We start from the raw sequence: 72089 nt of genomic DNA, 5'->3' as shown, positions 1-72089 counted from the left end.
CCATCTGCCTCAGTAACTCCTTCAATGTAGGCTCGGAATTAGAAGGTTGAGGAGCTATTTGGGCAGGATCATCATATTGCTGACTTTGGTATTGCTGGACTGGCGGAGAAATAAAGGTATTTTGAGATGGTGCTTCCTGATATTTTTGTGGAGTTTCATACCATCCCAAACTAGTGTCATTCCATCCAGAATCGTTGTTGTAACTATTTTGCACAAGAGGGAATTTCTTCAGAAACTGATGCTTAAGATTTTCCCATCTGCTAACGCATCCTCGAGGAAGACGATCTTTCCAATCCTTTGCTGCTCCTTTTAATGAGTACGAAAATGCCCTTAAGAAAACCTGATCATCCGGGACATTTGGAGGTTTCATAAAACAGCAAATTCGATAGAACCGCTCCAAATGTGCATGTGGGCATTCATCTGCAAAACCATGAAACTGGGGCAACAATTTTATCATTCCAGTGTTGAGAAAGAGATGATCACCATCCCTATTAGGTAGAACTGGCTCCCAAGGAGCGCTCTCAGGAAATTGAGGATGAGCCATATAGTTCTCAACATAAAAATCAGCAGAATTACAACCAGAGTACCATGCAGAAGGAGAATCATGATCAGAGGCACTCGCAGAATAAGCATTATTCACATAACCAGAATAGGTAGACATGGAAAAAGAAAAATACTAAAAATTACGAAACAAACAAACACAACACATTTAAACATGCAACACGCACACACAAAACAGAACATCACATCACATCACATCACAACACAAGACAAAACACAACACACACAAACACAACAAAAACCTAAGACTGAACCATTGGTCCCCGGCAACGGCGCCATTTTGATGAGAGGGTCGCACCTCTCACTAAAGTTGTGCATAAAAGAATGCAGTATAGTGCTAGGAAGTGACTCCTAGGTCGTCTCTCAAGGACCAAATGTGATTCGAGACTCAGGTCAAACACGCAGGGGGGGGGTTGTGAAAAGTTTGTGAATGCGGATGAACTAAATAAAAAAAATGAAAATTAAACACAACCGAATAAAAGCATTAAAATGAAACTACAACAGATAAATATCCAAACACAATTCAAGCTGTAAAAATGCAACGGTGACACTAAAACATTAAATGCATAATATTGTCATCTATCCTACACATTCACCACCAAAAAGAAGAAAATCATTTCAATATATAATATAAAGTATTTTAAGGCAAAAGAAATAAAAGAAAATAAAACTTCTCTACTGTGACCTATTCATCTACCAAAAGAAATTAAAATTGTAAGTGCTCTTTCTTCCATCACAGTGCATTTCCAACATCTATCATATTTTAATCCATATGCTCCACCTATTACCAAAAAGCAATTGAAAAGACTTTGCTCATACCTATCACCGTACCCCTACCACATCTAATCACTTCTTCATTCTCAAACAAGAAAAACCATTCTCTTTTCTTCCAGCCGTGACCCTACTACCGTGACAACACCCCATCTATTCTTCATTTCTCAATCATCGTGCATATTACACTACTTCCATCTAATCACCTTGTCACCACTTTGCTGGATCAGCTGCTTCCGTGTGCCTTCCTACTTTCTCCAATTAAAAATGAACCTAATCTCTAAAACAATGAAAATCTTAAAGGCTGATTCCCGTGTGCACCTTCCAGCCGTGTCATCATTCTCCAACTCCACGTGCTCCTTTCTTGTGAAATGAATTCTATCTTCTTTCCCAGGTGGCGGCTAGACTCGCTTCCCACAATTCCCTAAGCCAAAAATAAGTGCTCTCCTTCCAATTTAATCACCGTTGTTGCCTCTAAAGTAAATCACCGTGTGCACTCCCAACTCCTAGAATCAGTCGTGACACCGTGCAGATTTTTCTTCCCCAAATAAAAACGTTCCAGCCGCACTGCATTTCTCCTCCCAAGTAATCACCGCTTATGTATAAAGAAAGAAAATTGTCTTGCTCTTTTTCTCAGAAAACTAAAGTGCTTCTCCCATCATATCATCATCAAGCCATCAACGTGTAGGAATCAAAAGAAGAAAATAACATTCAATCAAAAGTGTTGTAACTAAATGGAAGCATCCTCTCCAATTGAAAAAATCAAAACTCCAAGTAATAGTAGCTGAAAAACGTGTACACACCAACACTCAAAAAAATGTAAAACCAAGAGCCCCCCAAAGAGAACCGAGACCGAGAGTGTGTGGGGCTGGCTTGTGTGGCGACTGCACTCCATTTCTTTAAGGCCGTGTGTCCCCCTTTTTTTAGGGTAGGGTCCACACAATAAAACCTTAGGGTGCCAAGTCATTAACTTTTAATTTTGGGTCTAATCTAATTTACCAAAAATTAACCCAAAATATAAGAGTTGATTCAAAAATTCTAAACTACTGAATTACAATTTAATTAATTCAAAAATGTCTGCGTGGAGAGTCTTGAATTTATTTGGCATTCTTCCTGATGTCCCAACATGTATTTCCGAAATTTTCCTGCACTTCAAAAAATGCACTTAATCAGCTCAGAAAACCCAAATTAGCACAATTACAAATTTCCGACCAAATTAAGCAGAATTCGGAAAAGGGGGAAATAACAAACAATTAAACACAATTCCCTGGTTTATTTAAGTGCATTAAACTAAATATAATTCAAGAAATAACGACTCATCAGCATCCTCCACTTCCCATGTAGAGTCGCCAATCTTCTCGTCCCAGACCACTTTCACCAAACGGATGGCTTTCCTCTTGTAGTACTCGGTGCGACTGTGTTCAACGCGAACTGGTTGCATTTCCAGCATGCGGTCTTGACAGAGACGAACATCTTCTAACTCCAGTATGTGAGAAGGGTCGGCTGTGTACTTCCGGAGTTGGGAAACGTGGAAGACTGGATGAAGATTGGACAGTTGAGGAGGCCAGGATAACTCGTACGCCACTGGTCCGATCTCCTTCAAAATTTGATAAGGTCCGACGAACTTGGGAGACAACTTCTTGGGTCGGACGGCTCTGCCTACTCCAGTGGTTGGATTTAGCCTAAGAAAAACATGGTCTCCTGCAGCGAACTCCAATGGCCTTCTTCTCTTGTCAGCGTAGGACTTCTGTCTACTCCTCGACGTCTTCAACCTCTCTTGGATTAACTTCATCTTCTCAGTCGTCTGCTGGATAAGCTCAGGTCCGGTCAACACCTTCTCTCCTTCTTGAAACCAGCAAAGTGGCGTTCGGCACTTCCTCCCATAGAGAGCCTCAAACGGAGCCATTCCGATGCTAGACTGAAAGCTGTTGTTGTAGGTGAATTCCACTAGCGGTAAAACTTCATCCCATACGCCTAAGTGATCTAAGACGCACGTCCTCAGCAAATCTTCAAGCGTCTGGATGGTCCTCTCTGATTGACCGTCCGTCTGAGGATGATAGGCTGAACTCATCTGTAGTTTGCTACCGAGCTCGCTTTGCAGGGATTGCTAGAACCGAGAAGTAAACCTTGTGTCTCAGTCCGAAATGATGCTGGATGGGACTCCATGTAAACGAACGATCTCGTTGATGTAGAGCTGAGCAAGCTTCGTCATGGACATCTTCAAGTTAACCGCTAGGAAGTGTGCGCTCTTCGTCAGCCGATCCACTATCACCCATATGGAGTCGTGATTCTTGACCGTTCGGGGCAAGTGGGTCACGAAGTCCATGGAAATGTTGTCCCACTTCCATTCAGGAATCTTGCTGAAGTAGACCGCCCGGCCTCTGGTGCTCTGCCTTTGCTCGTTGACAAGTCAAATAGGATGCTACGAAACGAGCGACATCACTTTTCATTCCTGGCCACCAGAAAGACTTCCTGAGGTCTTGATACATCTTAGTCATGCCAGGATGCATGCTAAGACGACTCTGATGCCCTTCCTCCAGAATAGTCCTCTTCAGCTCGCCGTCGTTCGGAACGCACGTCCTGTCTCTGTAGTGTAAGAGACTGTCCGTTCCAGTGTTGAAATACTTTTCTTGGTCTGTACCGAGCGCGCTCAAAATCTTTAGCAAGTCTTCATCGGCTGATTGTTTCTCTCTGATCCGCTCAAAGATATCGCTGGACACTCTAAGGTTGCAGCATCTGATACTGTTCGGTTCTAAGTCGAACTGCAACCTTAGATCTCTAAAACTCTCCACCAAACTTAATTCTCGGACCATCATGGACGAGACATGAACTACCTTTCTGCTTAAAGCGTCCGCTACAACGTTCTCTTTTCCTGGATGGTAAAGTAGTTCGAAGTTGTAGTCCTTCAAGAACTCAAGCCACCTCCTCTGCCTCATATTCAACTCCTTCTGATCAAAGAGGTACTTGAGGCTCTTGTGATCACTGAAGACTTGGAAAGTTGATCCGTACAAGTAGTGTCTCCAAATCTTCAACGCGAAGATGACCGCTACCAATTCCAGGTCGTGCGTTTGGTAATTCTTCTCGTGGGTCTTCAGTTGTCGAGAAGCGTACGCGACCACCCTTCTTTCTTGCATAAGTACACAACCCAAACCTTGATGAGAAGCATCACAATATACCTCGAACGGTTTGGCCGTGTCCGGAATAACCAACATTGAGCGCTCATTAACTTCTTCTTCAATTCCAGCAAACTCACTTCACACCGATCGGTCCAAGCGAACGGGTGATCTTTTCTCGTCAGCTGCGTCAACGGTGCTACTATCTTAGAAAATCCTTCAATAAAGCGCCTATAGTAGCCCGCGAGCCCCACGAAACTTCAGACTTCAGTGACCGAACAGGGACTCTCCCATTCTAAAACCGCTCGTACTTTGGCCGGATCTACTGAAATCCCTTCAGCAGAGACGACGTGCCCCAGGAATTGTACTTCTCTCATCCAAAATTCGCACTTAGATAACTTGGCGTACAACTCCTTTTCCCTCAATACGCCAAGTACGATCCTCAAGTGTTCCTCATGCTCTTCACAGCTCTTGGAGTAGATGACAATGTCATCGATGAAGACGACCACGAACTTTTCCAGGTACGGTCGAAAAATGCGATTCATGTAGTCCATGAAGATCGCTGGTGCATTAGTGACACCGAACGGCATCATTACATATTCGTAGTGTCCGTAGCGAGACCTGAAAGCAGTCTTCTGGATATCTCCTTCCTTAACCCGAATTTGATGATACCCGATCGCAAGTCAATCTTCGAGAATACGGTCGCACCATGTAGTTGGTCTAGCAGATCGTCAATCCGAGGCAGGGGATACTTGTTCTTGATAGTCAGTTTGTTCAATTGCCTGTAGTCAATACAAAGCCGAGAGCTGCCATCCTTCTTCTTCACCAAGAGAACAGGCGCTCCCCAAGGTGATATGCTCGGCCTGATAAACTACTTATCCATCAACTCTTCAATCTGCTTTTTGAGTTCAACCAACTCAGCTGGTGACATCCGATAAGGTGCCACCGAAATGGGTCCTACCGTCGACACTAAGTCAATCGTAAACTCTACCTCGCGAGGAGGAGGTAGTCTAGGTACATCGTCTGGAAAAACGTCCGGAAATTCATCTACAACCGATCGTCCTTCACTCTGCTTACGACCGGACGATCGTTCATAACTTGAACCTTCAAACTCTTCATTCGAGTGCGTCATGATTAGGAAGCAACTGGCACCCTCCATGATGTCTTCCTTCAATTGACCGAGCGTCACAGATAAATCTTCTTCTTCTTCATCAGGAAAGACTAACTCCTTCTTACCACAATCTATGAGAATGCGATTGGTAGCCACCCAATCCATTCCTAAAATCACCTCTAACTCTTTTAGAGGTAAACAGATGAGGTTCACCTTATATCTACGCCCCTCAACCTCTATAGGACATCTAACACAGACTGTAGACGTCCTAACCTCACCAGCCGCTGGGGTTGACACCACCAGGTCTAACTGCACCTCATTCTCTGCCAATCCCAGTTTCTCAACGCACGCCTTCGAGATGAAGGAATGTGTTGCCCCCGAGTCAAATAATACACAGCAAGATTGTCCATATAGTAAGCATGTACTGATGATAAGTGTACCTGAGCTTGTTGCTTCAGCGCTCGTTATTGCATATACATGCCCAACTGCCTGCGCTCGACCACCCCTTCCTTGTTGAACTCTTCCTGAGTTTGGTGGCCTCATGACCGCTCGTCCCCCCATATTACACTCGCTCTCCAGATGACCGTTTCTTCTACAGCGAATGCAATATTTCCCTCCAACCAACTGAGGACAGGATGATTTGTAATGGGGTCCTCCACACTGAAAACATTTGACTGCCCCATGCTGTCCAGACTGTCCGACAACCACCATAGATTGGGTGTGAGACCCACTAGCGTTCGAATGTAACGCTGGACGAGAGTAGGGCATCCTGCCCCTATTCAGATTAGTCCTTGACAAAATCGGTCCCCTAACTGCTTGTTGTTGCTTCTTCTGATGATCCACCTCAGCCACATTCTTCTCCAACACTTTGGCCCTCTCAACCATTGCAGGAAACGACCTAATACACAGGCTGGATATCAGTAACTTCAGATCACTCCTCATCTCATTCTCAAATTTCCGACACTGCCACTCTTCATTGGTCGTCATGGTATTGAAACGAACTAGATGCTTGAACTTATTGGTGTACTCAGAAACCGACATACCACCATGCACCAACTGGAGAAACTCTACTTCCTTAGCGAAACGGACGCTATCCGGGAAATACTCTTCATAAAACTTGGTCCTGAAAACTTACCAGGAGATGGGACTTTGAGCGTCCGTTAATATCATCTTCATGCTCGTCCACCAATGACTGGCCTCTCCAGTCAGCAGATACTCAGTGAATGCGAGTCTATTATCATCAGGGCACCTCTTGGCATTGTAGATCCGCTCCATGTCTCGCAGCCACTGATCTGCCTCGTCAGGAAGGCACTTTCCACTGAATTTTGCAGGGTGATGCTGGAGAAAATTCTCTAAACTCCACTCGGTCTGATGGGTAGCGTTGGAAGTGGATGCTCCAGATGTATTCCTCGTAGTCGCGATAATCTCCATCAGCTGTCTCTGGGTCGCTTCAGAGTTAACACGAGCGGCTTCCAAACTCTATAAGGCGGTAGTGTTCTGCTGCACCAAGGCAGAGTTCTACTGTTGGAGTGCTTCTATCACTGATTCTAACAGTCTCGTGTTGTCGGATACAACACGGTCGATCGGTTGAGGAGGTGGTCTTGGTGCCATTAGTTCTCTGAGAAGTAGACAAAACGAACGTTAGTCAAGTTCAAAGAGTTCAAAACACTCATTAAACAAACATCGAGCACACACAAAAACATAGTGTACTCATAACATACAGTGTCCTTAAAAGAACAACACTGTACCACTAATGTAACATCCCAAAAATACAGTATAAACTATATAATAGAATAATTACAATTAATCATAATTCAGATCAGTCTTAAAATTTAAAAAGAGCGTACGGTTCTTGGCCGAACGGCCTTTGCAAAATAGCAACACACTTAAACTGTACCAAATCAGCAAACATGACCGAACGGTTTACAAAATGAATTACCGATCGGTCAAATTACTCAAAGGGAAAGGTGACCACCTTACATTCAAACTAAACTACTGACCGAACGTCCTATTGTTCGGTCTTCACTTCTACTTCCACCAAATTTTCTTCTTCTAGCGCCTCTTCCAGCAGCTCGTCTCCTTCTGCTCACATCCACACGGATGATCATTGCAACAACAAGGACGGACGTACAAAACGAGACAACACAGGAAAACACAGGGTAAGCTTATGCAATTTAATTCAAGTATTACACATACATTTCACATATTCAGACACATCAAATACATTTCAACATACACTTCAAGCAAGGCCTATCACTAGACTGACTATCCAGACGGTATGAATTCTGTGTAGCTACGACGTTCGTGCACCCGGGTGATGTAGTAACTGGAATACTCTCATCAGCTGCCACCCGAGGTTAGTCTGTTTCGTCCAAAGTACCCCTAAGGACTAGGACATCCTGTCGTTCCCACACATGACCTACCCTCCTCTACGTGAGGACGAGTACTCAAGGAACATCAACATGAACCGCCAGCTAAGCACTACCACATTCATAGTTTACAATTTCAATAGTCATACATGAGTCGTTCCTCCCCGGAACGCTCGTTCAAAAATCACAACGTTTCCTTCATCTCATATACTTTTCATCATTTATTATCCATCATTTTACTTTCATCTTTATCATCAATATTAAGACCATCAAATACCGAACGTTCAGTCCTCACTAAGAACGAGGATGAACACTGTGGACGAGACCAAGAAGTCATCCGTTCCAGATCAGAATAATACCGAGAGAGTTACGATTAGGTTTTAGGAATAAACCGAGTACTATCATATTCTATATGCCGAACGTTATTCACTACGTAAATTAGTTGAATGAACTGACTCTCATGAGTTCAAACCAATACTCAAAGAATAAATCGAGGATGGAGGCTCCATGCCGAATCCAATGAATGTAGACACGTCAACACGTTAGCAAACCATATTTAGAGTAATTCACATACAGAAATCCAATGCCAGTAAATGACCGAACATGGTAAAGGAAAATTCTACTGAAGTTGGACGAACGCTATTTGATAACAAATTTATGAGCACCGAAAAACGGCGCCACAAAGTTGTTTAACAATCGGCAAGTGTGACCGAATCGTATCAAGTAATAAAACTAGGTAAGACCAAGTATCATTTTCGAAAACAACTCACGGCCTAGTTAGTTATATGATTTGTTGATTATTAAAGACTTAAGAACAAATTGATTGTAGGTTTCAATGCAAGAGACAATAATTAAATATGTATGCATGAATTTGATCAATGGGGAAAAACAGAATACAAACACTTCAATGAATTAGATGGATGAGTATGTTGTTGGGGTTATCAATTTCATCTTATCCACTCTCATATACTTTTAGGAATTCATCATTCTTATCATCAATGCTAATGCCACTCTCTAAATCACCTTGCAAGAAGGCCTATCCTTAATTACGAGTTCATACAATTCCTAGCATTCCTAGTAATTAGTTCTTAAAGTGCAGGAGCTTAAAGGCAACCAATATGCTATTGGGAGAAATTCCCCAGATCTAGATTTCCCCGTACGTTCCCATATCGACAAAATCAATAATCATGGCAATGAATGAGTTAAACAAAGCAAGCAATAAGCAAAGACGAAAAACCCTAGCTAAAGATGAAAGAAAGCATATATCTTAATATAAGACTTTAAAACACAAATTCCATATATGAGAGTTTCACAAGATTACATTGATTCCCCAACAACAATACAAGGTTTAGTTCACCATATTCATGGTGAAACTAGATGAATAATAATGAAAGAATGAAAGATCGAACCCTAGAAAGAGGAGGAGGCAGCCTGAGCATCCAAGATCTTCCTTCAAGGGGTGGAAAAGAGAGTGTTTGCTTCGTCTCTGCCAAAGATACAAACCCTAGGACGTCCTAAAGCTTATATACTATTCTAAAATTACAGAAAATTTGGCCCAAGCCCAAAAATAGTGCCGCTCAGCGGTAAGTGCGTGAGTTGTTTTCTCCCCTCAGCGGCCTTTTCACCCCTCAGCGGAGCCAACGTGACTGCCTGAGTGCCGCTCAGCGGTAAACTGCCGCTAAGCGGCAGTTGCGGCTTCTCCTTTTGCACTTTTTGATGTCTTTTCTGATTCCATCTCTATCCTTCTTTCACTTCTTTCACCAAATTCACCTTAAAACCTGCATAAAAACACTGAAATCAAGCATAAACCTGTCCAGCTCTCTTATTTCTAAAAATATGACCAAAAGCATGATTTCAAGCTAGTTTCTAAGTGTTAAAGGTTGCTTTTAGTATCAATTTTAAGCATGAAAATAACAGTTTTTCAACTGTTATCACAACCCCAAACTTAGAACTTTAATTGTCCTCAAGCAAACAAGATGTAACTCAATCTTCTACCAATCCTTATAATGGTTCACTCATTCAAAAATCTTCCTTTTCAAGATAAGTAAAGACTTCAATCAAACTCATGACAAAGATTTCAATTAAGACGTGCACATGCCTTAGTGTTCACAAAGTTACTTAACATGAATGTTCATGTGCTCAATGCATATTTCCCCACTAGGTAAAGTGTTTCACTCAAACACAAGTGTATAAGAGGTAAGCACTCATTCACTCTACTATCACAATGTCACATGAATTGTCTTTGCCTTTCATTTAACCACAATCAAATAAATTCACAAGCATGCATCATCACAAGGACTTTTTCAAGGGCTTATAATGTGGCTGGGCTAACAAGAAAATTGGTTTTTCTGGATCACAAAACCCTTGAGTTAAGAGAATCATATCAACACAATTATTCTTACTTTTCCCAACTTTCCTTTGCATTGAGCTTTGCTTTTTCATTTCTTTTCTTTCTCTTTTTCCTTTTCTTTTCATATTCTTATTTCTTAGCTCTTAGCTCAATGTTTTCAATTTCCCATTTTATTTTACAACAACCCCAAACTTGAACATTTATCAATACCACAAAATATTTTCTACTTAAGTCAAGGTAAAGCTTTTCAACAAGGGTTTCCAAATCATGTTCAAGGCTAAAGGTTCAAAGGATAGAACACATAGTGTTCTCTTTTAGTGGCTAATCATGAAATTGGCTAATATAAGGGTTACCAACAAATAGCCTTGATCAAATGATGCAAACAAGCAAGTAATTCAATCATAGAAAACCTGGGCAAAGTCATTCATGCTTTCACAGTAATAGTATTCAACAATAACAACTCTGGAGCTCAAAACCTCACATATAAGCTCATTCACACTCCACATATAACATCCTGCTTAGAATCATAATCACAATCACAACATCTTGCATTTGTTCACAAAGCTTGTGAACACCTGTATAAGCATATAATGTACATCTCAACATCAATCCATATCAAAGTATCATCAAGCATCACTTATCAAACAATCACAATCATAAGCAAACCATTATACCAGACAAAGTTTCCAATTGAGTACATCAAACCCTATTCTAAAAAAATAGTAATTAAGTTCAGAACACTGGGTTGCCTCCCAGTAAGCGCTTGTTTAACGTCACGAGCCTGACCCGAACTTTCAAGGATCAACCAACTGCATCATTGTGGACAAATGTTGCACTTCTCCTCCTAAGTAAGGCTTGAGGAGTTGACCATTCACCACCCAGCTTTTCTGTGGATCATCAGCAGCTGGATTAAATATTTCAATTGCTCCATGTGGATGCACTCCTTTTACTACAAATGGTCCTGACCATTTTGTCTTCAAATTCCCATGGAATATCTTCAATCTTGAATTGAATAATAGTACCTGTTGTCCTGGATTAAAAACTTTATTTACCAACTTCCTGTCATGGTAGAATTTGATCTTATCTTTATAAGCCTTGGATGAATCATATGCATGTAATCGCATTTCTTCAAGCTCCAAGATCTGCCTTCTGCGTGTACCTTGAGTTTCATAAGGATCAAAATTCAAGAATTTCAAAGCCCACAACGCTTTATGCTCCAACTCTACTGGCAAATGACATGCTTTCCCATAGACTAATTGAAATGGTGATAGTCCCACAGAAGTCTTCATTGCCGTCCTATGAGCCCAAAGAGCATCATCCAGCTTTAGTGACCAATCCTTTCTTGATGAAGTCACTGTTTTTTCCAGGATCCTTTTTATTTCTCTGTTAGATACCTCAGCTTGTCCATTGGTTTGTGGATGATAAGGTGCAGCTACCTTATGTTTCACTCCATAATGTTTGAGTACTTTATCTAGCTGATAATTGCAAAAATAAGATCCTCCATCACTAATCAACACTCTTGGAGTGCCAAAACGTGAAAATATCTGCTTCTTCAAAAATTTAATTACTGTGCTAACATCATTTTTAGGACAAGCTAATGCTTCCACCCATTTACTCACATAATCCACTGCTACCAAAATATATTCATTGTTGAAAGATGGAGGAAAAGGTCCCACAAAGTCAATACCCCAACAAACAAAAACCTCAACCTCTAAAATGCCTTGTAAGGGCATCTCATAACGTTTAGTGATCGTCCCTGCTCTTTGACACTTATCACAATTTCTAGCATGATTATGAGCATCTTTAAATAAAGTTGGCCAATAAAACCCTGATTGAAGAACTTTTGCTGCTGTTCTTTCTCCATTAAAATGTCCTTCATAAGGTGAAGCATGACAATGCCAGAGAATTCCTTCTGCTTCTTCATTTGTCACACATCTCCTCAGAAGATTATCTGCTCCAATCTTGAACAAATAAGGATCATCCCAGACAAACTGCTTGGCATCATGCAAAAATTTCTTTCTTTGTTGCCAAGTTAAATCTTCTGGCATAACCCTTGCAGCTTTGAAATTAGCCATATCAGCAAATCATGGCCTCTGCTGAGTATACATGAGTGCTTCATCTGAAAAAGATTCCCAGATCTCTGATTCCTCTCCTTGTTGACTAACCGTGACAAATGATCAGCAATCAAGTTCTCACTTCCTTTCTTATCACGGATTGCCACATCAAATTCTTGCAAGAGTAGTACCCATCTAATCAGTCGTGGCTTAGAATCTGGCTTTGACAACAAATATTTGATAGCTGCATGATCTGTATAGATAATCACCTTAGACCCAATAAGGTAAGGTCTAAATTTTTCTAGAGCATACACTATAGCTAGAAATTCTTTCTCTGTGGTAGCATAATTCAACTGAGCATCATTCAGAACTTTGCTGGCATAATAAATTGGATGAAAAATTTGTTCTTTTCGTTGGCCAAGAACAACTCCTATTGCATAATCACTTGCATCACACATTAATTCAAAATTTCTATTCCAATCTGGGGCTACAATTACTGGAGCTAACACTAATTTGATCTTCAATATGTCAAAAGCTTTCAAACATTCTTCATTCATCACAAAAGGAGCGTCCTTCATCAAAAGATTACTCAATGGTTTAGCAACTTTTGAGAAGTCTTTAATGAATCTTCTATAAAACCCAGCATGACCGAGAAAACTCCTAATCCCCCTTAAATTTGTTGGTGGAGGCAGTTTCTCAATGAATTCTACTTTAGCTTTATCTACCTCAATTCCTTTAGCAGAAATTTTATGTCCCAACACAATTCCTTCAGTTACCATGAAATGACATTTCTCCCAATTAAGAACAAGGTTTATCTAAACACATCTTTTAAGAACAGTGTTCAAATTAGCCAAACACCTTTGGAAAGAATTTCCAAAAACTGAAAAATCATCCATGAATACTTCAATGCATTTTTCTAAGAGATCTGCAAAAATTGCCTGCATACACCTTTGAAATGTAGCTGGAGCATTACATAATCCAAACGGCATCTTTCTATAAGCAAAGATACCAAAAGGACAAGTAAAGGTCGTCTTCTCCTGGTCTTTTGGATCTACCACAATTTGATTGTATCCAGAGTATCCATCTAGAAAACAATAGAAAGCTTGACCTGATAATCTTTCTAACATCTGGTCCATGAAAGGAAGAGGAAAATGATCCTTCCTAGTGGCTTTATTTAGCTTCCTGTAATCAATGCACATCCGCCATCCAGTAACTGTCCGAGTAGGGATAAGTTCATTCTTATCATTATGAGTTACTGCCATCCCACCTTTCTTTGGAACCACCTGTACTGGACTCACCCATTCACTATCAGAGATTGGATAAATGATACCAGCTTCTAACAGTTTCAATACTTCTTTTCTAACCACCTCCTTCATTACAGGATTTAACCTTCTCTGTGGTTGATCACTCGGTTTATAATCCTCTTCCATAAAGATCTTATGCATACAATAAGTTGGGCTAATACCTTTAAGATCTGAGATTGACCACCCAATTGCTTCTTTGTTAGCTTTCAGAATTTCTATCAGCTATTCTTCTTCTTGTAGAGATAAAGAGTTACTGATGATGACTCACTTTATTCCATCTTCTTCTAGAAAAACATACTTCAGATGTGCTGGTAATCTTTTTAATTCTAGTGGCTTTGCTTTGACTTCTTCTTCCTTTTCAATTATTTCAAACATTGGATCTTCCACTGGACTCTTTTTCAATGTTTCCAAGTCCATCAGACATTCATCAATTAATTTTCTCTTCTTCTTCATCTAAATCTTCACAAGCATCAATAAGAGTTTTCTCTAGTGGAGAAACATACCTGATGGACAAATTTGTAAGCACCAAAATATGATGTCACAAACTTGTTTCACAATCGGCAAGTATGACCGAATCGTTCAAGTAATAAAACTTGGTAAGACCAAGTATCGTTCTTCCCAAAGGACTCACGGCCTAGTTTAGTTATGTGGTTTCTTGATTAACTAAGACTTACAAACGAAATATTTGAGTTTAAAATGCAAGACAGAAAATAAACATGTATGCATGAATTTTGATCAATGGCAAAGACAAAAGATAAACACTTTCAATGGAATATATGAATGAATATGTTGTTGGGGGTCAATTTCATCTCATCCACTCTCATATATTTTAGGAATTCAACATTCAAATCATCATTGTTAATGCCACTCTCTAATGTACCATTCTAGATGGCTTCTCCCTAATCAAATAGTTCATACAATTCCTAGCATTCCTAATGATTAGTTCATGAGTGCAGGAGCTTAAGGCAACCAATATAATATTGTCAGTAAATATTGGGAGAAATTCCCCGGATCTAGATTTCCCCGTACGTGTCCGTATCAACAAAACCAATAATCATGCATTAGAATGAGTTAAACAATGCAAGCATTGAGCAAAGAGGAAAAACCCTAACTAATGATGAAAGAAAGCATATGTCTTAATTCAAAGATGTTCAACAAATCCATATATGAGAGCTTCAAGAGATTACATTGATTCCCCAACAAACATACAAGGTTTAGTTCACCATATTCATGGTGAACCTAGATGAATAACAATGAAAGTATGAAAGAATAAACCCAATAAAGGTGAAGAGGTAGCCTGAGCATCCAAGATCCTCCTTCAAAGGGGTGAAAGAGAGAGTGTTTGCCTCGTTTCTGCCAAAGATCCTAACTAAAGGACGTGCAAGCCCTTATATACTAATCTAGAGTTACAAAAGATTACAAAAGCCCAAGCCCAAAAAGTGCCGCTCAGCGCCATTTACCGCTCAGCGGTGGTTACGCGTCTTCTTTCTTCCCCTCAGCGGCCATTTGCCCCTCAGCGGTTCCAACGCCACCTCTTGAGTGCCGCTCAGCGGTAGTTTGCCGCTGAGCGGTGCCTTCGACTTCTCCTTTTTGCACTCTTTCTTGTCTTTTCTAATGTCCTCTCTCTTATTCTTCACTTCTTTCACCAAATTCACCTCAAAACCTGCACAAAAACACTTAAATCAAGCATAAACCTGTCCAGCTCTCTTATTTCTGAAAATATAAACAAAATGCATGATTTCAAGCTAGTTTCTAAGTCTAAAGGTTGCTTTTAGTATCACTTTTAAGCATGAAAATAACAGTTTTTCAACTGTTATCACAACCCCAAACTTAGAACTTTGCTTGTCCTCAAGCAAAAAAATGTAACTCCATCTCCAACCAATTCATATGATGGTTCACTCATTCAAAATCCTCTTTTCAAGATAAGTAATAACTTCACTCAAACTTATGACCAAGAGTTAATTCAAGATGTGCACATGCTTTAGTGTTCACAAAGTCATTTAAATTCCAACAAATGCTATTTTTCATGAATGATCAATCAATTAAGCATGGATGTTCATGTGCTTATGGAATATTTCCTCACTAGGTAAAGTGTTTCACTCAACACACAAGTGTATAAGAGGTAAAGTGTTTCACTCATTCACTCCACTATCACATGAATCAACTTTGCCTTTCATTTAGCCACAATCAAATACATTCACAAGCATGCATCATCACAAGGACTTTTCAATGGCTTATAATGTGGCTGGGCTAACAAGAAAATTGGTTTTTCTGGATCACAAAATCCTTGAGTTAAGAGAATCATAACAACACAATCTTCTTATTCATTCCCAACTTTCTTTTGCCTTTACTTTTGCATTTGCATTGAGCTTTGCTTCTTTTTCTTTTCTTTTCTTTGCATATTCTTACTTTTTAGCTCTTAGCTCAATGCTTTTTCCTTTTTCATGTTTCCCCAATAACCCCAAACTTGAACATTTAACAATACCACACAAGATCTTCTACTTAACTCAAGGTAAAGATTTTCAATCAAGGGTGTTCAGTGTATATTTAAGGCTAAGGGTTCAAAGGATAGAACACAACGTGTTCTCTTTTAGAAGGCTAACTTTATGAATTTGGCCAATAAAAAGGGTTTCAAAAACACGGCCTTTGATCATATGATGCAAAACAAGCAATTGATTCAATCATAGAAAACCTGGGCAAAGTCATTCATGCTTTCAAAGTAATAGCATTCAACAATAACAACTCTGGAGCTCAAAACCTCACATATAAGCTCATTCACATTTGACATGCACATCCTGCTTAATTTCACAATCACAATCATGATATTATGCATTTGTTCACAAAGCTTGTGAATCACCTGTATAAGCATTTTAATGTGCACATCATCTCAACATCAATCAATCAATAAGCATCATCAAGCATTACTTATCACACAATCACAGTTAATAGCAAACCATCATAAAAACCAGGTGTTCAATAGAGTACATCAAACCCTAATCTAAAAACAAAAACAAATAAGTTCAGAAAACTTAAACCACAAAAGCATAATCATATGATAGCATTCATCAGTAAATGCTATCTCAGCTCCTCATCAGTCCGAGCTCTCTGTATCTTCCTCTTCCTCTTCATCATCATCTTCATCAAATGCATCCTCCTCCTGCTTCATCTTCCATATCTCTGGCTGAAGCTTCAGCTGCTCCAGCTCCTCCATACTGGTTCTTCTGGCCAAGCTACCACATTATGGAATTCATCCATAGTCCACCTGTGTGCTGGAGGGGTATCATACATCCCCACTATCATCTCAGCCGTGGCCACCTGCCCTCTGTGGATGGACTGCAACTGAGCACCTATAAGAGACATATACATGTCCCTCATCTGGAATGGTTCTGCCTCATGAGTATCAGCAGAAGTCCTGCTCTGTGCTGGCCTTCTCTCTCTACGAGCCTGGCGTGGTGGCACTGGCTGGGCTGCCTCCTCACCTCCACAGTACTGTCTGTAATAGGCCTCATCTATAGCTTTTCTTGGCCTCTCAAATGGTGGAACAGAAGTGTCCACCCCAGCTAGCTTGCAAAGGTGAGTGATCAAAGAAGGATGTCCCAGTGGTGCTTTGTTGTTTGAGGTGTTAGCACACACACTAATCTCATCAGCTATCACCTGCCCAATATTAACATTCAAGTTTCTGATAACACAGTAGATGAATAGTGCCCTGCTGAGAGTAATATCTGACACATGTGAACATGGCTGAATGTTGGCATGAGAAAATGCCATCCAATACTTTGCAAGAGGAGTCAAATCTGTCCTCCTAATGTTAACCACTGAGCCAGATCTATTCCTTTGGAAGTGTCCTCCAGGTATGCACAATACTCTCTCCACATCCTCAAAGTCAGCACCTTCCTCCATGCTAAGAGCAAACTGGCATTGCTCACCAGCCCACACAGTATCCAGAAAGTTATTGATGGAGTCAGGATCATACCTGATAGCATGGCCTCTAACATAGCCCAAATAATTCTCAGCTGGATAATCACCAATCTTCTTTGCATTGGTGTAGAATTCTTTCACCACAGCTATGTTGGCAGGTGATGGATAAGTGGCTAGCTTCCCCAATCATTCCCTAACACTTGCTCTCCAAATTGAGGAGCAAAGTTAGGTATCATTCCAACCTTTCTCTCCATTAGAAGTCTCCTGTCCTGAACCACCCTAAAGTGCTTCTCATGTTTCCTAGAGAGGAACCTGCCATTATGGGGCTGCTCTGGTTCCTTTTCCTTTCTCTTGGTTGTCATGGTTTTCAATCTCTTTCCTGAAGAGGATGCCATTCCTGCATTCAAACATAAATCCAAAACCACAGAACATGATGTTAATCATTAGTAAACACAAAACAAAACTCCTTTTGAAGCTAAACCACCGCTGAGGGCCAGAATTTCCCCTCAGCGCCACCAGTGCCACATTCAAACACGCAACAAACCAGAAAAAGCAAATCTGGCAGAGTGCCGCTCAGCGGTAAATGCCGCTCAGCGGTGATCTGCAGATTTTTGCAAATCTCTTTTTAAAACTGTCCTAACTCCACCCTAATGCAATTCTTAGTTTTCCAGTTCATAATCAAGCAGTTTAATCGGTTCAAACATCAAATATATCATCAAATCATGCATAGAAACTAAAACCCCTAAATATTCATGCTTTGACAATCACATTCAAATTCAAGAACCCTAGAATGAACAAAATGCATTTTACTTACTTGGGTGGAGATACTAGATGCAATGAGAATGCTTCCAAACTAGAATGCTCTCTTCCAACCCCAAACTTTGATGACACACTAGTATAAAAGTGGGTGGAAGAGAAATCTTCTAAAGAGGGAAGAGTAGAAAGATGTGGAAAACCTAGGAGAAGAGGTGTGGAAGTGTTTATGCAGAGAAGAACTTGAAAGAGTGTAAAAACGCGCAGCTTAGGGTTTAAAATTACCCCAATGGGCTCGGGTTCCGCTAAGGGGAACTTAAGCCCATCTGCGTTAGTACCGCTCAGCGGTAAATGCCGCTCAGCGGCACTTTCGTGATGTGCCCTTCTCCTTCTTTTCTTGACCTACGTGCCTTCCTAGCATACCCCTCATAGGTTCCCTGCAATTCAATGTTAAAAATGCTTATGCAAACCCTAACTAAAATAGACAAACAGAAAACAATCAATCAACTGGGTTGCCTCCCAGGTAGCGCTTGTTTAACGTCACGAGCCTGACCCAAAATCCACCAACACCCATCAGTAGGTGTTTCAAACTTACCAGCACCCATCAGTAGGTGCAAAATTTTCTCACCAACACCCATCAGTAGGTGTTACAAACCTAGCATCCTTCAGTAGATGCTTAACCACCTAGCATCCTTCAGTAGATGCTAAATCCAACAAAATAATGTCCAGAATAATGTTCACAAATTATAAATTACAAAATCAAATCAAAAGTTTGTAAATCCACTGGGTTGCCTCCCAGCAAGCGCTTCTTTAACGTCACTAGCTTGACCCTGTTAAAGCTCACGTTCCATCTTCTTTATAGTTGACGTAGTCCTTCCACCAACCTTTCAACTGCTTCCTTTGGACTGTTTTGGACTCTCTAGAATATGGAGACTCTATCTCTATCATCTCCTTCTCTTTAAAGCCTTTAATGACCCACAACTTGTTCTTGAGTCTTACAGGTGTGCCAAGTTGGAGTCTTAATTTTTTCCAGTCTCTAGGAACTTCTTCTCCTTTTCCAATCTCTTCTACCTTGGGTGCCTGAAAATACAAACAATGGTTATCAGAAACCTTAAGATTTTTATTTTTACCTCTAGTTATGGGTGCATCTCGAAATGCAGCTTTATAACTGGCTTCTTCCTCCTTTGCTTGTATCTCATCTTTGAACACATCCACCACCACTCTCTCCTCTCTGTCTTGGAGAACCACTATACCTTCATTCACATCAATGATAGCCCTGGCCGTTTTCATAAACGGTCTTCCAAGTATGATAGGTATCTTCTCGGTCTCCATCTTCATCACCACAAAGTCTGCCAAGAACTGAAGTTTGCCAACACAAACTATAATGTCTTCTACAATTCCACTTGACTCCTTTGAAGATCCATCGGCCATTACTATTCTAACCTTTGCAGGTTTCATTTTAACCTTGCCAATTTGCTCCAGTAAAGAATAAGGTATCAAGTTAACACTTGAACCTAAATCAAGGAGAGCTTTCTTTACCTTTTTCTTCCCTATAGTACAAGGGATAGAAAAGCTGCCTGGATCAGATGCTTTAGGTGGGAATGATTCTTTCTTAACAGTTATACACTTTTCTTCCTCATCCTCTCTACGTCTTCTTTTTGTAGAGGTTCCTTTATCTGATTTGGTGTAAACTGCTATTTTCTGTAGAATTTGTTCCCAAGGAGCTTCATTATCAACCATTTTGAATAAATCTGTGAAATTCATTGGTTTCTCCTGATTTGTTAGAAAAGGAAAAGTGTCCTTTCTTTCTTCTTCTCTTCTCTCTTCTGTTTCATCTTCTTCCAACTCAATGATCTCTTCATTTACACTCTTGACCACTTTGCACTCTTCTCTGGGGTTAACCTCAGTATTAGCCCCAAAGTTTCTGTTGGGTCTTTCTTCCAATTGCTTGGTGATCTGACCCATCTGAATCTCCAGATTCTTTATAGCAGCTTCAGTGCTCTTTTGAGAAGATTCAGTTTTTTGGATGAATTGCTGAAGAGTTTCTTCCAACTTTGTTGATCTGTCATTAAGCATAGATAATTGTTGCCACAAAGTTGGTTGCTGCTGCTGCTTATTAAACTGATTAGCCTGCCCAGTTTGTCCTTGGCCAATGCTTGGATGTGGTTTCCAACCCTGATTATAATTCCCTTGACGGTATGGAAACTGATTAGCCATGAAGTTAACATCCTCCAAGGCCTCTACTGGAAAAGCACACTGGCCATTGATGTGATCACCTCCACATAGTTCGCACAACTGGGTTTGTACCTGTGCAGCAGATTTTAACTCTTTAGGTAGTGAAGCAAGAGTTTTGGTCAGAGTTTCCAGCTGTTGAGTTAGAATCTTATTCTGTGCTAGCAGAGCATCATGGGTTTGTAATTGAAGAACCCCTTTCTGTTGCATAGGGGCGCCTCTTTCATTGTGAAGCTCATTATCACTTGTAGCCATATTTTCAATAATTTCAGTTGCTTCCTCTGGAGTTTTCCATTTGATATTGCCTCCAGCTGAGGCATCTAGCATCATCTTGGTTTGTGAACCAAGCCCTCCAAGGAAAGTTAGGACTACTTCTTGATCTTCAAAGCCATGCGTGGGAGTTTTACGTAACAAGCTTTTATACCTATCCCATGCATGTCCAAGTGATTCTTCCATGCCCTGCTTGAATGAAGATATCTCTTGCTTTCCCTTAGTCACTTTAGATTGTGGGAAGTATTTATTCAAAAACTTTGCAACCACTGCTTCCCATTCCGTGAAACTTTCTTCTGGAAAAGAGTTCAACCAAAGCTTAGCATTGCCTCCCAATGAGAAAGGAAACAAGCTAAGTTTGATAGCTTCGTCTGGCACCCCATTAATCTTGACCGTGTTACAGATCTCATTAAATGTTGTAAGGTGCTCATATGGGCTTTCATGTGATAACCCATTAAATTGATTACTCTTTACCAGTTGAATTAATGCTGGTTTGACCTCCATGTTGGCTGCATTGACTCTAGGCCGAGCTATGCTATTGAAGTGCTGAGGTCCAGCAAGATTAGTGTAATCTGCAAGAGTTCTTCTAGCATTATTATTGTTCTCCATACTCCCTGTGCTATGAACAGAACCTTGTGGTGATGATTGTAGGAGAGTTTCAGGAGAAGGGAAAAGTTCTCTGGACGTTCTGATTCTTCTCCTCCTTCTACTCTCTTCTAGCCCTTCAAGTAGTGGTTCTGTTGTTTTCTTACTTCTAGTTCGAATTGCCTTCTGCATGCACAAGAAAACAAAACCCTAGAAAAGATTTGTTAGCACAAAAAAATATAGAAGAAAATAAAGATTGAAAAGATATAAGAAGATAAAAGATTTAGAAGATAGAATCAAATAAAATATAATAAAACCTAATCTAAAAAAAATAAAATCTAATCTAAAAGATAAAATAAAATAAAATCTAACCTAACCTAAAAGATAGAATAAGAATAAAATAAAATCTAATCTAAAAAGATAAAAATAAAATCTAACCTAAAAGATAAAAATAAAATCTAATAAAATCTAACCTAAAAATAAAAAACAGAAAACAGAAAAACAGAAAACAGAAAAATAAAATAAAAAATAAAAATTCGAAAACAAAATAAAATCTAATCTAAAAAGATAAAAATAAAATCTAACCTAAAAGATAAAAATCAAATCTAATAAAATCTAACCTAAAAATAAAAAACAGAAAACAGAAAAACAGAAAACAGAAAAATAAAATAAAATCAAATAAAATACAAACTGAAAAATATAAACAGAAAAATAAAATAAAATAAAAATTCGAAATTTAAAATAAAATAAAAAAAATAAGTCAAAGATAATCAATAATCACACAAATTAACCAGTTAAACCACGAATCCCCGGCAATGGCGCCAAAAACTTGATGGACAAATTTGTAAGCACCAAAATATGATGTCACAAACTTGTTTCACAATCGGCAAGTATGACCGAATCGTTCAAGTAATAAAACTTGGTAAGACCAAGTATCGTTCTTCCCAAAGGACTCACGGCCTAGTTTAGTTATGTGGTTTCTTGATTAACTAAGACTTACAAACGAAATATTTGAGTTTAAAATGCAAGACAGAAAATAAACATGTATGCATGAATTTTGATCAATGGCAAAGACAAAAGATAAACACTTTCAATGGAATATATGAATGAATATGTTGTTGGGGGTCAATTTCATCTCATCCACTCTCATATATTTTAGGAATTCATCATTCAAATCATCATTGTTAATGCCACTCACTAATGTACCATTCTAGATGGCTTCTCCCTAATCAAATAGTTCATACAATTCCTAGCATTCCTAATGATTAGTTCATTACCGCAGGAGCTTAAGGCAACCAATATAATATTGTCAGTAAAATATTGGGAGAAATTCCCCGGATCTAGATTTCCCCGTACGTGTCCGTATCAACAAAACCAATAATCATGCATTAGAATGAGTTAAACAATGCAAGCATTGAGCAAAGAGGAAAAACCCTAACTAATGATGAAAAGAAAGCATATGTCTTAATTCAAAGATGTATTCAACAAATCCATATATGAGAGCTTCAAGAGATTACATTGATTCCCCAACAAACATACAAGGTTTAGTTCACCATATTCATGGTGAACCTAGATGAATAACAATGAAAGTATGAAAGAATAAACCCAATAAAGGTGAAGAGGTAGCCTGAGCATCCAAGATCCTCCTTCAAAGGGGTGAAAGAGAGAGTGTTTGCCTCGTTTCTGCCAAAGATCCCTAACTAAAGGACGTGCAAGCCCTTATATACTAATCTAGAGTTACAAAAGATTACAAAAGCCCAAGCCCAAAAAGTGCCGCTCAGCGCCATTTACCGCTCAGCGGTGGTTACGCGTCTTCTTTCTTCCCCTCAGCGGCCATTTGCCCCTCAGCGGTTCCAACGCCACCTCTTGAGTGCCGCTCAGCGGTAGTTTGCCGCTGAGCGGTGCCTTGGACTTCTCCTTTTTGCACTCTTTCTTGTCTTTTCTAATGTCCTCTCTCTTATTCTTCACTTCTTTCACCAAATTCACCTCAAAACCTGCACAAAAACACTTAAATCAAGCATAAACCTGTCCAGCTCTCTTATTTCTGAAAATATAAACAAAATGCATGATTTCAAGCTAGTTTCTAAGTCTAAAGGTTGCTTTTAGTATCACTTTTAAGCATGAAAATAACAGTTTTTCAACTGTTATCAATACCGCACCATCCTTTCTTGCACCATACAAACTTCATCAAGTTCATCAAATTGAAAACATGCTTTATCATCATTTGGATATGTCATGGCCTTGGATACGTCAAAAGTGACTTCTTCATCATCAACTCTCAATTTAAGCTTACCATTCTCTACATCAATTAAAACTCTAGCAGTCTTCATAAAAGGTCTCCCAAGAATGAGAGGTACATCACTATTCCCTTCCATCTCCATTACAATAAAATCTACTGGGAATACAAATTTGTCAACCTTCACTAAAACATCTTCAACCACTCCATATGGATATTTAAGAGACCTGTCCGCCAGTTGAAGAGCCATTCTGGTTGGTTTGATTTCCAAACCTTTAATTGTTCTACACATGGATAACGACATTAAATTAATGCTAGCTCCCAAATCAATCAATGTTCTTCCAACTTCCAAGTCTCCTATGGTGCATGGAATAGTGAAGCTTCCTGGATCTTTAAGCTTAGGAGGTAATTTCTGTATGATTGCACTGCAGTTACCCTGTACCTTGATAGTTTCCTTCTCAATGTATTTGTTTTTCTTTGTAAGCAGTTCCTTCAAAAATTTTGCATATGATGGCATCTGTTGCAATGCTTCAGAGAATGGTATAGTGATCTCCAGCTTTTTAAACAACTCCATGAATCTTTCCAAGTGTTTTTCTTTCTCCTTCCTTGAATAGCTCTTTGGATAAGGAAGTGGTTTTTCAAACTCTCTTTCTTTTTGTCTCTCTTCTCTCTCTTCTCTCTCTTTTTTTTTCTTTCTTTTCATCTTCTTCTTCTTTCTTTTTTTCTCTCTCAACTCTTTCTTTCCACTCACATGTTTCTTTTTGTCACAACAGTTTTACACTCCTTTCTGATATTACCATTTTTCATCTTGTCAACTATTCGCTCAATATGGATCTTCATATTTTCAAATGCAACTTCCACATTCTTACAATAAGATGCATTCGTCTTCAAGAATTTTTGGAAAGTCTCGTCAAGTTTGGTTGTCTTCTCAGATGGACTAGATTGCATTTGCCATTTTTGTTGTTGCCATTGAACCATTGAAACCTTTTGTATTTCTTGTGGTAATTGAGAAAGTTTCATAATTAGTTCTTCCAACTGTTGAGAAATAATTTTATTTTGAATAAGCAGAGCATCATTTGATTGTAAGAACTCCTTCTGACTAAGATATCTGCTTTCACTGTTGAGTTCATTGTCACTAGTAGCCATATTGTCAATGATTTCTGTAGCTTCCTCTGGAGTTTTCCATTTGATATTTCCTCCTGCTGAGGCGTCAAGCATCATCTTGGTTTGTGAACCAAGACCTCCAAGGAAGATTAGGACTACTTGCACATCGTCAAAGCCATGCGTGGGTGTCTTTCTTAATAAGCTTTTATACCTGTCCCATGCATGCCCCAGTGATTCCTCCATGCCTTGCCTAAATGATGAAATCTCTTGCTTCCCTTTATTTACTTTTGATTGTGGAAAGTATTTGTTTAGGAACTTGGTGATGGAAGCTTAGCCATGCTTAGAATGACCTGGACCTTGCAGACAAAGCTTCAAAAAAAATCCTAGAACATTATTGGTGTAGCAGATTGAAATCAGCAGTGTGAATGCAGCGGAAATTGAGTGAGATTGGTTGATGGTTGGTGTGTTTGAGTGGAATGAGTATGTGGGGGAACCTCACAGCTCAGAAGGCCTTCCTACAATGGAAGGAAGCTAGAGGAAAGGGAAGAGAAAGTAGAGAGAACAAATGACTCAAGAGCAATAGGGCTGGAAATTAAATTCAGCAGCAATTTACTAAGCTCAAAAGTCCTTTACATGGTGAAAGAGGTCTCTTATTTATAGGGAAATAAGAGCCTCAGATCTAAAATGAAATTCAAAATGAAATGACAATTAAATTGAAATAAATGGCTCCAATTTTGGTTTGGGCAGCAGCTCACACAGCTCATGTGAATTCTTGGGCAACAAGTTTGAAAAAGGAAAGCGCCAAATTTTATTTTGGTGGTTTTGGCCAGCAGCACACATGTAAAACACCTTTGTTTGATAGCTTGGGCAGCAAGCTTTTCCCCCAAGTCTTTATATTGGCAGCTGCTTTTTATTAATCCTACAAAGCAAGGAAAACTGTGCTTTTAATTATGGGAAAAAGAATCAATGTAAATTACCTTCCATAAAAGCAAAATGGTAGGTGATCCTTCTTCCTCTTGAATCCTCTTTGCCATGGCTCTAGTAAGAGGTCCAATGTGCGTCTTAGATGGTCTTCCATCACTTGGTCACCACTACTTCCCACTCTGTAAAGCTTTCTTCTGGAAAAGAATTTAACCAAAGCTTAGCGTTGCCTCCTAATGAGAATGGAAACAAGCTAAGTTTGATTGCTTCGTCTGACACCCCATTTATTTTCACCGTGTTGCAAATCTCATTAAAAGTTGTGAGGTGCTCATATGGGCTTTCGTGAGACAACCCATTAAATTGATTACTCTTCACCAGTTGAATTAATGCTGGCTTAACCTCCATGTTGACTGCATTGACCCTTGGTCTTGCTATGCTGTTAAAGTGTTGAGGTCCAGCTATATTTGTGTAATCTGCAAGAGTTCTTCTGGCATTATTATTCTCCATATTTTCAGTGCTATGTTCAGAACCTTGTGGTGATGGTTGTAACAGAGTTTCCTGAGGAGGAAAAAGTTCTCTAGATGTACGGATTCTTCTCCTCCGTCTACTCTCGTCTAAACCTTCAAGAAGAGGTTCTGCAGTTTTCTTGCTCCTAGTTCGGATTGCTTCCTGCATACACAAGAAAACAAAACCCTAGAAAAATTGGTTAGCACAAAAAGATATAAAAGAAGATATAAGATAAGAGATAAGAAGAAAAAATAAAAACAGAAAATAAAATAAAATAAAATAAAATAAAAATAAAAACAGAAAAAATAAAAACAGAAATTCAAAATTCAAGTCAAAGATAATCAATAATCACACAAATGAACTAGTTAAACCACGAGTCCCCGGCAACGGCGCCAAAAACTTGATGACAAATTTATGAGCACCGAAAAACGGCGCCACAAACTTGTTTAACAATCGGCAAGTGTGACCGAATCGTATCAAGTAATAAAACTAGGTAAGACCAAGTATCGTTTTCCCAAAGGACTCACGGCCTAGTTAGTTATATGATTTGTTGATTATTTAAGACTTAAGAACAAATTGATTGTAGGTTTCAATGCAAGAGACAGTAATTAAATATGTATGCATGAATTTGATCAATGGAGAAAAACAGAATACAAACACTTCTATGAATTAGATGGATGAGTATGTTGTTGGGGTTATCAATTTCATCTTATCCACTCTCATATACTTTTAGGAATTCATCATTCTTATCATCAATGCTAATGCCACTCTCTAAATCACCTTGCAAGAAGGCCTATCCTTAATTACGAGTTCATACAATTCCTAGCATTCCTAGTAATTAGTTCTTAAAGTGCAGGAGCTTAAAGGCAACCAATATGCTATTGGGAGAAATTCCCCAGATCTAGATTTCCCCGTACGTTCCCATATCGACAAAATCAATAATCATGGCAATGAATGAGTTAAACAAAGCAAGCAATAAGCAAAGACGAAAAACCCTAGCTAAAGATGAAAGAAAGCATATATCTTAATATAAGACTTTAAAACACAAATTCCATATATGAGAGTTTCACAAGATTACATTGATTCCCCAACAACAATACAAGGTTTAGTTCACCATATTCATGGTGAAACTAGATGAATAATAATGAAAGAATGAAAGATAGAACCCTAGAAAGAGGAGGAGGCAGCCTGAGCATCCAACACTACAAGAAAAATGCAAATTATCTACTGATATTTATATACGGATTTTAATCTGTATATAATATATGTATTATATACAGATTTTATATACGGATTTTGGAAAGTGAATTATATACAGATTTTATGTACGGATTTTTTCTGTATATAAAATTCATATATAAATTTTAGCATGTTAGAATGGGAAAATTTGTGAAAACCAACATCCGTATATAATAGTGTATAATCTGTATGTAATTAAAAATAATAATTATTAAAGATAAAATCTAAAAATTCTTTTCCCTCTTTTACGGTCACCCTTTTCCCACTACTTTCCAAAATCTAAAAATTTTACATTTTTTCCCTCTCTTACGGTCACCCTTTTCCCTCAATTTTCTAAAATCTAAAAATTTTACAAATTCCATTCAAAATTAATCAATAATCTTAGTCACTACTCTAAGTTCTCTCAAAGTACAAACCCTAGGTTTCTTCTCCTTTCTTGACGCATCAGTAGTCCCCTAGACCAGTCATTGTCGCACCTTCTCTAGAGATATACGAAGCCTTCCGAGCTCACTCACTGATATACAAAGCCCAAGTCTGACTCCCTCTTGCTCACTCTCAGTTCAGCCCCTCCCGTTGCCTCCACTCTCGTTCACTCTCAGCTTAGTCTGTCATTCACTGTCGCTGGCTCGGGTTCACTCACAGTGTTCATCGCTCAGGCTCTCACTGATGAAGATTGTTCTTCCTACTTCTTGACACACAGAGTTCGTTCATTGTTCATTGATGTGGTAAGTCATGTTCTTCGTTCATCATTAAATCCATAAATTCATAAAACTCGAAAACCCTAATTCCTCTCTTCTTTTCTTTCTTTCGTTCACTCATGTGAAAGCATTTATTCGGGCTTGAGCTTTGTTGTCTAGATCGGAGGCCAACTAGGCCAACACATGTAGTTGGCCTTTCGGGGTAGGGTTTATAATGACCCAATTTTAAAAACTTAAAAAAAAGACCCTCTTTTTCTAGGGTTCTCCATCACAAATCAGAACCAAACAACATCCTACTTTGTTTGACTGCTCTGCTTGATTGTGTATGTATGCAGTATGAAGGTGCAGCCAATGAGGGTGGTAGAGGACCGAGTATTTGGGATACCTTCACTCACAAATATCTAGGTAAATATATATGATTATGATTTTCTCTTATGCTTATACTGAAGATCTTTTCCAAAATTTATATAATTATTGATATATAGTAATTAACATGCAAAAAAGGTAGAAGACAGAAGCAATGAAGATGTTGCAGTTGACTCGTATCACAGCTACAAGGTATTGTCGATTCAAAGTTTTTGTTTCTTTTGATGTAATTTATCAACAACTATCATCACTAATGAAAAGTAGCGCTGAAAGCTTATCAGATATTTGCATCATATAATATGAAATAAAGTGTTGCTTTTGTAAATTTCATTTCTTATCACGATTATTGCTACACCTAATGATTAGCATTAAGAGCTTGTTTATCAAACTCTAGATAAATATATTTAGAACATTCTATCCAAATTAAATGATTATTTATTACTTAGACTAGACCCTAGGAAAGTTTAACTAAAAGAAATGTTAAACATTAAAAAAATTTAAGGAATTGTTGTTTTAGTTTGTTTTCCATCGTTTTCAAATAAACATGTTTTGTTACATCTTATATTTCAGGACAATGTTCAGATTATGAAGGATATGAATTTGGATGTTTGTAGGTTTTACATGGTCAAGAATTCTTCCGAGTAATTCAAATATAGATCTATGATTATTTTGGAGTAAGCTTTACTTGTTTGGTTGTTTCATTACAATCATTACTTATTTATCTACTATAAACTGCATATATATTCACATATGGAAAGCTAAGTGGAGGTATAAACCATGAAGGAATTGACTCTTACAACAACCTTATCATTGAGGTATTGGCAAATGGTAAGAATAAAAACTTTATTATGGATATTTTTATTATGCTTTACATATAGCAACTTCTCATGTTATTGGTGATGATAAAACATTAATATTAATCATCTTTTATATTAAAATAATTTCAGGTTTTGAAGCATTTGTAACTATTTCATTGGGATCTTCCTCAATCTTTAGAAGATGAATATGGGCGTTTCTTAAGTCCTCGCATTGTGTAAGTTTTGCAATTTAATGAACATTTTCACTTGAATGCTTTGCTAAAATGTTTTGGGAACATTCCTAAAAAATCACACACTTTAATATAGGAACAGAACCCTATTTCACAACACATCACCAACTTGTTGCTCATGCAGTTGTGGTTAATGTGTACAAGACTAAGTATCAGGTCAGTTTTTATTAAATTTCAGCTTCGTACTTGCTATGTTTGTTACTGTGGAACATATTTTTTAATATATTAAATGCAAAATAACATGAGAAACTTATAATTCTAAGTGTTTGCTAGCATGTGGAATATCAGTTTATCCAGTATTTTTTGTATTGGAAGAATAGTTATATAGTGGAAAAGAGCATGAGAAACTGATAATTCTAAGTGCAAAGCATTACAAGAATAAGAACCATTCACGTTAATAAATAAGATGGATTCAAAATAAAGATATAGATATCAACCTTTCTTTTAAATGTTGGTTTCTTAACTATTTTCCTTATTCTTAAGGCCATCAAGATTTCAATTGCTTTATTTCTTCTCCAGTACCACTTTTTCTTCTATGCCTTTAAGATATTATAATTTATAAAAGGTTTAATTGCTTCCTTTGTCCCCAGTTTGGTTGAATTGTGTCAAATTCATCCTCATTTTTAAAAAAGTTTCATTGTCGTCCTCACGTGGTGTAAAAGTTTCATTGTCGTCCTCACGTGGTGTAAAAGTGTCAATTGAATCCAAACATAGAAAAAATGTGTCAAAGTAGTCATTTTTCCTATATCTCTGTGTCTTCCTTTCATACAATCAAGTACAGATATTCATTTTACCTTATCCAATTTAAGGCTTTTCATAGCTCCAGAGAAGTGACATATGAAAGGAAGACACAGATATATAGGAAAAATGACTACTTTGACACAAATTTTTTCTATGTTTGGATTCAATTGACACTTTTATACCACGTGAGGACGACAATGAAACTTTTTTAAAAATGAGGATGAATTTGACACAATTCAACCAAACTGGGGACAAAGGAAGCAATTAAACCTTTATAAAAATACATGCATAGAAGTAACTCACTGTACTGATTGCATGAAAAAAGATACCAGTGAGTTTGATACATGCTCTAATCGCCTTAGTTTTTGTAATTTGATCATCCTGTTGATTTTACACCTTAATTGTAAAGTTCATTTCAACCCAATCCAATGTATTATGAGTTAGAATGCATTGGTTTTTGGCATTTTGAAAGAGTTTAGAAATATTAAAATAACTGATGTAGTATTGAAATGCGCAAATTAATTCTACATCAAATAACACATCTCATGTAATTCACAACATAATTCAAATTTTAAGTTAAACATAATCTCTTAATAAAATATAGCATAGGTGACAAAAGTCCTGTTTAATACATAAAAATAGATGTTAGTTCATAATAATCGCATGAAAAAAGACTTTTTTTATTCCTTTTGCTTTTTAATTTCAATCTAATTACCACAATGTTGTATTGGATTGGTTGATGAACACTCTTAGTATAGATGATCTATATCAATATTGTAGAACTTTGAGTTTTTTAAGTACTTTGTGATCTCAATTAACTCTCAAAAGCCTTTCTTCATTTTAGCTTTTCAACTTGTATCCTTTGAATGACATTATCAACTTACCCATCTTTCTTGGATTATTATTTTTTATTTGAATGTCTTAACGAATTCTACTTATAATATTTTCATTTTAAAGCTTTGTTGGACTTTTATTATATAAGGAGTAACAAGTATGATATATCTCCAGAGCTTGCTCTGTCATGGAGAAAGGTGCAAGCAGGAAACAGAGAGAAGGAAAGGAAAAGTGCAAGAGGTATGAAATTAAACTTTTATTTTTTTTGAAAACTTACAACTAAAAAAAAGGATTTTATTTAACATAGGCTGAGTCAATAATTTTTAACATGCAGTATTGATTTTATTTAACATAGGCTGAGTCAATAATAAGTAACATAAATATCTATAGTTTTATAATGATGAGGTGTACTATTTTCATAGGGCTTTGCTATTCATTTATTAACCACTAATAAAACGTAGGTTGTATCATCTATTCTAATCCCAGTTGTGCTTCTTTCTGGAACTATGTAAAAGTTGCCCATTTTAGGGTGATGAAGCATAGCAATTACAAATGTTTATATCTTAAATGTTTTATTTTATCTGCCATGTGTTTAGATCTATTTGAAATATTATACATTAAGACAAATAGATCTATTTGAGATATTATTTAACTAGTTTTGTTTCCAATGACCAGCAATCTAAGTCTACTATAGTTCTGTCATTTCTTATCCCCTCCCTTTGTTTTCAGATTCCATCAAGCTTGAAGAAGGTCGTCCATCCAATAATTTTTGGTGCAGCATTTGCAGAGCTAGCAGCAATTATTTCACAGTTTCTTTCTTAGTAGAGCTTGATTCTATTTTAGGTGTAAATTATAGTTTAGTTAATATTCAACTCTATATTGTACAAGGGCCGGTTTGTTTTGAACTCTATTTATAAAGTCTTTCAATAAAAATTTTATGTTTTAATTATTTGTTTTAAGCATAATTATATATTATAAATTCTTTATATAATATATAATTATATAACCTTATATAATATTGTATTTGTAAGTTTCTTTGTTTCAAAGCTTTCTATCTTTTACAAATAATTATTTTTTCTCTATTGTATGTTACATACGCATAATCTGTACGTAAAAAAATATCTTTTTGATATATTAATACGGATATTATATACGGATTTATCCGTATATAAGTTACATACGGATTTATCCGTATATAACTTATATACGGATATATCCGTATGTAACTTATATACGGATATATCCGTATATAATTTAGCTACGATAATTTTATATACGGATTTTTGTCCGTATGTAAGCCGTATGTAATTAAGTGTTATATACGGATTTTGGGTCTTATATACGGATTTTGGCTGTATGTAATTCAATTTTTTCTTGTAGTGCAAGATCTTCCTTCAAGGGATGGAAAAGAGAGTGTTTGCTTCGTCTCTGCCAAAGATACAAACCCTAGGACGTCCTAAAGCTTATATACTATTCTAAAATTACAGAAAATTAGGCCCAAGCCCAAAAATAGTGCCGCTCAGCGGTAAGTGCGTGAGTTGTTTTCTCCCCTCAACGGCCTTTTCACCCCTCAGCGGAGCCAACGTAACTGCCTGAGTACCGCTCAGCGGTAAACTGTCGTTGAGCGGCAGTTGTGGCTTCTCCTTTTGCACTTTTTGATGTCTTTTCTGATTCCATCTCTATCGTTCTTCACTTCTTTCACCAAATTCACCTTAAAACCTGCATAAAAACACTGAAATCAAGCATAAACCTGTCCAGCTCTCTTATTTCTAAAAATATGACCGAAAGCATGATTTCAAGCTAGTTTCTAAGTGTTAAAGGTTGCTTTTAGTATCAATTTTAAGCATGAAAATAACAGTTTTTCAACTGTTATCACTATTTCACCAAGATTGATTCTACAAGAAATGAGTACGAGCGCTTGGTATAAGACCGAACACTACTCAGTATGAACGCTAGGTGTAAGACCGAGCACTAATAAACTTCTAATAAAAGGTTTGATAGGTATATTAAGATACTATTGAAGTGGTGTTTACGAACAACAATAATATACAATTACATATATATATATATATATGTATGTATATATATATATATGTATGTATATATATATATATGTATGTATATATATATATATGTATGTATATATATATATATATATATATATATATATATATATATATATATTTTGAGTTATCACAGTAGACTCAGGCACAACTATGCTTGGCCGAACGCTCAATCATAGTATTACCACACGAGGGCGCTCGTCCTACACTAGGATTCTCTCCAAATGAAAGAATCCCATTTTAACTATGTTCACCAAAAAAACCGAACGGCCAATGACCGTTCAGTAACGAACGTACTCTATCATAGTAAAAATTTCATATTCAGATCTCGTTGATATTTAACTCATTTTTCAATACATCATTTTTTAACCTTATAACTTCACATAAAACATCAATTGACATACTTCATAAAACCTATATCATGTTAATAAATCATACTCCAAACAATTACTCATATTCACATTCATATACTTCAAACATCTCAACCATCATGCATTATATTCATTCATTTCAATAACGGACGTTCATACAGTACAACAACATACAGATTAAATTAAATAACATTCCCTTACCTCAAAGCGTGAATGTACGTCCTACAGACTGAGACTCAGTTCGCCGAACTACGATCCTTTCTACCCTCAACGCTCCACTACTCTTCGAACCAAAATAAAACAACTGACCAAACTCGTTCAGAATGTAACTAAGAACCCATGCAACCAGAACTTGGTTTGCATGTTTACAAGAACGAACGGTTAAAGACAAGCAAGACTTACCCGTTCAGAATTTGAAACCAATCGGATCAAACTAAAGCTTGGGACGCCGGAAGTATTCCTACGGTGCCTGAACGGAGATCGGAGTAAAGAATTGATGAGTTTTCTTAGAGAGAAGAAAGAGTCTCTAGTGAGAAGGAGGAGAAATGGGAAGTTCAGAGTTTTGGGAAGAAGGTTGCATGCAGAAGAGAGTGGGACGGAAGTTTTCAGAAAATCATTTTCTTCCCACGTCAAAACGAGCGTCCGCTCTTCTGCTGACACCTACATCCCACTATCTGATTTCTGATCCTCGTTTCTTGACACCTGGCGTCCGCGCAGAGGGTTTTGGGTGCGTTTTAAATGAGCTGACAGGAGGGGTTTGGGTGCGTATTTATGAGGTCTTCAATTACAGAACCTTATCCATGTTGACATTTCTTCAAACAGCAACAATGCTATTGGAAGTCTTCTAGCAAGTATGTGTCCTTGTTCCTTTTTGCTTGCTATTTCAGCTTTAATTTCTTGTCTTGGCTGGATTGTATGTGTCTTTCCTTCCTTATTAACTTTGAATTGAGTCATATGTTTGTCCTCTTTAGGAGTTTCTAGAGTATTTTTCTGAAATTGCATAGCTAAAAGTTTTACATCTCCATGTTTGTATGCTGAATTGAGTTTGATCATCATAGGATTTAAGTGTGTAAACTTTGCTTATATATTCTGCATTAGTAGAGGTCTTAAACCAATCAAATATTAGCTTTGTGCAAACACACCTAAGCACCTCAATTTTACTTGGCCGAGACTAGCCAATCTCCTAAACTGCATGCACCACAAAAAAAATTCAAAACTGTTTTGCATTGTTTGTGCTGGTCTGGCCGTGAGCTATCTTCATTGTTAGTGTGTTTGCTAGCTTCATTTTGAGCCTCTATTTTACTTCAATTACAAAATATATAGGTTTGAGGTTTGCCAAATTATTTCCAGCATTAATTTGATCTTACTCTTCATGTATGCCTAGCATGTTTGTGTGATTTACTTCTTAGTTGTGTCAATTTGTTTGCTGCTGTCTTGTTCATTTTGTGCCACTATTTTGCCTCCATTTTTTCTTGTTGTTTTGTCTTCATAAAATCATTAGATTGTTGCCTCCTTATTGTGTGCCAAGTTTCTTGATTTTTAGGTTCCATTTCCATCATTTGTCTTGTAGTTTTCATTCATTTTTTTGGCTTCTTCCATGGGCTGTCTTGATTTGGATCCTTTGCATTGAGGGTGGATTGTACATCTTTCCATTTGCTTTAGACTTGAGTTGGTGCTCTCAAAGTGGACTTGTGAGACACTTTACTATTTTGAAAGAAGGGTGCTGCCCTTACCTTGTTTTTTTGAGACACTTTGCCGAGAGATTTGAGCTTCCTTTCTTGTTGTTTGAGTGAAACCGTGGGCTGCTGTATTCCCGTGCATTATGCTGCTATTTTGCCGTGATTTTTGGCTATTTCTAACCAGTTTTATGTGTTAGATTTACTGCTGTTTGCTTTGTTAACATGTCTGCAGGTTCAAGCCGTGTTTCCTCCAATGAAGCTAGTCATCACGAAAGTGCTTCTAGCAAATTTGATTTGATGAAGGCTTTTCAACAAATGCAACATCAACTTGACTCCATTAGTAAACGGTTGGACAAGGACGTGAAAGCAAAAGGGGAGCAACCTCATTGTCATGATCATGGTTCCTACAAGAAGAAGCAAGAAGCTAGAACCGTAAATGTATACCTTCCCTCGCCAAAGAAGCATCAAGAAGATAAAGTTATGGACCAAGGCCTTACACTACCAAAGTTGAACTTGCCTACTTTCAAAGGGGAAGTCGAGCCGTCTATTTTTCTAGATTGGATAGCTCACTACAAAAATTATTAATATTACCGACGGATTTTTATCGACGGATAAATTTCCGTCGGTAAATTTTCATTACCGACGGCTTTACCGACGAATTCTAAATTTTATTTACCGACGGCCAAAAGCCTTTGGTAAATCCGTCGGTAACTGACATACACATTACCGATGGACATTTTCCATCGGTAAATCCGTCGGTAAGGTCAATGTCAATTACCGACGGATTTACCGAAGGCTTTTGACCGTCGGTAAAAAAAGCGGGAATTTTCCCGCCCATTATTTCACTTACCGACATTACCGACGGATTTACCGAAGGTCCATGTCCGTCGGTAAAAAGAGCGGGAATTATCCCGCGCAAATCCTGGCTCCAGTGTCAATATAGTCCTTTTTTTCATTTTCCAAATTTAAGACATGTTAACATGAACGCTAGGAGTCTTAACGGATTTACATATAGGACAAATGTGGATCGTAGATCCACATACAGTACACAAACACAGGTGTCGGCACGGCAAAATCAGTACGCACGACTCTTCTTTCCCACAGTTCCTGCAAAACCTTCCATTACTCTCACCCATCATCATTTCCCGGCAACTACCGTCCTTCTTATCCTTCACACTTGCGCACCCCGTTCTTATCGTGCGCCATTCAACCTCTTTCTTTTCTTCACCGTCCTCGTCGGTGCTTCCACAGCAAGACTGAGCATCGTCCATCAAAGCTGCGGCATCACCATCGTCCACCATTCCGCGTTGCGTCAACACTTGTTCTAGATTTAGCCGTAAAGCATTCGCCGTAGCTTCGTTCGTTTGAGCCAAGTCACGCCAAATCTGATTTTCCATGCACAGAGACTTCACTTTCTCTTCCAACGCCCAATTAAGCTTTCCGATTTTCTCTATTTCCTCCTCTTTCGTCTTCAATTTCTTTATCACGCCTGCCTCAATCGCGTCGATTATCCTTTTCGCTTGCCGCTTTCGCTTCTGATCAATTTCTATTCTCACCTTCTCCATCTGAAGACATTACACATCATACATCAAAATCGGTATTTCAAATTCAAGCAGGGATAAACGAAAACATCGCAAAATCAGTATTTCAAATTCAAGCCCAGACACATGGAGTTAATCGGAAACAGAAACATGAAATCATGATGAAGAAATGAAACATACTCTTTACACAGCGACGAAGGAAGAGGAAGAAGATGAACCAGGTCGCGACATTTACCGACGGATTTACCGAAGGCCCAGATCCTTCGGTAATTACCGAAGGCTTTACCGACGGACGAAAAATCCGTCGGTAAAGTTTACCGACAACGTTTTTACCAACGGTATTTTAGCCGTCGGTAAGCCGTCGGTAAATGATAATTACCGACGGATTTTATACATTACCGACGAATTATGACCGTCGGTAATCTCAATCATTCTTGTAGTGGCTAAAGTAGACCAAATTTTTGAGTTGTATAATGTAAATGGACCTTTGCGTGTAAAGTTAGCTTGTTTAGCTTTAGAGGGATACGCCAAACAATGGCTAAATAGGAGATACTTAACCATGGCCTCACCCGCGAGTACATGGGAACATTGCAGGGACATTTTGTACCAACGTTTCGTACCTCCATACTACCATAGGGACCTCTTGATTAAGCTCCAACGGCTTACTCAATGTAGACGAAGTGTGGAGGAGTATGCTCGCGAGCTCGAAGTGCTCCTACATCGTACTAACCTTAAAGAAAATGATCATGCAAAAATAGTTAGATTTATTAGTGGACTTAATAGCAACATCGAAGATATAATTGAATTCCATGATGATGAGACTTTAGATGTAGTGGTTCATAGAGCCATGAAAGTAGAGAAGGAACTCTTGAAAAAAGAAGTTTGTCACAACAAATTTTCCAAATCTTCAAGAGATGTTTTCTACAAATCTTCATCATCAAAGGATAAAACCAAGGATGTTTCTAAGGAGCCCACTAACAAATATTGTCCTCATTCTTCTTCTAACCATTCCTCTTCCCCACCTAAATCTCCTTCTAGACCAAGTCACATTAAATGTTTTAAATGCTTAGGACATGGTCATATAGCCTCTGCTTGCCCCACCAAAAAGACAACATGCATCGAGGGTGAAGTAATTATGACTAATGAGTCTACCTCTTCCTTACCTTCACCATCCTATAGCTCTTCTTCCTCATTAAGTGATGCCAAAGAGAAGGTCATGCTTACTTGTTTAAATAAAGCAAGAAAAGAAAGAGAGGAGAGAGTAAAAGAAGAGACTGAGAGGAAAGAGAGAAAGGAGAGAGAAAAGAAAGGACAAGAGGACCTTGTGAGAGAAAAAGAGAAGGAAAACGTCATACATACACAGGAAGTGCTACTGAAGGCACCTTCCACTCTCATCATTCTACAGGATTCAAGCAAATTTAGGGGAGTTTTTCCATCCTTCCACTTTTCTCCAAATATTAAGCTTTCTTCTTTTCCTCAAAACTTTTGTGAAACTATCCCACCTTTTTCATCTCTTATTCCCACTTCTTCACACACCATTTCCAAACCACATCTTGAGTTAATGTTTTCTTTTTTAAACTTAACTCAAGACAAAAATAAAAGTTTTTCTAGAGAAGGATTTTTAGTTTTCACTAAAAAAATAAATCCAATTTCAAAGACCCATTCTTTAATTATTCCTTTTCTATATACATTGTTTGGTAAACATCAATTCATTCACAAAATGTTTGATTTTTTTTGTAGGTTAACATTTGATCCAGGAGGAGTTCCTTTAGATTATCAACCAAATAAGTCACTCATCTCTCTTTTTTGCAGCTTTTTCAAAGATTCCAAGTCGAATCCTCTCCAACCTGGGGGGGATGATATGATCATACATAGGTCAAGAATGAAGAGTTCCTGAGTGACAAAAAGCACAAAAAAAGTAGAATAGGTTTCATAGGCATGTATTTGCCTCTTTGATTTCTTTCTCTTAGCTATTGTGAATAAACGCTTATAAACTCTTGTTTCTCTTCAAGAACAAGCAATGTGGGACTTTCCATGGCTTGGTCTTAAAAAGAAAAGGAGAGGAAATGGGCGTCCTAGGCGTTAGTGCAAGGTAGCATAGGTAGTTTTCATGTTTTGAACTATAGGAGAACTAGTTGCCTTATAAATCCTTTCGAGTGAAGATATTTCATCAATGTGGGACTTCAAAGTTCCTAGAGGATGTGCAGCAACTGGATCTTGCATCCTAGCTCATTCCAAAGGCTATATAATAAGGCTTAGGGGTCTCCTTTGTACACTCACCATTGAATCAATTGATTTCTTGAGTTGATTTGCATATTTGCAATCCTCTTTTGAGATAGTATTCTGTCCCCAAAGTCCCTCTTTGGGCAGACCTTATCTTGCTTAAGCAAGTGGCGGTCCTCCTTTGATGCTTATCTTGGAGCCTCCTTCAAGTGGCGCATCTTCAAGTCATAAGTTCCCTTTTCTCTAGTCTTTTCCATTTTTAATTTCTCTCCACTCTTTTGTATGCCATTTAGAATATTCTCTCTAGGTATGCTATTCCCCATCATATGTTGTTGGGGTTTATCAATTTCATCCTATCCACTCTCTTGTATTTAGGAATTCATCATTCTTTTCATTAATGTTAATGTCACTTTCTAAATTACTTTAAACCCGATGTCTCGGTGAAGAAAGTCTATCCTTAATTGAGTTCATACAATTCCTAGAATCCTTAGTAATTAATTCTGAAGCACAGAAGCTTAAAGGCAACCAACTATCATACTCCTATGTCTAGGTTGGTAATATACTTTTGGGAGAGATTCCCAAGATCTAGATTTCCCCGTATGTGTCCATATCGACAAAACCAATAATCATGACATCGAATGAGTTAAACAATGCATGCTTTGAGCAAAGAGGAAAAACCCTAACTATTAATGAAAGAAAGCATGTATCATAAAAATGATCTTGAAGAACAAATTCCATACAAGAGAGTTTCTAAGGATTTACATTGATTCCCCAACAACAAAATAAGTTTAGTTCACCATATTCATGGTGAAACTAGATGAACAATGGAATGAAAGAATGGAAGAGATAGAAAAACCCAAGAAAGAGAAAATGAGAGTCGTCAACATCTCCAATTCTACCCCCAAGGGGTGAAAAGTGTGTTTCTGCTTCGTTCCAGCCAAAGATACAAACCATATAACATCTGGTTGACTTTTCTGGTTGACTGGTTGACTTTTCCACATTCTGGTTGACGTTTTGCATTTTGGTTGACTTTCCTACACTACAAGTCCTTGATACTTCAACCGTTCTTTCAAATTATTCCAAAAATAGAAAATTGGCCCAAAGCCCAGAAAAGTGCCGCTTAGTGGTAAATACCGCTCAATGGTAGTAGCGCGTGTCAATTCTTCCCCTCAGCGCCATTTTTCCCCTCAACAGTGCCAACGAGTACTGAAAAGTGCCACTTAGTGGTAAATGGCGCTGAGCGGTACTTGCTGATTCTCTTCCTTTTGCACTTTTTGTGCCCTTTTCTGATTCCATCTCTATCCCTTTTCACTTCTTTCATCAATTTCATCTAAAAACCTGCAAAAACAAGGAAATAAAGCATAAAACCTGTCCAACTCTATTATTTCCAACAATTCAACAAAATCATGAGTTCAATCTAATTTCTAAGTCATAAAGGTTGTAATTGAAGTCAATTTTAAGTATAAAAATAACAGTTTTTCAACTGTTATCACATGCATATATTTCTGAGTGTTGATTCTAAAGGCTCGCCAAGTTTGGTTTTGTTTGCTTTCTTGAATGCATTGAGTTGACATTGTTTCCCTAGACACTTGAGAGAAACACTGATAGTGCATCTGTGAGGTTTTGTTATTTTTTATTCACCTCTCTAGTTGATTGATCAATTTGCCATGCTTGGAATTGCTTGGATGATTTCATGAGTATTTCCTTTCTCTGATTCATTCTGTGTTTGAGGTTGTCTACTCTTTTTCTTTGTCCAGATTCCTTGAGAACTATGTAATTTTGTTCCTTTCCTTGTGAGTCATTGTTTTCTGTGTGTTGAGTTTGTGTCATACCCCTGATGTCCTCTTAACTGTTCCTTGATCTACGTCTTGATTTTTCACAGGAGTGCAAAAGATTAAGTGTGGTATATTTTGATGAGTCAATATTTTCTTGACTTCACTTAGTTTATTGTACCGGATTTAATTAGGGAATTGTGCTTGAATGTCCAGTATTTTTCCATTTTTGCTAATTGTGCTTAATTTGACCAGAAATTCTTATTTTAATTAATTTGAATTATGTGAGCCTATTATTTTAATTATTGATTGCAGGAAAAATTTTGGAAATACAATTTGGGACATTTGGAGGGTTGTCACATAATTCAAGACTCTCCATAAAAGAAGTGTACAGAAAAAGGAGGGCACTACGATGATTTTACTCTTTGGGCTTTTGAAAAACGGGTGCTTCAATTGAAAAGGGGAGTGACGTTCAGCGAGGCCCAGGAGCATAGTTTTATTTTTTATTTCAATTGGAGCAACTTAAATTGAAGAGGTCACGATCTTTTTTGGATGCACACAGCACACAGTTTTTAGGCTTTTAAAAATTATAGCGCCTTCAATTGGATAAGCAGCTGCCGCGTCCTGGAATGAGAAGGAACTCACGTCCACAATGTAGGCCTACACTCATTCAATTATTACGTCCAGCAGGCTGGAGCAGCAGCACACAGGCTTGGATTCACGCGGACAGCAGCGTCTTGGGAGGTGCACAAGGAAGGCAACGATGCACCCAACAACCTTGTGTCCAGCAAAGAAGCGGTCCAGCAGCTGGGAAGAAAAACACAAGCGGGCTTTGGACATCCAGGGGGCTTCACGCATCCAGCAAAGGGGGCACATGGGTGATTAAATGGAAGGAGGGGCAGTAGCCGCCAAAAAAGGAAGCACATAGACGTTCTGATATAGAGGGTTATGGGTGATTTTCATGGAGGAGGCACATCACATTTTGAAGATTTCCTTTCACTTTGAAGAAAGAGGAGTTAGGCCCATCAGGAAGGAATAGCCCCCGAAAGGGTTTTCTTTTATTGTATTCATGCTTGGATGCGAAAGAATTTTATATTCCAATTGTTGAAATACCAAAAGCATTGTATGGGCCACCGATTTTGAAGTTGTTTTCTATGAATCATCATTCACGTTTTTCAATGTTCATCATTAACTTTCCATAATTCTAATCCATTCCTATTCATGTGTCTTTTTCTTTATACTTTTCACGTGATGGAGCAACTTAGCATTTCATTTATTAGCTTTAGGATGCATTTTATTTATTAGCTTTAGGATGCATTTTATTTTCTTTCCTTGAGAAATGCACACACGATGATTGAAGCCTTAAAAAGAGGCGTTAATTCACTTTTGCTTTTAGTGAAAAAAAAGGCTTACTCATTTACGGATGGAGGTGTCACGGCCTGGCTAGAGAGAAGCACACTTTCATTTTGCTTTTTAGAAGCACATGGTGCATTTATGTTCTTAGTAGAGAGCATGGTGATTTTCCTGGGAAGAAGTGAAGCGGTAACTCATGAAGGGAAATTTTGCTTTTATCCCAAGACCACTTTTAATCCAAGAATGAGGTGATTCAATTCTGATGCATCCTATTATTGTTAACACCTTTCTTTTATTTTAGTATTGTTAACACATATTCAAGGTTTATCATGCGACTTCTCTTTTTTCTAATACAATCAACATTTCATCTTTTTGGTTCTATAGTTGATATTCCAATTCTATTTTGAATTCATCTTTGCGTTTTTGTTTCAATGCATTCAAATCTGCACTTTAATTTTATTTTGTTCTATTTGAATTTTGTTTGATGGGTTGTTATTTTTTGTCGTTTCCATTTCTAATTTACTTTAATGTTGTCAATTATGTTTGGTTGTATTTAATTTCCAATTTTAATTTAATTCATTCCTAAGTACAAAAACACTTTCAAAACCCCCCACTGATAACAGTTGAAAAACTGTTATTTTTATACTTAAAATTGACTTCAATTACAACCTTTATGACTTAGGAATTAGCTTGAACTCATGATTTTGTTGAATCATTAGAAATAATAGAGTTGAAAAGGTTTTATGCTTGATTTCACTGTTTTTGCAGGTTTTAAGATGAAATTGTTGAAAGAAGTGAAAAGGGAAAGAGATGGAGACAGAAAAGGACACAAAAAGTGCAAAAGAAGAGAATCCGCAAGTACCGCTCAGCGCCAACTACCGCCGAGCGACACTTTCCAGTACCGGTTGGCACCGCTGAGGGGAAAACTGACGCTGAGGGGAAGAAGTTAAACGCGCTACTACCGCTAAGCGGCACTTTTATGGGCTTGGGCCTAATTTTCTGTATTTTTTAGAATAGTATATAAGCTTTAGGACGTCCTAGGGTTTGTGTCTTTGGCTGGAACGAAGTAGAAACACTCTTTCACCCCTTGGAGGAGGATTTTGGATGCCAAGGCTCACTTCTCAACTTTCTAGGGTTCTATCTTTCATTTTTTTCATTGTATTTCATCTAGTTTCATCCATATAATTCAAATCACGTGTTTTGTTCCTCCTTGCCCATTGATCAATACATGCATACATATTTACTTTTGAGTATTTGCATTAAACTCTTAATTAATCGGTTTTGCAAGTCTTAGGTAATCAATAAACCACACAACTGTCTAGGGCGTGAGTCCTTTGGGAAAACGATACTTGGTCTTACCAGGTTATTACTTGATACAATTCGGTTACACTTGCCGAGGGTTAACAAATCTTTGACTCTGTTTTTGGGCTATTGTTAGCAAAAATCAAAGATGAAGTTTTGATGATGAACAGATTTGCACAAGTCAAGATCCATAAAGACAAATTGAAGATCTCTGTATTTTATAAAGCTTTTATAATAATCAAAGTTGATGTAATAGTGCTCAAATATGTATTAGGGTTGATTCTTGTAATTTATATTTGATTTATTTAGTTAATCGATTATTCCTGAGAATAATCAATTAACACTAGCCGTTGGGGGTTTCAGATTTGAAAAACTAGCCGTTGGGGGTTTCAGATTTGAAAAACTAGCCGTTGTACTCATTATTAATCGGTTAATATTTATGTTAATCGATTAAATGCGTTAGATGGCCCGTTTTCAAAGAATGGAAGGGTATTAGGCTGAGTCTATAAAATGGCTCACTCTTTATCTCAAAAATAACTCTTCCCTTGTGCAAAAGATCTCTGAACTCTTTGAGAACTCTGTGAGATTGTTGAAGCTAAGGAAACTCTTATCTGCAAAGTCCTGAAGTGCTACTATGGTGACAGAGGAATAGCTTGTTCATCCTTGGTGTGTCCGAGGAAGTGCCTGGAAGAGAATCATCCTTCGTGAAGCATTCGAAGGAGGTGGTCATCCTTTGTGAAGATTCAAAGGAAGTGTAAGTTCATCTCCTGTGGTTTCAAGAGAGGTGGTATTTCTAAACTCTTACAAATTGTTTTTCTTTGTGACTAATATTTGTAAGTGTTTTGTGTTAGTGAAAAAAGGTTTATCTTGTTTGAGATAAGCGACTGGACGTAGGATCCTAGTGATCTGAACCAGGATAAAATCACCTGTGTAATTTTTCTCTTTCCCTTACTCTGTCATTTATATTTAATCATTCGCCCAGTAAGAAAAATTAAGAGAAAAATAATAAAAGGCACAATAAAAGTATATAACCAATTCAACCCCCCCCCCCCACTCTTGGTTTGTTCCACGCTAATAATTCCGTTGCAGCGATTCTAACAATTGGTATCAGAGCTTGCTTTGATAGTCATTCAAATGGCAGGATCACATCAAACCTTTGCAGAGGGTGCATCAATCAATAGACCCCCACTATTCACAGGTGAGAACTATGCATTCTGGAAGGTAAGAATGCAAATATTTATTGAATCTATTGATTGTGAAATTTGGGATGTTATTGCGTCTGGCTCTTCTGTTCCTACTAACAATACACAGGAACCAAAGCCCTGTGGTCAATGGACCACTGAAGAAAAGAAAAGATTTCAGAATGACGTAAAAGCCTGGAATATCATTGCATCAGCGTTGACTGTTGATGAGTTCTACAGGCTCGCTGTTTGCAAAACGGCTCAAGAAATGTGGGACGTACTCAGAGTGATGCATGAAGGAACAGATGATGTAAAGAGGGCAAGGAAGAACTCCTTAATCCAAGAGTATGAAATGTTCTGGATGAAGCAAGAGAAACAATTTCAAACGTTCAAAAACGCTTCACCAACATTGTCAATCATCTCATTGGACTGGGTAAGTCATTTGATACCGATGAACTTAACATTAAAATCTTGAAGTCTTTAGACAGGTCGTGGCAACCAAAGGTGACTGCAATCTCGGAGTCACAGAACCTCAACACCATGACTATGGCGGCACTCTTTGGAAAGTTGAGGGAACATGAACTAGATCTTGGAAGACTTGATGAAGAAGAAGCAAAAGCCAAAAACAACAAGAAAAGTTTGGCATTAAAGTCGGAGGTTGAAAGAAGCAAAGGTAAATCGGAAGATGAAGACTCAGACGAAGAAGAAAATTTGAGACTCATGATAAAAAGGCTCAACAGGTTCATGAAATCAAAAGACAAAGGAAGATTAAAATTCGAAAAGAAAGAAAATCAAGGATCTTCCTCACACTATAAATGTTATGGTTGCGGAGAAAGGGGGCACCTAAAGGCAGACTGCCCAAATCAAAAGAAGAGTGAAGACAAAAAGGAGAAAAGATTCTTCAAGAAAAAGAAGGCCTACATTGCATGGGAAGATGACAACGAAACAATTTCCGATTTGAGCGAATCTGATGAAGAAGCAAACATTTGTTTAGTGGTGAACGACGACGCTGGAAGCCAAGTAAGTACATCTAGCGATTCTGATAATTATAGTCAAATTAGTGAAGATGAATTGCATGAAACTTATGCTGCTTTAATAGTAGAATCTGAAAAATTAGATAAAGCTCATAAGAAATTGAAAAAGGATTTCAAAAATTTAAAATTAAATTTTGAAAATATTTCTGAAGAAAATAAAAATTTGAAATCAGACTTTGAAAATATTCTTGAAGAAAATAAAAATTTAAAATTAAATTTTGAAAATATTTTTGAAGAAAATAAAGATTTGAAAAATAAAGTTTTATTTTTTGAAAAGGGTAAATTTACTAGTAGTGATGAATGTGCTTCTTGTGAAAATTTTAAGAAACTACTAGAACACACAACCTTAGGAGAATGTAGTAAAAATAACGAAAATAAGGTTGTTAAAAATAAGTATGTTCCTAAAATTAAAAGTAAACATAATAATAGAACCCGTAGAACATGGGTAGAAAAAGGAACAACTTATAGGAACACAAACTATGTATCATGCTTTTATTGTATGAAAAAGGGTCATACTTCAAATAAATGTAAAATTAAGCATTATGGTGTTCCAAGTGGTAGATATGTTTGGGTTGTAAAATGATTTCTTTTTTCTAAATCTAACCCAAAGGACCCATACAAGTAGTTGGGTACCTATTGTTTAATATTTAGAATTTCTTTAAAACAAAATTTAAGAAAATTTTATTCCAAGGCCGATGAAACTATTTTTTTGGATATCTTCTAATATACAAAGCATATATAGTTTTCAATCGGAAAACATTTGAAATAGAAGAATGTGTGCATGTTGTCTTTGATGAAATTGTAGACCTTGAGGCAAAACCTCTTGAGTCAGTTGAATTAGATGCAGGCAATGATGAAGATTTGTAGAAGACAACAAATGAAGCGAAGAATGATGAAAATCCTCAAGATGAAGATCTAAACAAAATGTGGAAACAACCTAGAGGATTATCATTACGAAGTTGGAGGCATATCTAAAGGGGTAAACATTAGAAGAGATCTAAGAATCTTTAGAAATATCATAGGATTGAATTTTTAAATGCGTTCCAGTTTTGCAATTTTGAAAAACTAGCCATATTTTTGTACGCTTTAAAATTCCTATCTTATATAGTTCATTGTATGTTTAAACAATGTTTTATAAGTTCTTCATCCTAAAATTATTTACTTTAAATATCCTATTGTGTATGTTTGAATGAATCTTTAAATTTGAAATATTTTTAGCTCATATGCATACATGCTTTTATTAAGGGGGAGTATTATCTTAGGGGGAGAACACCAAACAACCTTTTTAATTATGATCAAAAAGGGGGAGAAAGTGTTTAAAGCTTATTTAAGCTTATTTGCTTATTTGTGTTTATTTACTAATGCACTTTTTCTTCCATAAGTTGTGTTTTATCCAGATTATTACTAAAAGCTTTAAATCAGAAGAATTTTTTATCATCATCAAAAGGGGGAGAATGTTAGCAAAAATCAAAGATGAAGTTTTGATGATGAACAGATTTGCACAAGTCAAGATCCATAAAGACAAATTGAAGATCTCTGTATTTTATAAAGCTTTTATAATAATCAAAGTTGATGTAATAGTGCTCAAATATGTATTAGGGTTGATTCTTGTAATTTATATTTGATTTATTTAGTTAATCGATTATTCTTGAGAATAATCCATTAACACTAGCCGTTGGGGGTTTCAGATTTGAAAAACTAGCCGTTGGGGGTTTCAGATTTGAAAAACTAGCCGTTGTACTCATTATTAATCGATTAATATTTATGTTAATCGATTAAATGCGTTAGATGGCCCGTTTTCGAAGAATGGAAGGGTATTAGGCTGAGTCTATAAAATGGCTCACTCTTTATCTCAAAAATAACTCTTCCCTTGTGCAAAAGATCTCTGAACTCTTTGAGAACTCTGTGAGATTGTTGAAGCTAAGGAAACTCTTGTCTACAAAGTCCTGAAGTGCTACTATGGTGACAGAGGAATAGCTTGTTCATCCTTGGTGTGTCCGAGGAAGTGCCTGGAAGAGAATCATCCTTCGTGAAGCATTCGAAGGAGGTGGTCATCCTTTGTGAAGATTCAAAGGAAGTGTAAGTTCATCTCTTGTGGTTTCAAGAGAGGTGGTATTTCTAAACTCTTACAAATTGTTTTTCTTTGTGACTAATATTTGTAAGTGTTTTGTGTTAGTGAAAAAAGGTTTATCTTGTTTGAGATAAGCGACTGGACGTAGGATCCTAGTGATCTGAACCAGGATAAAATCACCTGTGTAATTTTTCTCTTTCCCTTACTCTGTCATTTATATTTAATCATTCGCCCAGTAAGAAAAATTAAGAGAAAAATAATAAAAGGCACAATAAAAGTATATAACCAATTCACCCCCCCCCCTCTTGGTTTGTTCCACGCTAATAATTCCGTTGCAGCGATTCTAACAGCTATAAGATTTGTTCATCAAGTTTTTGGCGCCGCTGCCGGGGACTCATGGTTTAACCAGTCTATTTGTGTGATTTTTTATTATTTTTGAGTTGTGAATTTTGTTTTCTGTTTTTATTTTCTGTTTTTATTTTCTATTTTTTTTTATTTTCTGTTTTTATTTTATTTTATTTTATTTTTCTGTTTTCTATTTTTATTTTTCGTTTTTTATTTTCTATCTTCTTATCTTATCAATTATTTCTTATCTTTTCTAAGTTTTTCTGCTAACAAAATTTTTCTAGGGTTTTGTTTCCTTGTGTATGCAGGGTAATATTCGGACTAGAAGCAAAAAGATTTTTGAACCTTTTCTTGAAGGCCTGGACGAAAGTAGAAGGAGGAGGAGAGTTCGAACTTCAAGAGAACTATTCCCTTTTCCTGAGACACTCTTACAACCTTCACCACAAAGGTCTTACCATAACACTGAAAATATGGTAGAGGGGAATAATGGTAGACAGACTCTTGCAGATTACACCACTTTTGTTGGCCCTCAACATTTTAACAATATAGCAAGGCCGAGGGTCAATGCTACAAACATGGAGGTGAAACCAACGTTGATACAGTTGGTGAAAAGCAATCAGTTTAATGGGCTATCACATGAAAGCCCGTATGAACATCTCACCACCTTCAATGAAAACTGTAACATCGTGAAGATAAATGGAGTGCTAGATGAAGCAATCAAGCTTAGCTTGTTTCCTTTCTCATTGGGAGGCAATGCTAAGTTATGGTTGAATTCTTATTCAGAAGGTAGTTTTACAGAATGGGAAGCTGTGGTTGCAAAGTTTTTAAACAAATATTTCCCACAATCTAAAGTCAACAAAGGGAAGCAAGAGATCTCTTCTTTCAGACAAGGCATGGAGGAGACATTAGGTCAAGCATGGGATAGGTACAAAAGCTTTTTGAGAAAGACTCTCATGCACAGTTTTGATGAAGCAGCAGTAGTTCTACTTTTCCTTGGAGGTCTTGGTTCACAAACCAAGTTGATGTTAGATGCCTCAGGTGGAGGTAATATTAAATGTAAGACTCCAGAGGAAGCAACATAATTAATAGAGAACATGGCTGCTAGTGATAATGATTTATACAGCAAAACAGGAGTTCCCAGTCAATAAATGGGAAAGTTACAAATGCAAACTCAAGACGCCTTATTTGCGCAAAATGAGATTATCATTCAACAGTTAGAAGAAGTAACAAAGAAGCTTTCTCTGCTACCTCAAGAGACATATAATATTTCAATGGTTCACAAGCAGCAACAATGGCAATTACAACCTATTCCATATGAGAAAAACACAAAATTGGAGGACACTTTCCAGAAATTCAATAAAATAATTGTATCTTATCGTAAGAATGTGGAAGATGCATTTAACAGTATGAAGATGAATATTGGGCGAATAATTAATAAGATAGAAGGTTGTGAAAAGAATGCAAAGAACACGTTGAATGAAGAATGTAAAACCATTGTAACAAGAAGTGGTAAAGTGTTATAGGAGAGAAAAATAGAGGGAAAAGAGAAAGAAAATGAAAGTGAAAAAGAAACACTTGAGTGGAAAGATATGATTGAGAAAGAAAAAAAGAGAGAAGAGGAAGATGAGAGAAAAAAAGAAAAAGAAAAAGAAGAGTTAGGCGAAAAAGAGAGAGAGTTAGAAAAAATACTTCCTTATCTAAAGATTTAATCAAGTTAGGAAAATGAAAAATAGTTTGAGCGGTTCATGGAGATGTTTAAAAAACTGGAGATTACCATTCCTTTCTCAGAAGCATTGCAACAAATGTCATCTTATGCAAAGTTTTTGAAAGAACTCCTTACAAAGAAGAGAAAATATATTGAGAAGGAGACCATTGAAGTAAAAGGCAATTGTAGTACAATCATACAACAATTACCTCCCAAGTTTAAAGATCCAAGGAGATTCACTATTCCATCCACTATAGGAGAGTTGGAAGTTGGAAGAGCTCTAATTGATTTGGGAGCTAGCATTAATTTGATAGTGCTTTGTGTATTTAAAAGAATTGAGGGCTTAGAGCTCAAACCCACTAGAATGGCACTTCAATTGGAGGACAGGTCTCTTAAATATCCTTATGGAGTAGTTGAAGATGTACTGGTCAAGGTAGACAAATTCTTTTTTCCAATGGATTGTGTTATCATGGGGATGGAGGAAAATGGAGATGTACCTCTCATTCTTGGGAGACCATTTATGAAGACTGCCATAGTTTTAATTGATGTGGAGAATGGTAAGCTCAAATTGAGAGTTCAAGATGAAGAAGTAAATTTTGATGTATTTAAAGCCATGACACATCCAAAAGATGACAAAGCATGTTTTCAATTTGATATACTTGATGAAGTTTGCATGGTGCAAGAAAGGATGGTACGTTATTCTTCTCCATTAGAGAAAACTCTTATTGATGCTTGTGAAGATTTAAATGAAGAAGAAGAAAAATTGATTGATGAATGTGTGACGGATTTGGAGACATTGAAGGATATTCCAGTGGAAAATGCTAAGTTTGTAACAATTGATACCCAAGAGGAAGTTAAAGCAAAGAAGTTAGAATTAAAAATGCTACCATCACATTTAAAGTATGTTTTTCTAGAAAAAGATGGAACAAAGCAAGTCATCATCAGTAATTCTTTGCTTCCTGAAGAAGAAGAAAAGTTGGTAGAAATATTGAAAGCCAACAAAGAAGCTATTGGGTGGTCAATTTCAGATCTTAAAGGTATAAGTCCAACTTATTGAATGCACAGGATCTTTAAGGAAGATGATTATAAACCGAATGCTCAACCACAAAGAAGATTAAATCCTGTCATGAAGGAGGTGGTTAGAAAAGAAGTATTGAACCTCTTGGAAGCTGGCATTATTTATCCAATCTCTGACAGTGAATGGGTAAGTCAAGTACAGGTAGTTCCAAAGAAAGGTGGAATGACAGTAATCCATAATGAGAAGAATGAGCTTATTCCTACTCGGACTGTTACTGGATGGCGAATGTGCATTGATTATAGAAAATTGAATAAAGCTACCAGGAAGGATCATTTTCCTCTTCCTTTCTTGGATCAAATGCTGGAGAGATTGGCAGGTCAGTCTTTTTATTGTTTTCTGGATGGATATTCTGGTTAAAAACAAATTGTGGTAGACCCAAAAGATCAAGAAAAGACTGCATTTACATATCCTTTTGGTGTTTTTGCTTATAAAAAGATGTCATTTGGATTATGTAATGCGCCAGCCACATTTCAAAGGTTTATGCAGGCAATTTTTTCAGATCTCATGGAAAAGTGCATTGAAGTTTTCATGGATGATTTCTCTGTCTTTGGAGATTCCATTCATAAGTGTTTGATGAATCTGGATACTGTTCTCAAAAGATGTGTTCAAACGAATTTGATACTTGATTGGGAGATATGTCATTTTATGGTAAAAGAAGGAATTGTGAGGCTTAAGATTTCTACTAAAGGGATTGAAGTAGACAAAGCTAAAGTAGAGGTTATTGAGAAACTTCCTCCACCAACAAATGTGAAGGGAATCAGAAGCTTCTTAGGCCATGCGGGATTCTATAGAAGATTTATTAAAGATTTCTCAAAAATTGCAAAACCATTGAGTAATTTTTTGGTTAAAGATATACCTTTTGTGATGAATGATGAATGTTTGAAAGCTTTTGATACATTGAAAAGCAGATTGATTTCGGCCCCAGTAATTATAGCCCCAGATTGGAATCAAAATTTTGAATTAATGTGTGATGTTAATCATTATGCAATAGGAGCTGTCCTTGGTTAGAGAAAAGGGAAGGTATTTCATACTATCTATTATGCTAGCAAAGTGTTAAATGATGCCCAGTTAAATTATGCTACCACTGAGAAGGAGTTTTGATGGAAGAGCCTCCAAGGAGATGACGAATGTGTGTGTCGTGAGCTCCTTCGAAGCTTCCTCCAAAGATGAACGCAGCGGAAAATGATTGGAACACAAGATTAAGATAGAATCTATGAAAACAGAAGTGTGATAACCTTCACAGAAACCATAGACACTATAGGAAGAGAGAAATCAAAAGAGAACTGAGCAAATCTGAGAATGAACACGAAGAACCCTAATTTGGACCGAAGGAACCCTAGAAAGGTGTAGAACATCAAAATGAACCGATTAATGGGTTCAAAACGAAGATTGAACGGTGGATAATGAAGATCAAATGGATTAAAGGTGTTTAAACGGTAGAAGAATGGTTTTAATCGGCTCAATCTGAAGGAAAAGGGAAAAGGAGGGTTTAGAGGTTTTGTGATGATGACCGCAACAAGGAGAGACGAATCTATGGTGTAAACAAGACTTACAGTTGAAGAAGCAACTCATGAGGAAGGAGACGCGAGAGTGAAATGTGAAATGAAGTGGTGGGTGTCTGATGCGCGAGAGGAAAAGCCAGTGATGTGGAATGAAGGAGCTGACGCGTGCAAATGTAGCTGCTGAGGCACGCCACGGAAAGGAAGTGGATTGGTGTAGAAGTGACATCGTGGAGGAGAGAGAAATATGTGGAGCACCATGGAAATCAAGGAAAATAAAAATGAAGGCCGTGTGCAAGGAAGGTGGCTAGAGGGAGTCTTTGGACTCTCTAGCATGTGAGTTTCAAGAGAGAATTATTTCTGAAGGTCAGAAAATCAAATTCTCATTAAGCTCAAAAGTACCAATTACAATAGAGGAGATAGGTATTTATAGTAACCCATGATCCTTAAGAGCTAAGCTATGAAAGGTAAAAAAAATACAAAAAGAGGACTACGTCGGACAACATTGCATCATACCCTCGCTCTTAAAAAAAAAAATTTCCTCAAATCTGGCATTGCCTTATGAAGAAGCTCCACACAATCTTGAGAGCAGAGCCATGAAGTGGCCTTATTCCTTTAGATCTACTTTTCTTCCTCCTGGATCAAACACGAATCTATAATACACATCAAATATATCTTCAATTAATATCAATCTAAGAAAAAGAAATTCTATAAAAACAAGAGAATAAGAACTTCTAATATTTTGATTTGTAATCTTTGAAAATTTTAAAAGTTCAAATTCAATTTTGTCTTGAGTTACTTGTTTTCTTAAAGATAACAATAACTCAAGTTTTGAATTGTCATATTTTGAAAATGTTTTTATAGAATATATAATGACAATTGGTTTGAAAGAAAAATTAAAATTAGAAAAGTTAAAAATAATTGGAAAAGATTTAAGAGATTGGAAACCTTCCCTTTTAAATTTAGGTTCCATGATTGTAGTCAAAGTTGCCATCAGTATCAATTTCTCCTTTTCTTTCTTTTCTCTTTCTTCTCTTTTCTTTTCTTCTTCTCTTCTCTCTCTTTCTCTTCTCTCTTCTTCTTTTCTTTTCTCTTCTTCTTTTCTCTGTTCCTCTTCTCTTCTTCTCTCTTTTTTTCTCTCTATCTCTCTTTCTCTTTTCTTATCCTTGATCTCTTTAAGTCTTGCCCCAAATTCTAGTTCTCTATGAAGAAACCCATGATCATTTAAACCCTCAAGAAATAATTTTCCATCTTCAATGCAATCTCTAAATAATTCTAGGTTTCTTTTAATTTTTGAAGGCACAAATTTTCTTCTCATGCAAGCTTTTAATTCATACCAATCACAAATGGAGAACTTTCTACCTTTTCTAACATGATATTGTCTTTCATCCCACCATTCACTTGCATGCTTTTCTAACTTAGAGAGATATATGCTAAGAACATAACATTCACTTTGTCCATAAAACCAAGGATTTATTTTATAAATTTCTTTTTCCCAAGCTAGGTATGTTAATGCACCTATGTCTTTACCAAAGAATGGAAGATTCCTAGCTTGATTAAACATTTTATCAACATTATCTAACCTAGAAGACCTATATGAACTATAAGAAGACATCTTTGTTTTTAAAAGTTTTCTTAATCTAAAGGGTTCAAAGCTTCCACTTAGACAAGTCCCAGGTAAGAGAGGTGAGTCATAAAGACTGCTTAAGTACTAAATCTTTCCTTGCCAAAAATGTCTTATGTTACTAACTATTTGCCCTTTAAACTAAAATCACCTTTAGAAACAAAGTACACAACTCACAAACAATCACAAACAAACAAAACTAGACTCCTAATTTTCGAACTCTATTGTGACAAGGCTTAGAGTTTAATCCCTTTTAGCCTAAGTCACCCCTAAACGTGAAACACAAAGCAAATCAATATTAAAGTCTACTCCTATGGTGAGGCTTGTAGCTTTGGCTAATAAGACACACTCACCTATCTAGCTATGCTAAAAGTAAAGCAAGTAAAGTTTCCAAGAGTTTGAAAGAGCACCAAGGACTCTTCCTAATACTTGGACTTTTTAAGGCCTTTTACAAAACAAAAGGTAAAGCTAACAGTGGGCTAACACAAGCCTACTACAAATAATTTGAACAAATCAAATACAAAGAAAACAAATTATGCTACCGTCCTGGTCCACTTCTTCATCTTGCACGAAATCTTCAAGAGTCCAAATCAAGAAACTAGCTTGTCCAATCTTGCAACACAAATGAACAAGGTTGTTGTCACTTACACCCTTAGTCAAACCAGTTTGCACAAAAAGGTATAGCAATTAGAACTTCCCTTTCTCTTGGTCTTATACAATTGGTGCAGCGCAAAGATCCTTATTGCTCTTAAATTGTAAGCCCAAAATAGTTTTGCACATCAAGCTGCAAATGCTACTTGTCTTCACTGAATCAACTCACAATTTACAATCTGCTACAATACAATCAATATGGCTTTTCCCAAACTACACAGAAAATTCACAACTAGTTTAGGAGAGTACACAATGCAAAGCAATGTCAAATGAAATTCAGAAATAGCTAAGCAAACTAGAAGTAGGTAAGCTAAGCAACTTCCCTATTTACAAGACTGCTTCTAGCTGTGTAATTCCAACTAAACTCCCAAACAGATCAGCTCTACACACTAAAAGTTCACACCAAATTTCAGCAAGGTACAAATGGAAATGGATATTAAACCAAATGCAAATAGGTGTAAATCAAGTTGAACCAAACTAATTAAACAACCATCCAGACTAATCCAATGCAATGTAGAAACAATTCCAATTCAGAATGGCTAATCCTAGTCTACAAAAACTATCATACCAGATCAACACTTCAAATAATGCTAATCAATGACAAGCTATAACAGGAATAGTTCAACCAAAACAGAAGCAATTTAAGGTGAAAGACTCCCTTTAGTTCAACACTCCCACATGAAGGTTTCTGCTTCTGATTGCTTAAGCTAGACTCTGTTGAAGTTCTACAAATGTATCAGTGAAGGTTCTGGTCTGCACTCCTGGTGAGAGGGTCGCACCTCCCACAAAAGATGTGCATTAAAGAATGCACTATAGTGCTAGGAAGTGACTCCTAGGTCGTCTCTCAAGGACCAAATGTGGTTCGAGTCTTAGGTCAAACACGTAAGGGGGGGTTTGTGAAAACGTTGTGAATGCAATTGACGAAATTAAAGACGGGAATTAAATTGATTGGTCACTACTAACATTATAACTAAAATATCACAACCAAGCAAGCTAGGCAACAATAAAATGAAAAGTGCTTGAACCAAATTAAAATGCAACATCGAATTAAAAAGTGAAAAGCTAAAGGCAAATCCATCTCATTTAATATAAAAATAGCTTAAGTTGAAGTGTGAAAACAAGGAAAATAAAACCTATTGGATTTTATCTCTTATGGACGAAACCATGTGCTTCTAATTCTAAAGAAAGAAAATGAAATTGCAAAAACTTCTAAATCAATTCCGAGACCAGTGACATTCACTAAATGAAAATGTGCTTCCTAAAATTAAGTTGACACACGTCTATTTCTCCAATTGAAACTAAAAATAAAACCTAGGTGGCGGCATACTGATGGACAAATTTGTAAGCACCAAAATATGATGTCACAAACTTGTTTCACAATCGGCAAGTATGACCGAATCGTTCAAGTAATAAAACTTGGTAAGACCAAGTATCGTTCTTCCCAAAGGACTCACGGCCTAGTTTAGTTATGTGATTTCTTGATTAGCTAAGACTTAAGAAAACAATGATTGAAATTTTAATATGCAAGACGAAAATAAACATGTATGCATGAATTGATCAATGGCAAAGACATAAGATAAACACTTTCAATGGATTAAATGAATGAATATGTTGTTGGGGGTCAATTTCATCTCATCCACTCTCATATATTTTAGGAATTCCTCTTTCAAATCATCATTGTTAATGCCACTCTCTAATGTACCATTCTAGATGGCTTCTCCCTAATCAAATAGTTCATACAATTCCTAGCATTCCTAATGATTAGTTCATGAGTGCAGGAGCTTAAGGCAACCAATATAATGTTGTCAGTAAAATATTGGGAGAAATTCCCCGGATCTAGATTTCCCCGTACGTGTCCGTATCAACAAAACCAATAATCATGCATTAGAATGAGTTAAACAATGCAAGCATTGAGCAAAGAGGAAAAACCCTAACTAATGATGAAAAGAAAGCATATGTCTTAATTCAAAGATGTATTCAACAAATCCATATATGAGAGCTTCAAGAGATTACATTGATTCCCCAACAAACATACAAGGTTTAGTTCACCATATTCATGGTGAACCTAGATGAATAACAATGAAAGTATGAAAGAATAAACCCAATAAAGTGGAAGAGGTAGCCTGAGCATCCAAGATCCTCCTTCAAAGGGGTGAAAGAGAGAGTGTTTGCCTCGTTTCTGCCAAAGATGCCTAACTATAGGACGTGCAAGCCCTTATATACTAATCTAGAGTTACAAAAGATTACAAAAGTCCAAGCCCAAAAAGTGCCGCTCAGCGCCATTTACCGCTCAGCGGTGGTTACGCGTCTTCTTTCTTCCCCTCAGCGGTCATTTGCCCCTCAGCGGTTCCAACGCCACCTCTTGAGTGCCGCTCAGCGGTAGTTTGCCGCTGAGCGGTGCCTTCGACTTCTCCTTTTTGCACTCTTTCTTGTCTTTTCTAATGTCCTCTCTCTTATTCTTCACTTCTTTCACCAAATTCACCTCAAAACCTGCACAAAAACACTTAAATCAAGCATAAACCTGTCCAGCTCTCTTATTTCTGAAAATATAAACAAAAGGCATGATTTCAAGCTAGTTTCTAAGTCTAAAGGTTGCTTTTAGTATCAACTTTAAGCATGAAAATAACAGTTTTTCAACTGTTATCACAACCCCAAACTTAGAACTTTGCTTGTCCTCAAGCAAATAAAATGTAACTCCATCTCCAACCAATTCATATGATGGTTCACCCATTCAAAATCCTCTTTTCAAGATAAGTAATAACTTCACTCAAACTTAAGACCAAGAGTTCAATCAAGATGTGCACATGCTTTAGTGTTCACAAAGTCATTTAAATTCCAACAAATGCTATTTTTCATGAATGATCAATCAATTAAGCATGGATGTTCATGTGCTTATGGAATATTTCCTCACTAGGTAAAGTGTTTCACTCAACACACAAGTGTATAAGAGGTAAAGTGTTTCACTCATTCACTCCACTATCACAATGTCACATGAATCAACTTTGCCTTTCATTTAACCACAATCAAATACATTCACAAGCATGCATCATCACAAGGACTTTTCAATGGCTTATAATGTGGCTGGGCTAACAAGAAAATTGGTTTTTCTGGATCTCAAAATCCTTGAGTTAAGAGAATCATAACAACACAATCTTCTTATTCATTCCCAACTTTCTTTTGCCTTTGCTTTTGCATTTGCATTGAGCTTTGCTTCTTTTTCTTTTCTTTTCTTTGCATATTCTTACTTTTTAGCTCTTAGCTCAATGCTTTTTCCTTTTTCATGTTTCCCCAATAACCCCAAACTTGAACATTTAACAATACCACACAAGATCTTCTACTTAACTCAAGGTAAAGATTTTCAATCAAGGGTGTTCAGTGTATATTTAAGGCTAAGGGTTCAAAGGATAGAACACAACGTGTTCTCTTTTAGAAGGCTAACTTTATGAATTTGGCCAATAAAAAGGGTTTCAAAAACACGGCCTTTGATCATATGATGCAAAACAAGCAATTGATTCAATCATAGAAAACCTGGGCAAAGTCATTCATGCTTTCAAAGTAATAGCATTCAACAATAACAACTCTGGAGCTCAAAACCTCACATATAAGCTCATTCACATTTGACATGCACATCCTGCTTAATTTCACCATCACAATCATGATATTATGCATTTGTTCACAAAGCTTGTGAATCACCTGTATAAGCATTTAATGTGCACATCATCTCAACATCAATCAATCAATAAGCATCATCAAGCATTACTTATCAAACAATCACAGTTAATAGCAAACCATCATAAGAAACCAGGTGTTCAATAGAGTACATCAAACCCTAATCTAAAAACAAAAACAAATAAGTTCAGAAAACTTAAACCACAAAAGCATAATCATATGATAGCATTCATCAGTAAATGCTATCTCAACTCCTCATCAGTCCGAGCTCTCTGTATCTTCCTCTTCCTCTTCATCATCATCTTCATCAAATGCATCCTCCTCCTCTGCTTCATCTTCCTCCATATCTCTGGCTGAAGCTTCAGCTGCTCCAGCTCCTCCATATACTGGTTCTTCTGGCCAAGCTACCACATTATGGAATTCATCCATAGTCCACCTGTGTGCTGGAGGGGTATCATACATCCCCACTATCATCTCAGCCGTGGCCACCTGCCCTCTGTGGATGGACTGCAACTGAGCACCTATAAGAGACATATACATGTCCCTCATCTGGAATGGTTCTGCCTCATGAGTATCAGCAGAAGTCCTGCCCTGTGCTGGCCTTCTCTCTCTACGAGCCTGGCGTGGTGGAACTGGCTGGGCTGCCTCCTCACCTCCACAGTACTGTCTGTAATAGGCCTCATCTATAGCTTTTCTTGGCCTCTCAAATGGTGGAACAGAAGTATCCACCCCAGCTAGCTTGCAAAGGTGAGTGATCAAAGAAGGATGTCCCAGTGGTGCTTTGTTGTTTGAGGTGTTAGCACACACACTAATCTCATCAGCTATCACCTGCCCAATATTAACATTCAAGTTTCTGATAGTACAATAGATGAATAGTGCCCTGCTGAGAGTGATATCTGACACATGTGAGCATGGCTGAATGTTGGCATGAGAAAATGCCATCCAATACTTTGCAAGAGGAGTCAAGTCTGTCCTCCTAATGTTAACCACTGCTCCAGATCTATTCCTTTGAAAGTGTCCTCCAGGTATGCACAATACTCTCTCAACATCCTCAAAGTCAGCACCTTCCTCCATGCTAAGAGCAAACTGGCATTGCTCACCAGCCCACACAGTATCCAGGAAGTTATTGATGGAGTCAGGATCATACTTGATAGCATGGCCTCTAACATAGCCCAAATAATTCTCAGCTGGATGATCACCAATCTTCTTTGCATTGGTGTAGAATTCCTTGACCACAGCTATGTTGGCAGGTGCTGGATAGGTGGCTAGTTTTCCCCAATCATTCCCTAACACTTGCTCTCCAAATTGAGGAGCAAAGTTAGGTATCATTCCAACCTTTCTCTCCATTAGAAGTCTCCTGTCCTGAACCACCCTAAAGTGCTTCTCATGTTTCCTAGAGAGGAACCTGCCATTATGGGGCTGCTCTGGTTCCTTTTCCTTCCTCTTGGTTGCCATGGTTTTCAATCTCTTTCCTGAAGAGGATGCCATTCCTGCATTCAAACACAAATCCAAAACCACAGAATATGATGTTAATCATTAGTAAACTCAGAACACAACTCCTTTCGAAGCTAAACCACTGCTGAGGGCCAGAATTTCCCCTCAGCGCCACCAGTGCCACATTCAAACACGCAATAAACCAGAAAAAACAAATCTGGCAGAGTGCCGCTCAGCGGTAAATGCCGCTCAGCGGTGATCTGCAGATTTTTGCAAATTTCTTTTTAAAACAGTCCTAACTCCACCCAAATGCAATTTTCAGTTTTCCAGTTCATAATCAAGCAGTTTAATCGGTTCAAACATCAAATATATCATCAAATCATGCATAGAAACTAAAACCCCTAAGTATTCATGCTTTGACAATCACATTCAAATTCAAGAACCCTAGAATGAACAAAATGCATTTTACTTACTTGGGTGGAGATGCTAGATGATATGAGAATGCTTCCAAACTAGAATGCTCTCTTCCAACCCCAAACTTTGATGGCACACTAGTATAAAAGTGAGTGGAAGAGAAATCTTCTAAAGAGGGAAGAGTAGAAAGATGTGGAAAACCTAGGAGAAGAGGTGTGGAAGTGTTTATGCAGAGAAGAACTTGAAAGAGTGTAAAAACGTGCAGCTTAGGGTTTAAAAATACCCCAATGGGCTCGGGTTCCGCTAAGGGGAACTTAAGCCCATCTGCGTTAGTACCGCTCAGTGGTAAATGCCGCTCAGCGGCACTTTCGTGATGTGCCCTTCTCCTTCTTTTCTTGACCTACGTGCCTTCCTAGCATACCCCTCATAGGTTCCCTGCAATTCAATGTTAAAAATGCTTATGCAAACCCTAACTAAAATAGACAAACAGAAAACAATCAATCAACTGGGTTGCCTCCCAGGTAGCGCTTGTTTAACGTCACGAGCCTGACCCAAAATCCACCAACACCCATCAGTAGGTGTTTCAAACTTACCAGCACCCATCAGTAGGTGCAAAATCTTCTCACCAACACCCATCAGTAGGTGTTACAAACTTAGTATCCTTCAGTAGATACTTAATCACCTAGCATCCTTCAGTAGATGCTAGATCCAACAAAATAATGTCCAGAATAATGTTCACAAATTATAAATTACAAAACCAAATCAAAAGTTTGTAAATCTACTGGGTTGCCTCCCAGCAAGCGCTTCTTTAACGTCACTAGCTTGACCCAGTAAAGCTCAAGTTCCTTCTTCTTTTTCTTCTTCTTCCTACTGAACTTCTTCAGAAATTTGATCAAACCAGGAACCTGTTGCAGTGTCTCAATCATAGGAACTTTAATCTCCAATTTCTTGAAGATTTCCATGAAGCACTTAAATTTCTTTTCCTTCCTATGATTCTTCTTTAGATGAGGATGTGATTTTTCATGTGATTTCTTCTTCTTTCCTCTCATCTTCTTTTTCTTCCTTTTTCTCTCCCTAAATTTTCTCTTTTTCTCTTCTTTTATTTTTTTCTTCCTTTCTCTTTTTCTCCTCAACTTCTTTATCTTCACACAAATTTTCTTTCTCTCTTTTCTCTCAACCAATTCTTTTTCTTTTTCTTCATCTTTATCTTTCTCACTCAACTCTTCTTTCTCTTTTCTCTACCTTTTCCGCATCTCCCTATTTTTTTCTCATCAAGAATCTTGTCACTTTCAGTGACATTGGTTTGCCCTTCCTCCTTAAGGTTAACTTCAGTATTAACCTCATCATCCAATCTCTGACTAATGTAACGAAAGTGCATCTCCATCCTTTTACATGATTCTTCAATGCTTTTCTGAGTAGAGTCGGAACTTTTCAAAAATCGTTGAAGGGTGTCCTCCAACCTATCCAAACTTCCTGATAGAAAGGGTTGTTGCTGCCATTGTTGTTGTGGTTGGTTCTCAAATTGTCCAGCAGCTTGGCTTTGATCCATGCTTGAGTGAGGTTCCCACCATTGGTTGAGATTACTTTGGTAGAATTGAGTGCCCCTATAGTTAAACTCTTGACCAAATTGCATTCTGCAGACATTAGGCACAAAACCCTAAAAACAATTGTTAGCACAAAAAAATATAGAAGAAAATAAAGATTGAAAAGATATAAGAAGATAAGAGATTTAGAAGATAGAATCAAATAAAATAAAATAAAACCTAATCTAAAAAAAATAAAATCTAATCTAAAAGATAAAATAAAATAAAATCTAACCTAACCTAAAAGATAGAATAAGAATAAAATAAAATCTAACCTAAAAAGATAAAAAGATAAAATCTAATAAAATAAAATAAAATCTAATCTAAAAAAAATAAAAATAAAATCTAACCTAAAAAAAAAAAATCTAATCTAATCTAACCTAAAAAAAATCAAATCAAATAAAAACCGAAAAATAAAAAACAGAAAATAAAAATAGAAAACAGAAAAACAGAAAACAGAAAAATAAAATAAAATCAAATAAAATACAAACTGAAAAATATAAACAGAAAAATAAAATAAAATAAAATTCGAAATTTAAAATAAAATAAAAAAAAATAAGTCAAAGATAATCAATAATCACACAAATTAACCAGTTAAACCACGAATCCCCGGCAACGGCGCCAAAAACTTGATGGACAAATTTGTAAGCACCAAAATATGATGTCACAAACTTGTTTCACAATCGGCAAGTATGACCGAATCGTTCAAGTAATAAAACTTGGTAAGACCAAGTATCGTTCTTCCCAAAGGACTCACGGCCTAGTTTAGTTATGTGATTTCTTGATTAGCTAAGACTTAAGAAAACAATGATTGAAATTTTAATATGCAAGACGAAAATAAACATGTATGCATGAATTGATCAATGGCAAAGACATAAGATAAACACTTTCAATGGATTAAATGAATGAATATGTTGTTGGGGGTCAATTTCATCTCATCCACTCTCATATATTTTAGGAATTCCTCTTTCAAATCATCATTGTTAATGCCACTCTCTAATGTACCATTCTAGATGGCTTCTCCCTAATCAAATAGTTCATACAATTCCTAGCATTCCTAATGATTAGTTCATGAGTGCAGGAGCTTAAGGCAACCAATATAATGTTGTCAGTAAAATATTGGGAGAAATTCCCCGGATCTAGATTTCCCCGTACGTGTCCGTATCAACAAAACCAATAATCATGCATTAGAATGAGTTAAACAATGCAAGCATTGAGCAAAGAGGAAAAACCCTAACTAATGATGAAAAGAAAGCATATGTCTTAATTCAAAGATGTATTCAACAAATCCATATATGAGAGCTTCAAGAGATTACATTGATTCCCCAACAAACATACAAGGTTTAGTTCACCATATTCATGGTGAACCTAGATGAATAACAATGAAAGTATGAAAGAATAAACCCAATAAAGTGGAAGAGGTAGCCTGAGCATCCAAGATCCTCCTTCAAAGGGGTGAAAGAGAGAGTGTTTGCCTCGTTTCTGCCAAAGATGCCTAACTATAGGACGTGCAAGCCCTTATATACTAATCTAGAGTTACAAAAGATTACAAAAGTCCAAGCCCAAAAAGTGCCGCTCAGCGCCATTTACCGCTCAGCGGTGGTTACGCGTCTTCTTTCTTCCCCTCAGCGGTCATTTGCCCCTCAGCGGTTCCAACGCCACCTCTTGAGTGCCGCTCAGCGGTAGTTTGCCGCTGAGCGGTGCCTTCGACTTCTCCTTTTTGCACTCTTTCTTGTCTTTTCTAATGTCCTCTCTCTTATTCTTCACTTCTTTCACCAAATTCACCTCAAAACCTGCACAAAAACACTTAAATCAAGCATAAACCTGTCCAGCTCTCTTATTTCTGAAAATATAAACAAAAGGCATGATTTCAAGCTAGTTTCTAAGTCTAAAGGTTGCTTTTAGTATCAACTTTAAGCATGAAAATAACAGTTTTTCAACTGTTATCACAACCCCAAACTTAGAACTTTGCTTGTCCTCAAGCAAATAAAATGTAACTCCATCTCCAACCAATTCATATGATGGTTCACCCATTCAAAATCCTCTTTTCAAGATAAGTAATAACTTCACTCAAACTTAAGACCAAGAGTTCAATCAAGATGTGCACATGCTTTAGTGTTCACAAAGTCATTTAAATTCCAACAAATGCTATTTTTCATGAATGATCAATCAATTAAGCATGGATGTTCATGTGCTTATGGAATATTTCCTCACTAGGTAAAGTGTTTCACTCAACACACAAGTGTATAAGAGGTAAAGTGTTTCACTCATTCACTCCACTATCACAATGTCACATGAATCAACTTTGCCTTTCATTTAACCACAATCAAATACATTCACAAGCATGCATCATCACAAGGACTTTTCAATGGCTTATAATGTGGCTGGGCTAACAAGAAAATTGGTTTTTCTGGATCTCAAAATCCTTGAGTTAAGAGAATCATAACAACACAATCTTCTTATTCATTCCCAACTTTCTTTTGCCTTTGCTTTTGCATTTGCATTGAGCTTTGCTTCTTTTTCTTTTCTTTTCTTTGCATATTCTTACTTTTTAGCTCTTAGCTCAATGCTTTTTCCTTTTTCATGTTTCCCCAATAACCCCAAACTTGAACATTTAACAATACCACACAAGATCTTCTACTTAACTCAAGGTAAAGATTTTCAATCAAGGGTGTTCAGTGTATATTTAAGGCTAAGGGTTCAAAGGATAGAACACAACGTGTTCTCTTTTAGAAGGCTAACTTTATGAATTTGGCCAATAAAAAGGGTTTCAAAAACACGGCCTTTGATCATATGATGCAAAACAAGCAATTGATTCAATCATAGAAAACCTGGGCAAAGTCATTCATGCTTTCAAAGTAATAGCATTCAACAATAACAACTCTGGAGCTCAAAACCTCACATATAAGCTCATTCACATTTGACATGCACATCCTGCTTAATTTCACCATCACAATCATGATATTATGCATTTGTTCACAAAGCTTGTGAATCACCTGTATAAGCATTTAATGTGCACATCATCTCAACATCAATCAATCAATAAGCATCATCAAGCATTACTTATCAAACAATCACAGTTAATAGCAAACCATCATAAGAAACCAGGTGTTCAATAGAGTACATCAAACCCTAATCTAAAAAAAAAACAAATAAGTTCAGAAAACTTAAACCACAAAAGCATAATCATATGATAGCATTCATCAGTAAATGCTATCTCAACTCCTCATCAGTCCGAGCTCTCTGTATCTTCCTCTTCCTCTTCATCATCATCTTCATCAAATGCATCCTCCTCCTCTGCTTCATCTTCCTCCATATCTCTGGCTGAAGCTTCAGCTGCTCCAGCTCCTCCATATACTGGTTCTTCTGGCCAAGCTACCACATTATGGAATTCATCCATAGTCCACCTGTGTGCTGGAGGGGTATCATACATCCCCACTATCATCTCAGCCGTGGCCACCTGCCCTCTGTGGATGGACTGCAACTGAGCACCTATAAGAGACATATACATGTCCCTCATCTGGAATGGTTCTGCCTCATGAGTATCAGCAGAAGTCCTGCCCTGTGCTGGCCTTCTCTCTCTACGAGCCTGGCGTGGTGGAACTGGCTGGGCTGCCTCCTCACCTCCACAGTACTGTCTGTAATAGGCCTCATCTATAGCTTTTCTTGGCCTCTCAAATGGTGGAACAGAAGTATCCACCCCAGCTAGCTTGCAAAGGTGAGTGATCAAAGAAGGATGTCCCAGTGGTGCTTTGTTGTTTGAGGTGTTAGCACACACACTAATCTCATCAGCTATCACCTGCCCAATATTAACATTCAAGTTTCTGATAGTACAATAGATGAATAGTGCCCTGCTGAGAGTGATATCTGACACATGTGAGCATGGCTGAATGTTGGCATGAGAAAATGCCATCCAATACTTTGCAAGAGGAGTCAAGTCTGTCCTCCTAATGTTAACCACTGCTCCAGATCTATTCCTTTGAAAGTGTCCTCCAGGTATGCACAATACTCTCTCAACATCCTCAAAGTCAGCACCTTCCTCCATGCTAAGAGCAAACTGGCATTGCTCACCAGCCCACACAGTATCCAGGAAGTTATTGATGGAGTCAGGATCATACTTGATAGCATGGCCTCTAACATAGCCCAAATAATTCTCAGCTGGATGATCACCAATCTTCTTTGCATTGGTGTAGAATTCCTTGACCACAGCTATGTTGGCAGGTGCTGGATAGGTGGCTAGTTTTCCCCAATCATTCCCTAACACTTGCTCTCCAAATTGAGGAGCAAAGTTAGGTATCATTCCAACCTTTCTCTCCATTAGAAGTCTCCTGTCCTGAACCACCCTAAAGTGCTTCTCATGTTTCCTAGAGAGGAACCTGCCATTATGGGGCTGCTCTGGTTCCTTTTCCTTCCTCTTGGTTGCCATGGTTTTCAATCTCTTTCCTGAAGAGGATGCCATTCCTGCATTCAAACACAAATCCAAAACCACAGAATATGATGTTAATCATTAGTAAACTCAGAACACAACTCCTTTCGAAGCTAAACCACCGCTGAGGGCCAGAATTTCCCCTCAGCGCCACCAGTGCCACATTCAAACACGCAATAAACCAGAAAAAACAAATCTGGCAGAGTGCCGCTCAGCGGTAAATGCCGCTCAGCGGTGATCTGCAGATTTTTGCAAATTTCTTTTTAAAACAGTCCTAACTCCACCCAAATGCAATTTTCAGTTTTCCAGTTCATAATCAAGCAGTTTAATCGGTTCAAACATCAAATATATCATCAAATCATGCATAGAAACTAAAACCCCTAAGTATTCATGCTTTGACAATCACATTCAAATTCAAGAACCCTAGAATGAACAAAATGCATTTTACTTACTTGGGTGGAGATGCTAGATGATATGAGAATGCTTCCAAACTAGAATGCTCTCTTCCAACCCCAAACTTTGATGGCACACTAGTATAAAAGTGAGTGGAAGAGAAATCTTCTAAAGAGGGAAGAGTAGAAAGATGTGGAAAACCTAGGAGAAGAGGTGTGGAAGTGTTTATGCAGAGAAGAACTTGAAAGAGTGTAAAAACGTGCAGCTTAGGGTTTAAAAATACCCCAATGGGCTCGGGTTCCGCTAAGGGGAACTTAAGCCCATCTGCGTTAGTACCGCTCAGTGGTAAATGCCGCTCAGCGGCACTTTCGTGATGTGCCCTTCTCCTTCTTTTCTTGACCTACGTGCCTTCCTAGCATACCCCTCATAGGTTCCCTGCAATTCAATGTTAAAAATGCTTATGCAAACCCTAACTAAAATAGACAAACAGAAAACAATCAATCAACTGGGTTGCCTCCCAGGTAGCGCTTGTTTAACGTCACGAGCCTGACCCAAAATCCACCAACACCCATCAGTAGGTGTTTCAAACTTACCAGCACCCATCAGTAGGTGCAAAATCTTCTCACCAACACCCATCAGTAGGTGTTACAAACTTAGTATCCTTCAGTAGATACTTAATCACCTAGCATCCTTCAGTAGATGCTAGATCCAACAAAATAATGTCCAGAATAATGTTCACAAATTATAAATTACAAAACCAAATCAAAAGTTTGTAAATCTACTGGGTTGCCTCCCAGCAAGCGCTTCTTTAACGTCACTAGCTTGACCCAGTAAAGCTCAAGTTCCTTCTTCTTTTTCTTCTTCTTCCTACTGAACTTCTTCAGAAATTTGATCAAACCAGGAACCTGTTGCAGTGTCTCAATCATAGGAACTTTAATCTCCAATTTCTTGAAGATTTCCATGAAGCACTTAAATTTCTTTTCCTTCCTATGATTCTTCTTTAGATGAGGATGTGATTTTTCATGTGATTTCTTCTTCTTTCCTCTCATCTTCTTTTTCTTCCTTTTTCTCTCCCTAAATTTTCTCTTTTTCTCTTCTTTTATTTTTTTCTTCCTTTCTCTTTTTCTCCTCAACTTCTTTATCTTCACACAAATTTTCTTTCTCTCTTTTCTCTCAACCAATTCTTTTTCTTTTTCTTCATCTTTATCTTTCTCACTCAACTCTTCTTTCTCTTTTCTCTCTACCTTTTCCGCATCTCCCTCTATTTTTTTCTCATCAAGAATCTTGTCACTTTCAGTGACATTGGTTTGCCCTTCCTCCTTAAGGTTAACTTCAGTATTAACCTCATCATCCAATCTCTGACTAATGTAACGAAAGTGCATCTCCATCCTTTTACATGATTCTTCAATGCTTTTCTGAGTAGAGTCGGAACTTTTCAAAAATCGTTGAAGGGTGTCCTCCAACCTATCCAAACTTCCTGATAGAAAGGGTTGTTGCTGCCATTGTTGTTGTGGTTGGTTCTCAAATTGTCCAGCAGCTTGGCTTTGATCCATGCTTGAGTGAGGTTCCCACCATTGGTTGAGATTACTTTGGTAGAATTGAGTGCCCCTATAGTTAAACTCTTGACCAAATTGCATTCTGCAGACATTAGGCACAAAACCCTAAAAACAATTGTTAGCACAAAAAAAATATAGAAGAAAATAAAGATTGAAAAGATATAAGAAGATAAGAGATTTAGAAGATAGAATCAAATAAAATAAAATAAAACCTAATCTAAAAAAAATAAAATCTAATCTAAAAGATAAAATAAAATAAAATCTAACCTAACCTAAAAGATAGAATAAGAATAAAATAAAATCTAACCTAAAAAGATAAAAAGATAAAATCTAATAAAATAAAATAAAATCTAATCTAAAAAAAATAAAAATAAAATCTAACCTAAAAAAAAAAAATCTAATCTAATCTAACCTAAAAAAAATCAAATCAAATAAAAACCGAAAAATAAAAAACAGAAAATAAAAATAGAAAACAGAAAAACAGAAAACAGAAAAATAAAATAAAATCAAATAAAATACAAACTGAAAAATATAAACAGAAAAATAAAATAAAATAAAAATTCGAAATTTAAAATAAAATAAAAAAAAATAAGTCAAAGATAATCAATAATCACACAAATTAACCAGTTAAACCACGAATCCCCGGCAACGGCGCCAAAAACTTGATGGACAAATTTGTAAGCACCAAAATATGATGTCACAAACTTGTTTCACAATCGGCAAGTATGACCGAATCGTTCAAGTAATAAAACTTGGTAAGACCAAGTATCGTTCTTCCCAAAGGACTCACGGCCTAGTTTAGTTATGTGATTTCTTGATTAGCTAAGACTTAAGAAAACAATGATTGAAATTTTAATATGCAAGACGAAAATAAACATGTATGCATGAATTGATCAATGGCAAAGACATAAGATAAACACTTTCAATGGATTAAATGAATGAATATGTTGTTGGGGGTCAATTTCATCTCATCCACTCTCATATATTTTAGGAATTCCTCTTTCAAATCATCATTGTTAATGCCACTCTCTAATGTACCATTCTAGATGGCTTCTCCCTAATCAAATAGTTCATACAATTCCTAGCATTCCTAATGATTAGTTCATGAGTGCAGGAGCTTAAGGCAACCAATATAATGTTGTCAGTAAAATATTGGGAGAAATTCCCCGGATCTAGATTTCCCCGTACGTGTCCGTATCAACAAAACCAATAATCATGCATTAGAATGAGTTAAACAATGCAAGCATTGAGCAAAGAGGAAAAACCCTAACTAATGATGAAAAGAAAGCATATGTCTTAATTCAAAGATGTATTCAACAAATCCATATATGAGAGCTTCAAGAGATTACATTGATTCCCCAACAAACATACAAGGTTTAGTTCACCATATTCATGGTGAACCTAGATGAATAACAATGAAAGTATGAAAGAATAAACCCAATAAAGTGGAAGAGGTAGCCTGAGCATCCAAGATCCTCCTTCAAAGGGGTGAAAGAGAGAGTGTTTGCCTCGTTTCTGCCAAAGATGCCTAACTATAGGACGTGCAAGCCCTTATATACTAATCTAGAGTTACAAAAGATTACAAAAGTCCAAGCCCAAAAAGTGCCGCTCAGCGCCATTTACCGCTCAGCGGTGGTTACGCGTCTTCTTTCTTCCCCTCAGCGGTCATTTGCCCCTCAGCGGTTCCAACGCCACCTCTTGAGTGCCGCTCAGCGGTAGTTTGCCGCTGAGCGGTGCCTTCGACTTCTCCTTTTTGCACTCTTTCTTGTCTTTTCTAATGTCCTCTCTCTTATTCTTCACTTCTTTCACCAAATTCACCTCAAAACCTGCACAAAAACACTTAAATCAAGCATAAACCTGTCCAGCTCTCTTATTTCTGAAAATATAAACAAAAGGCATGATTTCAAGCTAGTTTCTAAGTCTAAAGGTTGCTTTTAGTATCAACTTTAAGCATGAAAATAACAGTTTTTCAACTGTTATCACATACAACTACTTTGTCTAAAGGAGATTAAATAAAATAAAGAATGCCAACACCTCCTGAACACGGTAACAAAATAAATGAAACTAAACAAGTAAACTACCTTAATCTCAATGCATTCCCATACGTATAATATAAAAGATTTTTCAAGGCAAGACGAAGTAAGCAAAGCTGAGATTCCTTTCCATGGATGTAACATTGCTGGAATAAAATAAAACATTAAAATATCTCTAAAAGGTAAATGAATCACACGTATGTTTCTCCATTCTAGGGCATCACCGTGAGCCTTCCAAGTGCAGATCAAGCAGCGTGCGTGGTGCTCCCTTGCTGTGACAACACCTTCTTCGCCATCCAGCTCAACCATTCTCTATCCCGTGACCTTTTCTTTCTCCAGTTCTTCCCCCTGCTCCGTGACTCAGTGTTCTTCCTTTAAAACGAAAAAAAATCCTCCAACTTATGTGGCGGCTCCCACGCACGTCCCCCCTCCCTCACTGCCCTACACTACCCTCCTGGAACTCCTCCTTTTTGCTGTGTGCACCGCTTTCTCTCCAAGCACACACCTTAAGCCCATTATCTCTCCTCAACGTGGCTGCTGCTGGGTGCTGCCAAGTGCTTGGACGTGGCATCAACTGTTGGACGTGCAGCCTGCTGGATCGCGTGGTGAAGCTGATGGAAAATGAAGCTCCGCGTGAAGCCCTTCTCCAAGGTTGCAGCTGGGTCCAGGTGCTGGACGTGTGGTGGGCCGTGGTCTCCTCTCTTCCGTGTGTTGCTGTGCTGGAACGATGGACACTGCTGGAATGTGGTGAAGCCCTTCGTGCACCTCCCATTCTCTCCCCGCACCCCTCTAGCTGCTTCCGGATGCCACTGGACGTGTGAAGCTCTCCAAGTTGCTACTGGACCATGCCTGCTTGTGTGAAGGCTGAAGACTTCCTCTGCTGGGCTGTTGGATGTGCTGCCATTGTGGAATGTTGAAGCTGCTGGGTGCACCCCTCTTTGCTGGGCCAGCTGGACGTGAGCTCTCTTTAGCTGGACCGTGGAATGTGCATCACTTTCCTTGTGCTTCCTTCAGGCTTGCTGGACGCTCCAAGTGAAGTGTGCGTGTGGTGCTGGAGTGCTTTTCCGTGTGGGCTGCTGCCCAATTCAGCACCACTTTCTTTTTTTTTTTTGCTGGATGTCACCCCTATTTGGTGCTAGACGTGGCTGCTTAATGTTCTCCCAGCAATGAATCACTTTCTTTCTCAAAAATAAAACCTCCTCCTCCTAAGCAAATGAGTGCAGCGTGTGCTGCTTCCTTTTATTCCCATCCAGCACCACTTCTCCATTTTAAAAGAAGCTTTTCCAATCAAGCCCATCTCCATGTGCACCCCTAAATAAAGTGAAATCCACACCTCCTCTCTCATTTATTTTAAAACATAATTGATGTGGTATTTCTTTTCACCTCCAAATGTCCCAAATATTATCCAACAATTTCCCTACAATTAATAATGCAAATAATTAGCTCAAATAATTCAAATTAATTAAAATAAGAATTTTTGGTCAAATTAAGCATAATTATCAAAAACGGGAAAATACCGGATAATTAAGCACAATTCCCCGATTAAATTCGGTACAATAAACTGAGTGAAGTGAATAAAATATTGACTCATCAAAATAGACCACACTTAGTCTTTTGCACTCCTGGGCAAAATCAAGACACAGTTCAAGGAATAGTTCAAAGGACATCAGGAAGTGACACAAACTAAGCACACAGAAAACAAAGATTAACAAGGACAGAAACAGAATTATACAGTTCTCCAGGAATCTGGACCAAGAAAGGAAGTAGACAATATCCAACACAGAATCAATCAGAGAAAGCAGATACTCATGAAATCATCCAAGCAATTCAAGACATGGCAAAATGATCAATCAGCTCAAGAGGTGAATCAAAAGCAACAGAACCTCACAGATGCACTATCAGTGTTTCTCTCAAGTGTTTAGGGTAAATCAATGTCACTCAATGCACTCAAGAAAGCAAACAACAACAGACTTGGCAAACCTCTAATATCAACACTCAAAACAT

At 37.4% G+C, this 72089-nt stretch overlaps 4 protein-coding genes across 4 annotated transcripts; 2 read left to right on the top strand and 2 right to left on the bottom strand.

Moving 5' to 3' along the window:
* Nucleotides 1–5316: 5316 nt before the first annotated feature.
* On the bottom strand, nt 5317–6987 carry LOC148191020 (uncharacterized). Its single transcript, XM_088101255.1, has 3 exons — nt 6692–6987; nt 5734–6646; nt 5317–5613 (listed from the first exon to the last, which is right to left on the bottom strand). The coding sequence occupies exons 1-3, from the start codon at nt 6985–6987 to the stop codon at nt 5317–5319; spliced, it is 1506 nt and encodes a 501-aa protein (XP_087957381.1).
* An 18466-nt stretch (nt 6988–25453) lies between these two features.
* On the top strand, nt 25454–32031 carry LOC148191019 (uncharacterized). Its single transcript, XM_088101254.1, has 8 exons — nt 25454–25495; nt 27926–28123; nt 28432–28501; nt 28605–28654; nt 29077–29103; nt 29221–29290; nt 31260–31325; nt 31815–32031. The coding sequence occupies exons 1-8, from the start codon at nt 25454–25456 to the stop codon at nt 32000–32002; spliced, it is 711 nt and encodes a 236-aa protein (XP_087957380.1). The 3' UTR covers nt 32003–32031.
* A 3389-nt stretch (nt 32032–35420) lies between these two features.
* LOC148191017 (uncharacterized) lies at nt 35421–46966 on the top strand. The gene is made up of 3 exons (XM_088101253.1): nt 35421–35762; nt 37182–38479; nt 46927–46966. The coding sequence occupies exons 1-3, from the start codon at nt 35421–35423 to the stop codon at nt 46964–46966; spliced, it is 1680 nt and encodes a 559-aa protein (XP_087957379.1).
* On the bottom strand, nt 36164–36804 carry LOC148191018 (putative BOI-related E3 ubiquitin-protein ligase 3). The gene has a single exon (XM_088102458.1). It carries the CDS (start codon nt 36761–36763, stop codon nt 36164–36166), a length of 600 nt encoding a protein of 199 aa, XP_087958584.1. The 5' UTR covers nt 36764–36804.
* Nucleotides 46967–72089: the final 25123 nt, after the last annotated feature.

This window comes from Vigna umbellata, chromosome 11, assembly GCF_029865625.1.
Source record: "Vigna umbellata cultivar VRB3 chromosome 11, Vumbellata_1.0, whole genome shotgun sequence".
Lineage (NCBI taxonomy): Eukaryota > Viridiplantae > Streptophyta > Magnoliopsida > Fabales > Fabaceae > Vigna > Vigna umbellata.
The sequence above is the reverse complement of the archived record's forward strand: the minus strand, read 5'-3'. Positions and strand labels throughout refer to the sequence as shown.

Bases quoted from the DNA above. Each gene is read 5' to 3' on its own strand.
- LOC148191020 (XM_088101255.1), bottom strand. From the start codon at position 6,987: ATGGAGATTATCGCGACTACGAGGAATACATCTGGAGCATCCACTTCC. The intron at 6,647-6,691 runs GTAAGTTTTCAG...TTTCCCGGATAG, and splicing joins GCTCAAAGTCCCATCTCCTG to CGTCCGTTTCGCTAAGGAAG. The intron at 5,614-5,733 runs GTGATTTTAGGA...GGTCAATTGAAG, and splicing joins TACCTCTAAAAGAGTTAGAG to GAAGACATCATGGAGGGTGC.
- LOC148191019 (XM_088101254.1), top strand. From the start codon at position 25,454: ATGGCTCCAATTTTGGTTTGGGCAGCAGCTCACACAGCTCAT. The intron at 28,124-28,431 runs GTAAGTCATGTT...GTATGTATGCAG, and splicing joins GTTCATTGTTCATTGATGTG to TATGAAGGTGCAGCCAATGA. The intron at 31,326-31,814 runs GTATGAAATTAA...CTTTGTTTTCAG, and splicing joins GGAAAGGAAAAGTGCAAGAG to ATTCCATCAAGCTTGAAGAA.
- LOC148191018 (XM_088102458.1), bottom strand. From the start codon at position 36,763: ATGGAGAAGGTGAGAATAGAAATTGATCAGAAGCGAAAGCGGCAAGCG.
- LOC148191017 (XM_088101253.1), top strand. From the start codon at position 35,421: ATGTCTGCAGGTTCAAGCCGTGTTTCCTCCAATGAAGCTAGTCATCAC. The intron at 35,763-37,181 runs GCTCACTACAAA...ATTCTTGTAGTG, and splicing joins CTATTTTTCTAGATTGGATA to GCTAAAGTAGACCAAATTTT. The intron at 38,480-46,926 runs GTTAACATTTGA...AAGTGTTTAAAG, and splicing joins ATGTTTGATTTTTTTTGTAG to CTTATTTAAGCTTATTTGCT.